Genomic DNA, 66089 nt, shown 5'->3' with positions numbered 1-66089 from the left:
CTAGTTGAATAATTGTACATTTGCCATTAGCCATATCGTAATTTCAATTAGGATCATATATTTTCCTTGGCATTAGGCCTAATTTAAAACATTTAATGAATTGCTTTATGAGGTTCGGTTTAGGCATGTCCCAGTGGCGTGTATTCATGGTTGTCATGGACCCCAGTGGCGTATATTCATGGTGCCATGGACCCGAACAAATGTAAAAACATAAAATAATGCATCTTTCGTCTCTCTGTGTTTCATAATTGTCCTTTATTTCGCAGGAGGATGAATTTATCTCACAGGAAAAAGCATCCGAATTTGTTCAAACGAGTATGACATTGTTACCGCCCATAGCATTGAAAGCAAGGGAAGCCAGCGAGCATCTGGCCTCTCTTGTCAAAAAAAGTCTAACAAATTAGCCAATCAGTGTTCAGCTAAACTGAGCGTGCTCAACTGTGAATGGTTCTGGCACACCAAAACAAGTGTCAAGGGAAACCAGCTTGGATTTGGCATCACTCCTATCAAATCCCATTGACATTTGCATGTCAACATCACACTTTCAAAATCTTTTTATTTTTATTTATTTTTTAATAATAAAAAAAATATTCTCCCCAATTTCATGGTATCCAATTGGTAGTTACAGTCTTGTCTCATTGCTGCAACTCCGGTACGGACATGGGAGAGGCGAAGGTCGAGAGCCATGCGTCCATGCGTCCAACCAAGCTGCACTGCTTCTTAACCCGGAAGCCTGCCACACCAATGTGTCGAAGGAAACACCGTACACCTGGCGACCTTGTCAGCGTGCATGTGCCTGGCCCGCCATAGGAGTCGTTAGAGCGCGATGGAACAAGGACATCCCTGCCGGCCAAACCCTCCCCTAACCCGGACGACGCTACTTTCAAAATCTTAGCTAGCAGTCATCATCATGAATCAAGTCGACAATCTACTGACAAATCCTTGTCATATGAAGAGAAATGATCAAGAGAAATTATAGATAAAACATATCGGTGGTCATCGGCCATGGGACAAACATTACACAACAAGTTGGAACTCGCAAATTCAACAATGAGTGGTTTGGAAGGAATCAGTGGCTAACTGAAGGCATTGCAAAGCAATCACTAGCCTGCTATTCAGTGGAGTGGATGTGTGGTCCAAGTCTGGGTTTAAGGGTCTCTGTTCCAAGCTTAAAAGCATAAACATTCAACATTGGCCATGCTGTCAATCCAGCACGACTTCTGACGCTTTCAAAACAACTAGAAACTTCATTGAGTTCAGGACAACTGGGAACTCCGACTGGGAAAATATGTTATGAACAGTCATCCAACTCGAAATTCAAAGTCAGGAACTTTGGTCTCTTTCTAAAGCTCCAACCTGAATCAAATCAAAATCAAATCAAATGTATTTATATAGCCCTTCTTACATCAGCTGATATCACAAAGTGCTGTACAGAAACCCAGCCTAAAACCCCAAACAGCAAGCAATGCAGGTGTAGAAGCACGGTGGCTAGGAAAAACTCCCTAGAAAGGCCAAAACCTAGGAAGAAACCTAGAGAGGAACCAGGCTATGAGGGGTGGCCAGTCCTCTTCTGGCTGTGCCGGGTGGAGATTATAACAGCACATGGCCTAGATGTTCAAATGTTCATAAATGACCAGCATTGTCAAATAATAATAATCATAGTAGTAGTCGAGGGTGCAACAAGTCAGTAACACAAGAGTAAGTGTCAGTTGGCTTTTTCATAGCCGATCTTTGAGAGTATCTCTACCGCTCCTGCTGTCTCTAGAGAGTTGAAAACAGCAGGTCTGGGACAGGTAGCACGTCCGGTGAATAAGTCAGGGTTCCAGCAGGTCTGGGACAACAGGTCTGGGACAGGTAGCACGTCCGGTGAACAGGTCAGGGTTCCATAGCTGCAGGCAGAACAGTTGGAACTGGAGCAGCAGCACGGCCAGGTGAACTGGGGACAGCAAGGAGTCATCAAGCCAGGTAGTCCTGAAGCATGGTCCTAGGGCTCAGGTCCTCCAGAGAGAGAGAAAGAAAGAGAAAGAGAGAATTAGAGAGAGCATATTTAAATTCACACAGGACACCGGAAAAGACAAGAGAAATAATCCAGATGTGACAGACTGACCCTAGCCCCCCGACACATAAACTACTGCAGCATAAATACTGGAGGCTGAGACAGGAGGGGTCAGGAGACACTGTGGCCCCATCCGATGAAACCCCCGGACAGGGCCAAACAGGTAGGATATAACCCCACCCACTTTGCCAAAGCACAGCCTCCACACCACTGGAGGGATATCTACAACCACCAACATACCATCCCGGGACAAGGCCGAGTATAGCCCACAAAGATCTCTGCGACGGCACAGCCCAAGGGGGGGCGCCAACCCAGACAGGAAGACCACGTCAGTGACTCAACCCACTCAAGTGACGCACCCCTCACAGGGACGGCATGGAAGAACACCAGCAAGCCAGTGACTCAGCCCCCGTAATAGGGGTAGAGGCAGAGAATCCCAGTGGAAAGAGGGGAAACCGGCCAGGCAGAGACAGCAAGGGCGGTTCGTTGCTCCAGCCTTTCCGTTCACCTTCACACCCCTGGGCCAGACTACACTTAATCATAGGACCTACTGAAGAGATAAGTCTTCAGTAAAGACTTAAAGGTTGAGACTGAGTCTGCGTCTCTCACATGGGTAGGCAGACTATTCCATAAAAATGGAGCTCTATAGGAGAAAGCCCTGCCTCCAGCTGTTTGCTTAGAAATTCTAGGAACAATTAGGAGGCCCGCGTCTTGTGACCGTAGCATACGTGTAGGTATGTACGGCAGGACCAAATCGGAAAGGTAGGTAGAACGCAAGCCCATGTAATGCTTTGTAGGTTAGCAGTAAAACCTTGTAATCAGCCCTTGCCTTAACAGGAAGCCAGTGTAGGGAGGCTAGCACTGGAGTAATATGATCACATTTTTTGGTTCTAGTCAGGATTCTAGCAGCCGTATTTAGCACTAACTGAAGTTTATTTAGTGCTTTATCCGGGTAGCCGGAAAGTAGAGCATTGCAGTAGTCCAACCTAGAAGTAACAAAGGCATGGATTAATTTTTCTGCGTAATTTTTGGACAGAAAGTTTCTGATTTTTGCAATGTTACGTAGATGGAAAAAAGCTGTCCTTGAAACAGTCTTGATATGTTCTTCAAAAGAGAGATCAGGGTCCAGAGTAACGCCGAGGTCCTTCACAGTTTTATTTGAGACGACTGTACAACCATCCAGATTAATTGTCAGATTCAACAGAAGATCTCTTTGTTTCTTGGGACCTAGAACAAGCATCTCTGTTTTGTCCGAGTTTAAGAGTAGAACGTTTGCAGCCATCCACTTCCTTATGTCTGAGACACAGGCTTCTAGCGAGGGCAATTTTGGGGCTTCACCATGTTTCATTGAAATGTAGAGCTGTGTGAAATTTAACATTATGTTTTCGAATGACATCCCCAAGAGGTAAATATATTTAGTGAAAACAATAGTGGTCCTAAAACGGAACCTTGAGGAACACCGAAATTTACAGTTGATTTGTCAGAGGACAAACCATTCACAGAGACAAACTGATATCTTTCCGACAGATAAGACATAAACCAGGCCAGAACTTGTCCATGTAGACCAATTTGGGTTTCCAATCTCTCCAAAAGAATGTGGTGATCGATGGTATCAAAAGCAGCACTAAGATCTAGGAGCACGAGGACAGACGCAGAACCTCGGTCTGACGTCATTAAAAGGTCATTTACCACCTTCACAAGTGCAGTCTCAGTGCTATGATGGGGTCTAAAACCAGACTGAAGCGTTTTGTGTACATTGTTTGTCTTCAGGAAGGCAGTGAGTTGCTGCGCAACAGCTTTTTCTAAAATTTTTGAGAGGAATGGAAGATTCGATATAGGCCGATAGTTTTTTATAATTTCTGGGTCAAGATTTGGCTTTTTCAAGAGAGGCTTTACTACTGCCACTTTTAGTGTGTTTGGTACACATCCGGTGGATAGAGAGCCGTTTATTATGTTCAACATAGGAGGGCCAAGCACAGAAAGCAGCTCTTTCAGTAGTTTAGTTGGAATAGGGTCCAGTATGCAGCTTGAAGGTTTAGAGGCCATGATTATTTTCATCATTGTGTCAAGAGATATAGTACTAAAACACTTTAGTGTCTCCCTTGATCCTAGGTCCTGGCAGGGTTGTGCAGACTCAGGACAACAGAGCTTTGGAGGAATACGCCGATTTAAAGAGGAGTCCGTAATTTGCTTTCTAATGATCATGATCTTTTCCTCAAAGAAGTTCATGAATTCATCACTGCTGAAGTGAGAGCCATCCTCTCCTGGGGAATGCTGCTTTTTAGTTAACTTTGCGACAGTATCAAAAAGAAATGTCGGATTGTTCATATTTTCCTCAATTAAGTCGGAAAAATAGGATGATCGAGCAGCAGTGAGGGCTCTTCGATACTGCACGGTACTGTCTTTCCAAGCTAGTCGGAAGACTTCCAGTTTGGTGTGGCGCCATTTCCGTTCCAATTTTCTGGAAGCTTTCTTCAGAGCTCATGTATTTTCTGTATACCAGGGAGCTAGTTTCTTATAACAAATGTTTTTAGTTTTTAGGGGTGCAACTGCATCTAGGGTATTGCGCAAGGTTAAATTGAGTTCCTCGGTTAGGTGGTTAACTGATTTTTGTCCTCTGACGTCCTTGGGTAGGCAGAGGGAGTCTGGAAGGGCATCAAGGAATCTTTGGGTTGTCTGAGAATTTATAGCACGACTTTTAATGCTTCTTGGTTGGGGTCTGAGCAGATTATTTTTTGCGATTGCGAACGTAATAAAATGGTGGTCCGATAGTCCAGGATTATGAGGAAAAACATTAAGATCCACAACATTTATTCCATGGGACAAAACTAGGTCCAGAGTATGACTGTGGCAGTGAGTAGGTCCAGAGACATGTTGGACAAAACCCACTGAGTCGATGATGGCTCCGAAAGCCTTTTGGAGTGGGTCTGTGGACTTTTCCATGTGAATATTAAAGTCACCAAAAATTAGAATATTATCTGCGATGACTACAAGGTCCAATAGGAATTCAGGGAACTCAGTGAGGAACGCTGCATATGGCCCAGGAGGCCTGTAAACAGTAGCTATAAAAAGTGATTGAGTAGGCTGCATAGATTTCATGACTAGAAGCTCAAAAGACGAAAACATTGTTGTTGTTTTTTTTGGGGTAAATTTAAATTTGCTATCATAAATGTTAGCAACACCTCCGCCTTTGCGGGATGCGCGGGGGATATGGTCACTAGTGTAACCAGGGGGTGAGGCCTCATTTAACACAGTAAATTCATCAGGCTTAAGCCATGTTTCAGTCAGGCCAATCACATCAAGATTATGATCAGTGATTAGTTCATTGACTATAACTGCCTTTGAAGTGAGGGATCTAACATTAAGTAGTCCTATTTTGAGATGTGAGGTATCACAATCTCTTTCAATAATGGCAGGAATGGAGGTCTTTATACTAGTGAGATTGCTAAAGCGAACACCGCCATCTTTAATTTTGCCCAACCTAGATCGAGGCACAGACACGGTCTCAATGGGGATCACTAACGTCATGATTAAACCTTGTTTTTTTCTGAGTTCCCAGTTGTCTTGAAAACACCATAAATCCTGAGAATGCCAGACTTTGATGACAACGTTTGATGACAACATTTTCCCGCGAAGGACTACCGCCCCACTTTCCTGTTCAAGTGAGCACAGCACAAGGCGAGTCCAAAAATGTATTGTATGGTGCTGCATACATTTGAAGTCGGAAGTTTACATACACCTTAGCCAAATACATTTAAACTCAGTTTTTCACAATTTCTGACATTTAATCCTAGTAAAAATTCCCTGTTTCAGATCAGTTAGGATCACCACTTAATTTTAAGAATGTGAAATGTCAGAATAATAGTAGAGAGAATTATTTCTTTCAGCTTTTATTTCTTTCATCACATACCCAGTGGGTCAGAAGTTTACATACACTCAATTAGTATTTGGTAGCATTGCCTGTAAATTGTTAACTTGGTTCAAACGTTTCGGGTAGCCTTCCACAAGCTTCCCACAATAAGTTGTGTGAATTTTGGCCCATTCCTCCTGACAGAGCTGGTGTAACTGAGTCAGGTTTGTAGGCCTCCTTGCTCGCACATGCTTTTTCAGTTCTGCCCAGAAATTTTCTATAGAATTGAGATCAGGGCTTTGTGATGGCCACTCCAGTACCTTGACTTTGTTGTCCTTAAGCCATTTTGCCACAACTTTGGAAGTATGCTTGGGGTCATTGTCCATTTGGAAGACCCATTTGATCCCAAGCTTTAACTTCCTGACTGATGTCTTGAGATGTTGCTTCAATATATCCACATAATTTTCCATCCCCATGATGCCATCTTTTGTGAAATGCACCAGTCCCTCCCGCAGCAAAGCACCCCCACAACACGATGCTGCCACCCCCGTGCTTCACGGTTGGGATGGTGTTCTTTGGCTTGCAAGTGTCCCCTTTTTCCACTAAACATAACTATGGTCATTATGGCCAAACAGTTCTATTTCAATTTCATCAGACCAGAGGACATTTCTCCAAAAAGTACAATCTTTGTCCCCATGTGCAGTTGCAAACCGTAGTCTGGCTTTTTTTATGGTGGTTTTGGAGCAGTGGCTTCTTCCTTGCTGAGCGGCCTTTCAGGTTATGCCAATATAGGACTCGTTTTAATGTGGATATAGATACTTTTGTACCCGTTTCCTCCAGCATCTTCACAAGGTCCTTTGTTGTTGTTCTGGGATTGATTTGCACTTTTCGCAGCAAAATACGTTAATCTCTAGGAGACAGAACGCGTCTCCTTCCTGAGCGGTATGACAGCTGTGTGGTCCCATGGTGTTTATACTTGCGTACTATTGTTTGTACAGATGAATGTGGTACCTTCAGGCGTTTGGAAATTGCTCCCAAGGATGAACCAGACTTGTGGAGGTCTACAATATTTTTCCTGAGGTCTTGGCTGATTTCTTTTGATTTTCCCATGATGTCAAGCAGAGGCATTGAGTTTGAAGGTAGGCCTTGAAATACATCCCAGGTACACCTCCAATTGTCTCAAATGATGTCAATTAGCCTAACAGAAGCTTCTAAAGCCATGACATCATTTTCTGGAATTTTCCAAGCTGTTTAAAGGCACAGTCAACTTAGTGTATGTAAACTTCTGACGCACTGGAATTGTGATACAGTGAATTATAAGTGAAATATTCTGTCTGTAAACAATTGCTGGAAAAATTACTTGTGTCATGCTCAAAGTAGATGTCCTAACCGACTTGCCAAAGCTATAGTTTGTGGAGTGGTTGAAAAACAAGTTTTAATGACTCCAACCTAAGTGTATGTAAACTTCCAACTTCAACTGTAAATTATGTAATATGCCAGGAAGGTATGTATACTTTAGCTAAGAAAATAAAACTAAGTGTATGTTGTGTAGTAAGTTGTTAGTAGCCCATGTGCCTCACCCTAATAATTTGGTCCCTTTTCCCCTCATAATTTAGCTTTCTGTTCTGACCAGGTGGTGCACATGTAGCCTGGGGCCTGTTATAGAGAAATTTAATCATTGAATATTGTAAGAACTTTCATTGTCTGCTTATGTGCACCTTTCTTAATCCAACATTTCAGACTTGGTGTACAATGAGAATACTGTAAGAATGGCACATGTTATTAATTCTGTCACTGTGCATTTCAAAAGTGCTGAACAAATAGTTGTATTGACTACGTCCATCCTAGCTTGCTCAATAATGTCTTAATTGAAATTACGGATTGTCTTTCATGCGCTCGTCCCCTTATGCCATAGATTGTACATCTCAATTGTCAGTAAACCCACATTTGTTTAAGCAAGTCTGCCATATCAGCTATGTTTTTCTTAAAGGCAGTAAGTAAATGAGCCTGAATGAACTGTTTCGCTACCAGACAAGGTTTCACTGATAGCCAGGTGTAACAGTGTTGGGACTGCTGTTGGGACAGCTTTATGTAGACCCTAACAGTTTGTGGGCAACGTTTGTCAACGTTATAGTGCAATTAATGTATTGTTTAGTGTTGTGTTGTGTAGTGGCTTTGCTGGCATGCATGTACAAAAAAATTGGGGAGTTTGCCCCTCCAAGATTTACTTGCTAAAATCGCCATTTTACCATAACCCAATACTTTCGTATTCCTTCATAGCCTACACTTCTAACGTGGAAACACTAAACAGTGTTGAGTAATCAACCTTCGTGCAAATGGGCAATTCTTCATTCCCAACTGTTCCCAACATTGTTCCCGACCCCTTCAGTCTGACGCAGGAAGTGACAGTGGTATTCACAAACACATGTACGCAGAGCGCATTAGTTGCAGCTCATATAGGCATACGGATGTTTTACAGTCAGAGTTCACGAGACTATCAATGTGTGTTTGAGATCTGAAAAAGCGTGTAGGAGTTGCTCAGTTCAAACGCTGATGAGGCAGCCCAAGCACAATTTCCGTAGACGCACAGTTTACAACCATAGAGGGATCACTAAAACCTAACACAGTGGGTTGGGAGTCACATAGGTCAGTAAACGAAGACACGGGCACATTTCCTCGGCTGGGGTGGAAGGTGAGAGCATTTTCTCTCTTTATTGCTATCATATTTATCTCACTTTTGACATGAATGCTGTCGCTGGTGATTATACATTTGGGTTCATTTTGTCAGCGTTAAAATCCACCTGGCATTTCGCTACTGTCAGCGTCGAGAGCCTACGGAGATGCGCGCAATGTGTTTCAATGTCGCAACCTGGAGAGCCGCGGTCACGACTATAAGTGCCGTATTAGTTATTGCCATGCATTTACAATGTGTGCTAACTTAGTTCAATGTATTCACAGTTCCTAGTGTATTTGTTTATTTGTCTGTACAGCATTGGCAGCTGAAGAGAATACAATACTACAATGACATGCATTTGATATAACATTTCAAGGAGGTAGTGGTGAATACGTATTATTATCACATCTAGAATGACAGGCAGAACGAATGATCAACGTTATCGTCAATACTTATCAATTGCCATTATAAGCCACTAAAGGTTATTAGTAAATATTAAGCATAAAGTATTTTACTATATGCAATGAGGCATAGGTGATGCTTTCCTCATCAATAGAGCACAGTAACTGGTAATTCTGTCACTCAATTACCACCTCAATTTACAAGTGATCTTGAACTTTCTGGAACTTACTAGAACTGAAGAGTATTGACATGTCAATTGCTCCCCCTAGTGAAGGTGTCCTCATAGGTGCTGTTCTAGAGAATTTCTTATTTTCAATTTCTGTTAGATAGGATTTTCCATCACTGTAAACTAACAGTTTGAGGCAAGGCTTATAGCAAATCTTCCCAGAATGTAAAGGTTAATGTCTGTTTCACTCAGACTGGAAAGCTCACAGAGGGCATTTTTACTTTCTAACAGTAGTGATAAGTTACATTGGTTAAGTGATAAAACAGATTAATGTACAGTCTACTCTGTGATATTTGAGGTCTCTGAATTTAATATGTCGTCTGGTTGTTAACTTTTGGGCTACTTAGTTTTACTTTTGGCCACATAACACTTTCAAAATGTCACATACCTCACCTAAACACTCTCATAAGCAATACTTCTAAGAGTAAACTCCCTGAAAGAGAGCAGGGCTAAGCTTAACATTAAAAAATAAAAAATAAGGCTTTAAAGGGATAATCTGGTATTCAAACAACAACAAAGTCGGCACCCCGACGATTTTTTTGGTGAGGGGATGGTGCTGGAGAAATGTAACCGCTCTCAAATTCATAGACAGAGCTATGAAGGCCCAGTCCTGGCAGTTCTGCCGCCCTAGGCAAGGCACACAAAAAAAGGAACCCTGCAAAACTAGATAGTGTAAACTACACTGTCATTCCGCAATGGAATTGGTAGACCTACTGTTTGTTCACACCAAATTGGTTTGGAATGGGTTTTTTTTCTTCCGAACTCTGGTTCGTTTTCCCCCTTAGTTCGTTTGAACTGGTGTGAACACTATCCACACTCACCAAACACAGGAAAAGAACCAGAGGCACGCAGTATTATTGGTTGTTTGACTGCGAGCGTTTGATGAAATGCACGCAGCACCATAACTTTATCTCTGAAGCATTGAGTGAGTAACAGCGTATTTATGAGCACATCCAATGCAGATTAGGGTAGACGGGGTCAATACTGGGGATATGGGCTACTGAATATAGCCTATTCACGGTGCAGTTAGTGGCTAGTACGTTGTTTCCTTCCGCATGTGGTAAGACCAAAGCGGGGGGGATACAATATAACAAATAATTCAACTCTGATTCAAACTAAAACTCAGAACTATGTGCGACAAAGCAGTTGCGTTGGCTTTAATAGTCCTGATTCCTGTGACTAATAATTTAGCAATTTAAACTCAATGTCAGCTACCCAATTTGCTCAGGAGTTATCCTGAGCCTATTAGCAATGATAATCCATGTGTTTACACAGCGGGAAATGTAGATGCATTTTTTTCCCCCTGCTATGATGCAGCTCGTCAAAAAATTGAGGCATACAAACTTGTAATCACTGATTATCATAACAATTTAGCCCACGGGGTGAAACTCAAGGACAGCAGTTGTGAGTAGCCTGATTTTCCATTCCTTATTGTCCATTTTACTTTCACCTGTTTTTAGGATATGGTCATGTCATATTCACATCAAAGTGCAATTTTTTTATTTGATTGGGTGCCAGGTTAAGGTAAATTCACAAACTGTGGAGATTGAAACACTGAGCTAGTGTCTAGTATCTTCTATGTCGGGTTTTTTTTCTTCACAAAAGGGGCGGCTCCTTGTTATACGCTCCGGCATTCGGCATATCATTCCTTCCGCATACGTGGGGGCAGTGTAGTCGCTTGGTTCCTTGATCTGATCTATAGGCTATTCATCATAGTAGCCTATTTTGCATTGATAACCAAATATAATCTCAGCGACTGTTCAAACAGTAAACCAAACAACAAGAATCCACCCCAAAAGGTATTTTGTTTAGAAGTAATAACTAGGGGTATCCAGGCTATTGTGAAATTGGCTACAGAAGGTTCTCCCATGTGCTTTTTTCTCTGTAACCAAAACATGAGGTTCTATTTTTAGCTGATATGGAAATTAATAGACAAGCAGCACATCAAACTGGAATAATGTTTTAGGTTACACCGGCAAGTACAAGAATATTTTCCAGGGCATATTTTTTTAAATTATAAATCTGATTATTTCACATGGATATGTGGTAAGCTAAAAAGGCTGTTTTTATCCAGGCTAAAGCCAGCTAGCCAGGCTGCCAGCTACTATCAGAGAGGAAGAGGCAAAGGGATAACTGGGCCCAAAATCTGTCTTCTCTAGCAGGTGTTTTATTTTTATTTATTTATTTATTTATTTTTGCTCACCAAGCGAGGAGTTTTTTTGTGAGTTGGACCGGCAAGGATATCATGTTAGCAAAAGGTGTCCACTGCTACAAAAATCCCACTACACACACACACACACACACACACACACACGTAGATCAACGGAGTGAAGCTTTTAGGAACCTTTACGCTATTTGATCCGAGAAACGTGCATGATGTAAAAAGTGCCAGTCTCATGACATTGTCATAAATATGATCTCCAGCCTGTAGGCTACAGAAAATGCAAGTCTTTCTAACATAGGCTATATGATTTATGTCAGATACTTTGACGTAATGTTGGTGTAGCGCCGAAGCGTTGTCTCTCCAACAGTGCCTTGGAGAGACGCGTTGGGCATCAACAAGCTAAATATTTATCGCCGCTGACTTTGGCAAGGTGGGCACTGCTTATCAGGGGGCGGCATCAGCGCTCACCTCAGTAGCTCATGCCACTGGATGAGATGAATTGTTTTTGGGAAGGAACGTTGGATGTGCGTCTTCGTCAGTTTAGCTCAGAAAATGCCATACTTGTCAATATGATGCCCTATGAAGCTGCCTAATCTTGCCTAATGGGCGGGCCGGCTCTGGAGCTATGGATGCAAGGACTGACCATCAATGAGATCAAAATTACAATTTTAACCATTTTTTTTGTTTTTAACCATCTAGTGTTTAATAACAATGGAGTAAAACAAGTTTTATATTTTGCATTCTGAAGGGGTAAGACAGTTGAACTAAGCTCATAAGGCATTTATAAGTTAAGTTCTTCAATATCAAGTCCAAAAATGGATGTAACAACCCCAAACGCCTCTTTTTTTTAAAAAGGGAGCCAGTGACAAGAGGGCCACCACCTCTGACCAACACAGGACAGGAGTCCATGAGGATGCCTGAATTCTAGTGGGCTCACAATGACTTTACAGCATGCTGCCACTAATCTGGGCATTTAACATTTATGTTTTGTTCCCTATGTCACAGAAACCACATTCTCACTAGATGCCAGTTATAAAAATCAGTTACCTTACATGCAGCCTACATACAGAAGTCAAATGTCTGATGTGTAGTTATTTGCATCCCCCACACTACTAGACCCGATGCTTACCATCCCAGACTAATGGGAATCTAAAAGAAGTTCGCTAGGCTTATTTCACCTGCATTTTACACAGAGATAGGCAAAGAGTTTTTAGGAAGAGCTAATGATAGTACTCCTCCCTAATTCTGTTGCCTGGCTTACTTCGCTCTGTTCCCTCTAATTCTGTTTTCACAAGCTGGCAAAGACGTGAGTCATATTTTAGAACCTGCCCCGAGCGATGGGAACTGTTCCAGTAGCCTACTTCTACTACCTCTCGTTTACCAAGGCATTACTGATGAGGTTTGACTTCTTCATACTGACCCCGTACACGCTCGGGTTGTATAACCGATGTACAACGCATTTCACACCACAATGGTTATGATACAACTGATATTCTTGTGACGCAACAGTTGTGTAAATTGTTTTTGTGCAGACAAACTCTGTTCGATCACTGCTTTGTCAAGTGTGTTGTACAAAGGGTTGCACATTTTGGGGAATATTCAGAGGTGGGAATATAGGGGAATTAATGGAAATATATGCAAATTATTATTAATACCATTTAAATGTAGATGTTTTTTGCATTCGATATATTTACCATATCATACGGAGACAAACAAACCTTTTACCTTTATCATAAGTAGACATAATTGCAAATGATTAAATCCTTCCAAATGTTAAAAGACATGCATGTTAGCAGGCAATATTAGCTAGAGAAATTGTCACTTCTCTTGCGTTCATTGCAAGCAGAGTCAGGGTATATGCAGCAGTTTGGGCCACCTGGCTCATTGCAAACTGTGTGAAGACCATTTCTCCCTAACAAAGACTGTAATTCATTTGCCAGAATTTTACACAATTATGACACAACATTGAAGGTTGTGCAATGTAACAGCAATATTTAGACTTAGGGATGCCACTCGTTAGATAAAATACGTAACGGTTCACTGAAAGAATAAACGTTAAATTTTTAAAATGATAGTTTCCGGATTTGACCATATAAATGACCAAAGGCTCGTATTTCTGTGTTTATTATATTATAATTAAGTCTATGATTTGATATTTGATAGAGCAGTCTGACTGAGCGGTGGTAGGCAGCAGCAGGCTTGTAAGCATTCATTCAAATAGCACTTTACTGCATTTGCCAGCAGCTCTTAGTAATGCTTGTTGCACAGCGCTGTTTGTGACTTCAAGCCTATCAACTCCCGAGATTAGGTTGGCAATACTGAAGTGCCAATTAGAACATCCAATAGTCAAAGGTATATGAAATACAAATGGCATAGAGAGAAATAGTTGACGCGTCATAATGCCGATAATAATGACAACCTAAAACTTCTTACCTGGGAATATTGATGACTCATGTTAAAAGGAACCACCAGCTTTCATATGTTCTCATGTTCTGGACAAGGAACTTAAACGTTAGCTTTCTTACATGGCACATATTGCACTTTTACTTTCTTCTCCAACACACTGTTTTTGCATTATTTAAACCAACCTGAACATGTTTCATTATTTATTTGAGACTACATAGATTTTATTTATGTATTATATTAAGTTAAAATAAGTGTTCATTCAGTATTGTTGTAATTGTCATTATTACATATATTAAAAAGCGGCCGATTTTAATCTGTATCGGCTTCCTTTGGTCCTCCAAAAATTGGTATCGGCGTTGAAAAATCATAATCGGTCGACTTCTAGTGGAGATGATGTAGCCCTCGAACATTCGACCACCCATCAGAGATGATTGCAATACAGTCTGCTTTCTCTATGATTTGCTTGACCTTCACTTGAACTCTGTTGAACTCTGCATCCAGCAAATGAATAGATAAAGCATGTCTGGTTGGAGGGGTGTATGCTGGGTGAAGAACATTCAGAAATCTCTTCCAATAGACATTGCCTGTGAGCATCAGAGGTGAACCAGTTGCATACACAGCTCGAGCAAGACATTCATCAGCATTTCTCTGACTACGTTCCTCCATTGAGTAAAAAAAAACTTCTGATTCCAGGAGGACAATGAGCTGCTGCTATCGATATGGTGTCTGATTCATCATTTTCACCTCGAATAGATGTAGAGTGACTTTTGTCAGAGGTTGCTTGTTGTGAGCGCTGAAGGAACTTTATGCACTTGGCCAGATGATTCTGCATCTTTGTTGCATTCTTCACATATGATTTGGCACATTATTTGCAAATGTACACCGCTTTTCCTTCTACATTAGGTGCAGTGAAATGTGTCCACACATCAGATGGTGCCCGTGGCATTTTCCTGTAAAGATTAGTATAAACAACAACAAATCAAAGTTTATTTGTCACGTGCACCGAATACAAAAGGTGTAGACCTTACAGCGAAATGCTTACTTACAGGCCCTAACCAACAGTGCAATTTTTAAGTTAAAAATAGGTATTAGGTGAACAATAGAGGAAGTAAGGAAATAAAAAAACAACAGTAAAAAGACAGTGAATAATAACAGTAGTGAGGCTATATACAGTAGCGAGGCTATAACAGTAGTGAGGCTATATACATACACCGGTTAGTCAAGCTAATTGAAGTAATATGTACATGTAGGTATGGTTAAAGTGACTATGCATATATGATAAACAGAGTAGCAGTAGCATAAAAGAGGTGACCGGCCAACCCAATGCAGATAGTCCGGGTAGCCAATGTGCAGGGGGCACCGGTTAATCGGGCTAATTGATGTAGTATGTACATGAATGTATAGTAACAGTGACTATGTGTATATATATTTATTTATAATATAATATAATATAATGACAAACAGAGTAGCTGCAGCGTAAAAGAGAGGGGGGGGGCACACAAAGCAAATATTCTGGGTAGCCATTTGATTACCTGTTCAGGAGTCTTATGGATTGGGTGAAAAAACTGTTGAGAAGCCTTTTGATCCTAGACTTGGTGCTCTGGTATCGCTTGCCTTCCTCTGACACCGCCTTGTGTAGAGGTCCTGGATGGCAGGCAGCTTAGCCCCAGTGATGTACTGGGCCATACGCACTACCCTCTGTAGTGCCTTGCGGTCGGAGGCCGAGCAGTTGCCGTACCAGGCAGTGATGCAACCAGTCAGGTTGCTCTCGATGTTGCAGTTGTAGAACCTTTTGAGGATCTAAAGACCCATGCCAAATCTTTTTAGTTTCCTGAGGGGGAAGAGGCTTTGTCGTGCCCTCTTCACGACTGTCTTGGGGTGTTTGGACCATTCTAGTTTGTTGTTGATGTGAACACCAAGGAACTTGAAGCTCTTAACCTTCTCCACTACAGCGCCGTCGATGAGAATAGGGGCGTGCTCAGTCCTCCTTTTCCTGTAGTCCACAATCATCTCCTGAGTCTTGGTTACGTTGAGGGATAGGTTGTTGTTCTGGCACTACCTGGCCAGGTCTCTGACCACCTCCCTATAGGCTGTCTCATCGTTGTCAGTGATCAGGCCTACCACTGTTGTCGTCTGCAAACTTAATGATGGTGTTGGAGTCATACCTGGCCACGCAGTCGTGGGTGAACAGGGAGTACAGGAGGGGACTGAGCACTCACCCCTGAGGGCCTCCAGTGTTGAGGATCAGCGTGGCAGATGTGTTGCTACCTACCCTCACCACCTGTGGGAGGCCCATCAGGAAGTCCAGGATCCAGTTGCAGAGGGAGGTGTTTAGTCCCAGGATCCTTTGCTTAGTGATGAGCTTTGAGGGCACTATGGTGTTGAACGCTGAGCTGTAGTCAATGAATATCATTCTCACGTAGGTGTTCCTGTTGTCCAGGTGGGAAAGGGCAGCGTGGAGTGCAATAGAGATTGCATCATCTGTAGATCTGTTTGGGCGGTATGCAAATTGGAGTGGGTCTAGGGTTTCTGCGATAATGGTGTTGATGTGAGCCATTACCAGCCTTTCGAAGCACTTCATGGCTACGGACGTGAGTGCTACAGGTCTGTAGTCATTTAGGCAGGTTGCCTTAGTGTTCTTGGGCACAGAGACTATGGTGGTCTGCTTGAAACATGTTGGTATTACAGACTCAGTCAGGGACATGTTGAAAATGTCAGTGAAGACACTTGCCAGTTGGTCAGCACATGCCCGGAGCACACGTCCTGGTAATCCGTCTGGCCCCGTGGCCTTGTGAATGTTGACCTGTTTTAAGGTCTTACTCACATCGGCTACGTAGAGCGTGATCACACAGTCGTCCGGAACAGCTGATGCTCTCATGCATGCCTCAGTGTTGCTTGCCTCGGAGCGAGCATAGAAGTTATTTAGCTCGTCTGGTAGGCTCGTGTCACTGGGCAGCTCGCGGCTGTGCTTCCCTTTGTAGTCTGTAATAGTTTGCAAGCCCTGCCACATAAGACGAGCGTCGGAGTCGTTGTCGTATGATTCAATCTTAGCCCTGTATTGGTGCTTTGCCTGTTTGATGGTTCGTCGGAGGGCATAGCAGGATTTCTTGTAAGCTTCCGGCTTAGAGTCCTGCACCTTGAATGCGGCAGCTCTACCCTTTAGCTCAGTGCGAATGTTGCCTGTAATCCATGGCTTCTGGTTGGGGTATGTACATACAGTCACTGTGGGGACAATGTCCTCAATGCACTTATTGACAAAGCCAGTGACTAATGTGGTGTACTCCTCATTGCAATCGGAAGAATCCCGGAACATGTTCCAGTCTGTGATAGCACATAGTCCTGTAGTTTGGCATCTGCTTCATCTGACCACTTTTTTTATAGACCGAGTCACTGGTGCTCCCTGCTTTAATTTTTGCTTGTAACCAGGAATCAGGAGGATAGAATTGTGGTCAGATTTACCAAATTGAGGGCGAGGGAGAGCTTTGCACACATCTCTGTGTGGAGTACAGGTGATCTAGAATTTATTTCCCTCTGGTTGCGCATTTCACGTGTTGATAGAAATTAGGTAGAACTGATTTGTTTCCCTGCATTAAAGTCTCCGGCCACTAGGAGCACCGCCTCTGGGTGAGCGGTTTCCGGTTTGCTTATTTCCTTATACAGCTGACTGAGTGCGGTTTTAGCGCCAGCTTTCGTCTCTGGTGGTAAATAACCAGCCACGAAAAGTATAGATGAAAACTCTCTTGGCCAAAAGTGTGGTCTACAGTTTACCATAATATACTCTTTTTCAGGCTAGCAAAATCTAGAGACTTCCTTAGTTTTTATGCACCAGCTGTTTGCAAATATGCACAGACCTCCCCCCCACGTCTTACCGGAGTGTGCTGTTCTATCTAGCCGGTGCAGCGTATATCCTGCTAGCTGAATATCCATTCATCATTCAGCCACGATTTTGTGAAACATAAGATGTTAGTTTTTCATGTCCCGTTGGTAGGATATTTGTGATCGTACTTCGTCTAGTTTGTCCAATGATTGTACATTGGCGAATAATATTGACTAATTGCAGCTTTCCCACTCGCCTTCTCCGGATCCTTACGACGCACTCTGCTCTGTGTCCTCTGTACCTGCATCTCTTTCTCTTGCCGATAACGGGGATGTCGGCCTTGTCGGGTGTTCTCAGTATATCCTGTGCATCCTGCTTGTTGAATAAAAAATCTTAGTCTAGTAGTGGTGTGGGCTCAATAGCATCTCATTAGTGTGCAAGACCTTGAGAATCAGCTGTACATGTGATGAAAGAATGCACTGTGCATGCAGAGCATTGCAATTCCATTGAATTGGGGATAGTTTAACCAAAATATGCCACAAGACCCAGAATTGCCTTATGTGTATCCCACAAAAAAGTTCAGTGTTATAAGCTAACTTTTTTAAATGAATTTTAAGTAAAATTGCCAAAATTCCCAGGCTTAACTTCCCATGGAAAATTTCCTGGAAAGTTTCCGACCCTTTGCAACCCTAGTTGTACAAACTGGGTATGTATGGGGATATTGATACTAGTATGGGCTTTAGATAGTAATCTGTAGTTGATCCAGTCAAATAGATTTTATGAGCATGTGGACACACGCCTTCTTTTGACGTGCTGGCCCCATGGTATCCATCCAAACTCAAACAATTAGTTCTCATTTTACAACATTTTAATTTTGAAATCGAATCAAACCTTCTGGGAAGATTGAATATCTTGGCACCCTTGTGTACTCACTGAATCCACATGAAAGATTTTTTTAGTTGCTTTCATCAAATATTGTCTTCATAAGCTTCCACCTTGAAGTTTAATTTGGCACAGCACTACTAAAAAAGAACTGAGAATGGTTTTAATCTCGGAAACCCAGAATCAAATCTTGCAAGAGCGCTCCATTTAGGTTCTGGGGGAGATGTTTAGATGTTCGACTAGTGCGAGTGGTGGAACTAGGATGGAACCTCTTTGGTAGTTCCTGGCCTAGCTCTGCTCTGTTTGGAGTCATTCTGTTCATCCTGTTTACACACTGTATAAACTGTACAAAATATAAGCTTTTTTTTCACTATCATGTATGGTCAGTCCTTGCATCGATAGCTCTATTTATGAATTTGAGTGGTTACATTTCTCCAGCCCCATCTGTCTGGGCATTCATAACCTATATACATTCATAACCTATATGCATTCATAACCTATATGCATTCATAACCTATATGCATTCATAACCTATAGGCATTCATAACATGTATGCATTCATAACCTATAGGCATTCATAACCTATAGGCATTCATAACATAAAGGTCATTAACAGCTTGTTACACTCACTTGTTGTATTGAGATTTTACTGCAACAGAGTTGTTCTGCATATATGGATAAAATACACTGCTCAAAAAAATAAAGGGAACACTAAAATAACACGTCCTAGATCTGAATGAATGAAATAATCTTATTAAATACTTTTTTCTTTACATAGTTGAATGTGCTGACAACAAAATCACACAAAACTAATCAATGGAAATCCAATTTATCAACCCATGGAGGTCTGGATTTGGAGTCACACTCAAAATGAAAGTGGAAAACCACACTACAGGCTGATCCAACTTTGATGTAATGTCCTTAAAACAAGTGAAAATGAGGCTCAGTAGTGTGTGTGTGGCCTCCACGTGCCTGTATGACCTCCCTACAACGCCTGGGCATGCTCCTGATGAGGTGACGGATGGTCTCCTGAGGGATCTCCTCCCAGACCTGGACTAAAGCATCCGCCAACTCCTGGACAGTCTGTGGTGCAACGTGGCGTTGGTGGATGGAGCGAGACATGATGTCCCAGATGTGCTCAATTGGATTCAGGTCTGGGGATCGGGCGGGCCAGTCTATAGCATCAATGCCTTCCTCTTGCAGGAACTGCTGACACACTCCAGCCACATGAGGTCTAGCATTGTCTTGCATTAGGAGGAACCCAGGGCCAACCGCACCAGCATATGGTCTCACAAGGGGTCTGAGGATCTCATCTCGGTACCTAATGGCAGTCAGGCTACCTCTGGCGAGCACATGGAGGGCTGTGCGGCCCCCCCAAAGAAATGCCACCCCACACCATGACTGACCCACCGCCAAACCGGTCATGCTGGAGGATGTTGCAGGCAGCAGAACGTTCTCCACGGCGTCTCCAGACTCTGTCACGTCTGTCACATGTGCTCAGTGTGAACCTGCTTTCATCTGTGAAGAGCACAGGGCGCCAGTGGTGAATTTGCCAATCTTGGTGTTCTCTGGCAAATGCCAAACGTCCTGTACAGTGTTGGGCTGTAAGCACAACCCCCATCTGTGGACGTCGTGCCCTCATACCATCCTCATGGAGTCTGTTTCTGACCGTTTGAGCAGACACATGCACATTTGTGGCCTGCTGGAGGTCATTTTGCAGGGCTCTGGCAGTGCTTCTCCTGCTCCTCCTTGCACAAAGGTGGAGGTAGCGGTCCTGCTGCTGGGTTGTTGCCCTCCTACGGCCTCCTCCACGTCTCCTGATGTACTGGCCTGTCTCCTGGTAGCGCCTCCATGCTCTGGACACTACGCTGACAGACACAGCAAACCTTCTTGCCACAGCTCGCATTGATGTGCCATCCTGGATGAGCTGCACTACCTGAGCCACTTGCGTGGGTTGTAGACTCCGTCTCATGCTACCACTAGAGTGAAAGCACCGACAGTATTCAAAAGTGACCAAAACATCAGCCAGGAAGCATAGGAACTGAGAAGTGGTCTGTGGTCACCACCTGCAGAACCACTCCTTTATTGGGGTTGTCTTGCTAATTGCCTATAATTTCCACCTGTTGTCTATTCCCTTTGCACAACAGCATGTGAAATTTATTGTCAATCAGTGTTGCTTCCTAAGTGGACAGTTTAATTTCACAGAAGTGTGATTGACTTGGAGTTACATTGTGTTGTTTAAGTGTTCCCTTTATTTTTTTGAGCAGTGTATATTTGTCAATTGATGGATGTAATGTAGGATTTGACCTAAACTTGGCAACCAAGTACCAAATCTTGCGTGAGCACTTGTGCCTCCCATTCCACAGATCAAAAGATACCAGGTGTAGGTGCACCCCTGTGAAATAGGAGAAATGTGGGATTGATTGACCCACATTCACTGCTTGGACACACACACGCAAGCAAGCACAGACAGTAGTCTGATCCATTAGCTAGCATTACAAACCTGCCTGAGGGGAATGATAGGGGATGAGGGAGCCTCGGGTCAAGACATTGAGATGATTGTGGAGAAAATGAAAGGGCCAAACAATCATGGATGGATCGGTGTCCGGGCCCCGTTTTCTTAATGTCTCAGAGTAGGAGTGCTAATCTGCGATCAGGTCCTCCCTGTCCATGCAACCTGATTTTATTATGATCTAAAAGGCAACACTGATCCTATATCCGCATTCCCATGATAAAACACTTCATGAACAAGGGCTCTGCTCTCAGCTGTGAATGTGTGCCTTGAGCATGACTGTCTTATTCATGATCTAGTTCTATTGGAAGGGAGCGAGGGAGCGGGACAGAAGGAAAAGAGCGATTCAGTATCTTTCTATCACTGTTTATCAACGCTTCCTCAAACGGTCTGCTTTTTAATTCCGGGAATATTCCTGACCTTTTCGCTGTCCACAACTAATTCCCATTCTAAACCCCTGTGGTGTGTGTGTGCCTTCATCTGAGAGAGGAACCCGTCATCTGTCTGTTGCCATGTCTTTCTCACTCTCACTCTCACAACAGAACAGAAAAGGGCACAGAGGCTATTAATAGCAAACAAACAGGATACAACTGGACTCCTAGAGGAACTGGTAACTGATCGCTCTACAACGTTGATTTAATTGTTTATCAGTTTGTTTATATAGTTAAGAAGATATTATTTGACAAACACAATTCATTTATCAGTTTGTTTTAAATCTGGGCTTGGGCCCATTTGTGTTTTGATGTTTGGTAATAAATCTAGTTGACATGGCTAAATTAGCTTTGAACATGTATAGGACTTTCGTTGGTCGCTTTTTGTCTGTCTATCTTTGGACAACATGGGCTGCACAACGGTTTCAGGTTTAGTTGAGGACGAGAGCTGATTTCACCCATCGTTAGTGTGGAGTGGAATCATGAGCTGTCTTTGAATACTCATACTATCCGCACTAACCATACTTTTTGTGATGTGAATTGAGTATGGATATAGTTAGTATGCCAAAAGTTCCCAGATGTCGTACTAAATTCACCAAAATACAAAGTATACAAGCAGTGGACACTATCGCTGTACTTTTAGCGCCCATAATCTTCAGAAAATGGGTGTGGTTTCACAACTTCTTTTTATTTGAAGAAAATTACGGAAAATATGTATCTGAAGTCCGACGAAAGCAGATAAAAATTCATTGTTTTAACTAATTATGTTAAGAATATGTTGAGCAATGTAATGACTTTTCAAATAAGTTACACGTTATGTTGGCTGACAATTTATTTACCTACGCTATCCTTACGAACCGCATAGCATTAAAGCAGTATGTAACGTTACCGGTATGTTGCCTAGCTACTTAATGTTAGTTGGCTACTAATACATTGAACTTGCCAGGCAGTATATTAACTAACTACCCAATGTTTATTGACTTGATTATTCTCATATTTCTTAGCTAAATGGTATAGTTGTTGTGCGTTTTTAATGGACATTGTTAATTCTGGCTATATACTACGATTTCAGAGCACTCTCACACAGAATAACTAACGAATTTACTAACGCTCAACACCAGTTGAATATGGCCGGTGTCAATAAACGTTGGCAAAAAAAAGTCTAATTCAATTGTTGCCAGCAGCACAGTCAGTCACCAACTCTCTGGATAACATGAAAACAGCCTAACCAGCTCTGGTAGGGTGTGTAAAATGGTCAGAGTGAGGTGTTCTCTCATTTGTTTCTGGAAGTAGCTAGCCAATGTTAGCCAGTTAGCTTGGGTGCTTGACTGAACGCTTGGATCAACCCTACTCCTCGGCCAGAGCGTCCAGTGTGTGCGCTCTGAACACTGAGAGTGAAAGGCTCTGAATTTATGAAGAGACAATCTGACAACGCTCTGGATTTACAAATGCCCAGAGCACACTCTGGCACACCAGATTGAATTTACGAACACACCCGAAATCGTAAAATGTATATTTATTTGTTATGCTAACAAGCTAGCAAGAGGTTGCATAGCAACTGCATCAACTTAGACGGTAGAAGGGCGAAGCGCTAGTATGCTCAATTGAAACGATACTGTCTGTTTATAGTATACTAAAATGAACTAATAGTATGTAGTATGTCAGTATGCGTATTTGAACACAGCTATGGTGTTTTGTAGTCATATATATATTTTTATTTAACTAGGCAAATTCTTAATTACAATGACGGCCTACTCCGACCTAACCCGGACGACGCTGGGCCAATTGTGCGCCTCCCCATGGGACCCCAATCACGGCCGGTTGTGATACAGCCCAGGATCGAACCAGGGTCTGTAGTGACGCCTTTAGCACTGAGATGCAGTGCTTCAGACCGCTGCGCCACTCGGGAGCAGTTAGTGGAGACATGTCAAGTTTGTTTTAAGATCATTTGCTGGCCATCGTACAGCATAGAGCTTCTCCCAGCGTAGATTAATCTGGAAACATCTGTGTCTCACTCTTGTTCTCTCTCTAGGGTGTAGGGTGTCATTTTGGGAGGAACACTAGAGCATAGCGCTGTGCCTCAGGTCTGTTCTCACTGCTCAGTGTCCATCTACCATTGGGAAAGGGAAAAGAGGGATACCTAGTCAGTTGTACAACTGAAATGTGTCTTCCTCATTTAAACCAACCCCTCTGAATCGGAGGTGCGGGGGTCTGCCTTAATCAACGTCCACGTCTTCGGCGCCCGGGCAACAGTGGTTAACTGCCTTGGGATCTGCTGTCTAAGGGACTTCCATTGGGATGCATAGAAACCCTAACACCATTATTTAAGATACCTCTGTATGTTAGTACATTGTTTCTGCTGAACAGCCTCATGGCTACCAGTAGGTAAGCACCTTGAGCTATTGACATTTTGTGGTGATCTTGCTCAATAGGGCGTGTGTCATTTTGATGACTGGCCATTTTACTGTGGTGTTGTATTCTCTCGCTCTCTCTCTCCTAATCTCTCTATCTCTGTATGTCCTGTTCTCTGCTTCTCACCCTCTTTCTTTCTCTCTCTGTCTTTCACTCTTTCTCTTTTTTGTTTCACAACACTCCCTCTGTAATTAATCAATACTCTTTTGAAATCACATACAATGTTTAAAAGACACAGGGAATACCAGCCCTGTTCACATAATGACTCCTACTTAGTCTTAATGATTAGGTGTTGAACAATGTGAGGCCACAGTAATGAAATCAGGGAGATTTCTTCCTGTGTTGTGTGATGGATCTCCTTCAGCACTCTCTACTGTTAGATCAGGTATGTATCAAGCATTTTAGAGTAGGAGTGCTGATCTAGGATCAGATTCCCTCTGTGTATGTAATCTTATTCATTGTGATCTAAAAGGCAAAAATTATCCTAGATCAGCACTTCTACTCTGAGACGCATGATAAACACAGCCCATCATTTTAAGTGGTTTTAATGGGCGTTTTCCATTTTGATTTGTTTTATACCTAACCAAACTAGGACTAGACTGACATTGAAGTTGTCCAATTTGTAGAATATTTCCTTTATATAGCACTGTAGCAATGTATCATTATAGGAGCCATACCATATGTGGATTCATACCGGTATACCTTAAAAGGCGATATATTACCCTGCTCTAACACTAGGTATACATTTTGTATGCTCTAGTCTATACAGTACCAGTGACAAGTTTGGACACCAACTCATTGAAGACATCAAAACTATGAAATAACACATGTAGTAATCAAAACAAGAGTTAAGTAGCCACCCTTTGCCTTCATGACAGCTTTGCACACTCTTGGCATTCTCTCAACCAGCTTCATGAGGTAGACACCTGGAATGCATTTCAATTAACAAGTGTGCCTTGTTAATTTGTGGAATCCAATCAGTTGTAGTGGTGGTATACAGAAGATGGCCCTATTTGGTAAAATACCAAGTCCATATTATAGTAAGAACAGCTCAAATAAGCAAAGAGAAAAGACAGTCTGACGTTACGGACAGTCAATCCGGAAAATTTCAAGAACTTTAAAGGTTTCTTCAAGTGCAGTCGCAAAAACCACCAAGAGCTATGATGAAACTGGCTCTCATGAGGACCACCACAGGATAGGAAGACCCAGAGTTACCTCTGCTGCAGAGAATCTGTTCATTATAGATAACTGCACCTCAGAAATTCAACCCAAATAAATGCTTCGCAGAGTTCAAGTAACAGACACATCAACATCAACTGTTCAGAGGAGGGAATCAGGCCTTCATGGTTGAATTGCTGCAAATAAATCACTACTAAAGGACACCAATAAGAAGAGACTTGCTTGGGCCAAGAAACATGAGCATTAGACATTAGACCAGTGGAAATCTGTTCTTTGGTCTGATGAGTCCAAATTTGAGATTTTTGCTTCCAACCGCAGTGTCTTTGTGAGACACAGAGCATGTGAACGGATGATCTCTGCATGTGTGGTTTCCACCATGAAGCATGGAGGAGGAGGAGGTGTGGTGGTGCTTTGCTGGTGACACTGTTGGTGATTTATTTAGAATTCAAGGCAAACTTAACCAGCATGGCTACAACAGTATTCTGAAGCGATATGCCATACCAACTGGTTTGCGCTTAGTGGGACTATCGTTTGTTTTTCAACAGGACTGTGGCCCAACACACCTCCAGGCTATGTAAGGGCTATTTGACCAAGAAGGAGAGTGATGGAGTGCTGCATCAGATGATCTGGCCTCCATAATCACCCAACTTCACCCAAATTTAGATGGTTTGGGATGAGTTGGACCGCAGAGTGAAGAAAAAGCAGCCAACAAGTGCTCAGCATATGTGGGAACTCTTTCAAGATTGTTGGAAAAGCATTCCAGGTGAAGCTGGTTGAGAGAATGCCAAGAGTGTGCAAAGCTGTCATCAAGGCAAAGGGTGGCTACTTTGAAGAATATAAATTATATTTAGATTTGTTTAACACTTTTGGTTACTACGTGATTCCATATGTCATAGTTTTGATGTCTTCACTATTATTATACAATGTAGAAAACAGTAATAATAAAGAAAAACCCTTGAATGAGTTGGTGTGTCCCAACTTTTGATTAGTACTGTACGTGCTAGGTATACATTATGTATGCTCTAGTCTATACACGCTAGAAGATCTCTTATCTGTGCTGTTATGCGAGTGAGATTCCATCTACTACTCCTTTGTGAGGTTGCCAGGTTGGTGAAATTCGCAGAAGATACTGAGAATACCCTTTCCTCTGTGGTGTGAGCTGCCAGGTCCAGGCCAGGCAAAACCTCCATGTGGTCTGCATTTTAATTCATCACTTGTATGTATGTATGTATATATATATATATATATATATATATATATATTGTGTGTCCGCATTCCAATGACGTTATAGTATCAGACGTGGAGTAGAAGTGATTTTAAATGAAGTGGAACAAATAAACAGAAATAAGTGATGAATTAAAATTATTTTTGAATCGACCTGTTTTAAAAAGGATTTCATTCATTTTCATAGTAGATGTAATAGATAAACTCAGCAAAATAAGAAACGTCTCACTGCCAACTTCGTTTATTTTCAGCAAACTTAATGTGTAAATATTTGTATGAACATAAGATTCAACAACTGAGACAAAAACTGATCAAGTTCAGACATGTTACTAACAGAAATTGAATAATGTGTCCCTGAACAAAGGGGGAGGGTCAAAATCAAAAGTAACAGTCAGTATCTGGTGTGGCCACCAGCTGCATTAAATACTGCAGTGCATCTCCTCCTCATGGACTGCACCAGATTTTCCAGTTGTTGCTATGAGATGTTACCCCACTCTTCAACCAAGGCACCTGCAAGTTCCCGGACATTTCTTGGGGGAATGGCCCTAGCCCTCACCCTCCGATCCAACAGGTCCCAGACGTGCTCAATGGGATTGAGATCCGGGCTCTTCGCTGGCCATGGCAGAACACTGACATTCCTGTCTTGCAGGAAATCACGCACAGAACGAGCAGTATGGCTGGTGGCATTGTCAAGTTTGATGGTCATGTCAGGATGAGCCTGCAGGAAGGGTACCACATGAGGGAGGAGGATGTCTTCCCTGTAACGCACAGCGTTGAGATTGCCTGCAATGACCACAAGCTCAGTCCGATGATGCTGTGATACACCACCCCAGACCATGACGGACCCTCCAACTCCAAAATTGATCCCACTCCAGAGTACAGGCCTCGGTGTAACGCTCATTCCTTCAACGATAAACTCAAATTCAAACCATCACCCCTGGTGAGACAAAACCGCGACTCGTCAGTGAAGAGCACTTTTTGCCAGTCCGGTCTGGTCCAGCAACAGTGGGTTTGTGCCCATAGGCGACGTTGTTGCCGGCGATGTCTGGTGAGAACCTGCCTTAGAACAGGCCTACAAGCCCTCAGTCCAGCCTCTCTCGGCCTATTGTGGACAGTCTGAGCACTGATGGAGGGATTGTGCGTTCCTGATGTAACTCGGGCAGTTGTTGTTGCCATCCTGTACCTGTCCCGCAGGTGTGATGTTCGGATGTACCGATCCTGTGCAGGTGTTGTTACACGTGGTCTGCCACTGCGAGGATGATCAGCTGTCTGTCCTGTCTTCCTGTAGCGCTGTTTTAGGCGTCTCACAGTACGGACATTGCAGTATGTTGCCGTGGCCAAATCTGTAGTCCTCATGCCTCCTTGCAGCATACCTAAGGCACGTTCACGCAGATGAGCAGGGAACCTGGGCATCTTTTTTTGGTGTTTTTCAGAGTCAGGAGAAAGGCCTCTTTAGTGTCCTAAGTTTTCATAGCTGTGACCTTAATTGCCTACCGTCTGTAAGCTGTTAGTGTCTAAACGACCGTTCCACAGGTGCATGTTCATTAATTATGGTTCATTGAACAAGCATGGGAAACAGTGTTTAAACCCTTTACAATGAAGATCTGTGAAGTTATTTGGATTTTTACAAATGATCTTTGAAAGACAGGGTCCTGAAAAAGGGATGTTTCTTTTTTTTGCTGAGTTTATGTTAATTGAGTGGTAATTGGGCTGTTCATTAATATATACATTAATAAAGTTTGCATTGTGTTGCTGGGGTGAGAATGGGGGTTGATGGTGTGGTGGTGGAGTGATGTTGACACTGAAAATTGATAGCGTAAGACGTTATTTTCCCCTGGAGTTTATTCTCTTTTCAAAGTTGCCTCTCACCTGCCACATTAACCAGAGATGAAATGGAAGACTTGTATTGGATGGAAGTATATTTGATTCTGGACATGTTTTGCCAGGTGCTCCAGGCTGCTTATGATATAAAGTCATGCTTATGAAAAGGGGTTACTTGGCTGTGGCTTCAGTTCTTAATTTGTCCTTCCCTAAGCAATCATTAACTTTCAATCTGACTTATAGCCGCAGGTTATCCACTCTACCTCATCTTTATGTAATATTAGAGCTAATGTTAGCTTAAGTCCTGTCCGCTGCTCATCGCTTTCTCTCCCTTAAGGGGGCTCTATTTTCAGGGCAGTTGATTACTTTGTTTAGCTTTGCCACCCTGTGAAATACCCTGTCCCTCCCCCGTCTTCTAGCCCTTTTGGGCCAGAAGGGAGGTTTCTTAGCTGTCACACATGGCTGCATCTGTCATGGGCCCACTTTGCTGTGCTTTCCTCCTCCTTGAGTTCCTCCACATTGTTTTTAGACCTTGCTTTGCTCCCTCTGCAGAGCGACGGCTAAAGACTGAGAGCCACAGAGAGAAACAGCCATGACAGAATACTACCAGATCTTAGGGGTCCAGAGAAACTCGTCGGCGGAGGACATTAAAAAAGCGTGAGTACCCCAGTCCGGCATGGCCTCTATTTGTACACGCATGTTGACGTTAGTAACGTGTGACACTCCGAAGGATGTAGTAGACTAATTATAGAAACTGAATAGAAACCGACAGAGTGCTAACTGCAAGGCTTTCGAAAGTTTCCACTCTGCTCACTCTTCTTGTAACCTTGCCGTTTCACTCACATTCTCACACACACACACACACACACACACACACACACACACACACACACACACACACAGCCCTACTCACGTCCTCTGATCAATGTTCCCTATTGTCATTTGAGAACTGATGAGTGTTGTGTGTATTGTTGTTTTGCCAGTAATATGTTGTGAATGACTGACACACACACACACACACACACACACACACACACACACACACACACACACACACACACACACACACACACACACACACACACTCTTTTAAAACAGCATCATGATTGTGAGAGTATGATCTGCCCATTAGTGCTGCTAGGCTTGTGGAATCTAAGGTATGCTTGGTTTTTAGGGTTTGGCTGAACTTAAAACTAACTCAATTGTGAAGAACTCTTTTTCCCCTATACTGTTTTTTTTCCCAGTTTTAGTGTTGACTACAAGGTCAAACAACCATCTTAGTCACTAAATGAACTGGGTAGTGGTAACTTAAACACAATCAGAAGTCGTACTAATTCAGTGTTTTTACTTTCATTCTTAGTGCTGACTGTCCAGCATTTGACCTTTTGACTGAATAGATACCACCCTAGACAAAGGTCATAAGGTTAGGTCAATTGTTTAACAACATCTCTCTGATTCAGTTGATACTCTTACCAATGGGCTGCCCACTTCTAATTCCAGTGCCGTCAAAAACTGGATTTTTTCCCTTCTGTGTTTTATATGTATTTACACACTGAGGTTGGAATAATACTGTGAAATTGTTAGAATGCCCTTTTAGTGTCAGAGCTGTTTGAAAAGACCGCCTGAAATTCCAACCTGTTTTGGTGGGAGGGCGTTTTGGCCTGCCTGGTGAAATCAATAGACCAATATGAGAGTTCCAAACCAATAACAGCTAGTTTTCAGTTTTCCCCTCCCCACTCAGACCACTCACAAACTTTTTTTTTTTTTACCATTTTCATTGAAAACAATCACAGTAAGGTACTTAAAACAGCTGCATATGACCTTTTTATTAACAAAAGTATTATTGATCGTATCCACCACCATTGGATAAGATCAATGAAAACCACAGTTGACACCTCTGTGATAGTCACACAATGAACTGAAGTAGCTTGCAAACAGTAGCTCTTCTGAGAAATCTTTCATGTACAGGAAAAGCACTGAAGGATTTGTAGATGGTGCATTTGAAAGTATTCAGACCCCTTGACTTTTTCCACATTATGTTACGTAACAGCCTTATTCTAAAATGGATTAAACAATTGTTTTCCCTCATCAATCTACCTACACACAATACCCCATGATGATAAAGCAAAAACATATATTTTTTTAAATTGTTGCAAATGTATAAAACAACTATCACATTTACATAAGTATTCAGACCCTTTACTCAGTACTTTGTTGAAGCACCTTTGGCAGCGATTACAGCCTCGAGTCTTCTTGCGTATGATGCTACAAACTTGGCTCACCTGTATTTGGGGAGTTTCTCACATTGTTCTTTGCAGAGCCTCTCAACCCCATGTCAGGTTGGATGAGGCGTGTTGCTGCATTGCTATTTTCAGGTCTCTCCAGAGATGTTCGATGGGGTTCAACTCCGGGCTCTGGCTGGGCCACTCAAGGACATTGAGACTTGTCCCATATCGCATTGTCTTGGCTGTGTGCTTAGGGTCGTTGTCCTGTTGGAAGGTGAACCTTTGCTCAAGTCTGAGGTCATGAGCGCTCTGGAGCAGGTTTTCATCAAGGATCTCTGATCCTGACTAGTCACTACTGCTGACATCCCCACAGCATGATGCTGCCACCACCATGCTTCACCGTAGCGATGGTGCCAGGTTTCTTCCAGACGGGACACTTGGCGTTCAGGCCGAAGAGTTCAATCTTGCTTTCATCAGACCAGAGAATCTTGTTTCTGAGAGTCTTTAGGTGCATTTTGGCAAACTCCAATCGGGGTGTCATGTGCCTTTTTTACTGAGGAGTGATTTCCGTCTGGCCACTACCATAAAGGTCTGATTGGTGGAGTGCTGCAGAGATGGTTGTCCTTCTGGAAGCTTCTCCCATCTCCACAGAGGAACTCTGGAGCTCTGTCAGAGTGACCATCGGGTTCTTGGTCACCTCCCTGACCAAGGCCCTTCTCCCATGATTGCTCAGTTTGGCCTGGCGGCCAGCTCTAGGAAGAGTCTTGATGGTTCCAAGCTTCTTCCATTTAAGAATGATGGAGACCACTGTGTTCTTAGGGACCTTCAATGCTACAGAAATGTTTTGGCACCCTTCCCCAGATCTGTGCCTCGACACAATCCTGCCTCAGGGCTCTACAGACAATTCCTTCGACCTCATGGCTTGGTTTTTGCTCTGACATGCACTGTCAACTTTGGGTCCTTGTACAGACAGGTGTGTGTGCCTTTTTTCCCAAATCATGTTCAATCAATTAAATTTACCACAGGTAGACTCCAATCAAGTTGTAGAAACATCGCATGGATGATCAATAGAAATGGGATGCACCTGAGCTCAATTTCAAGTCTCATAGCAAAGGGTCTGAATACTTATGTAAATAAGGTATTTATTATAGAGTATTGTGTGTAGATTGATGAGGATTTTTTAAATTATTTAATCAATTTGAGAATAAGGCTGTAACTTAACAAAATGTGGAAAAGTTCAAGGGGTCTGAATACTTTCCGAATGCACTGGATTTGCTCAGGTGAGAGTGATGCCTTACGGCCAAGGTGTGGTCTACCTAAGGCCTGAAGCACCCTACCGGTCCTCTTATGGTGTATTTTAGAATATAATGAATAATATTAAAATGACAGGGAAGACCTGATCCTAGATTAGCACTTTTCCTCTGAGAAGCTTGATACTTATGGCCCCAGTTCTGTATGGAAGACCAGTTTTTAATGTTCTGATTCCCAGCAGAATGTATTGACTACAGATTCTAATAGTGTCATAAGACACTAAATCCTCTTTCCCTTATGAAAAAAGATTTCAGTCAGAGTGCAGTATAACTGTAGTTATTCTGCAACTACTGTGTCCAACATACCAAAGTGCAGTTACTGCACTTTTACTGCAGTTTCAAAAGTGCTATCTTTTTTTTGTAAGGGGTAGTCTGTATACGTAGGTTTCACCTGCGTCAGTCTGTCGCGTCATGCCGTTGTTAGGAACGTTCTCAAGCTGCCCTCTGCCGGGGGCGCCATAGTGGTGCCCTAAAGTGGTGATAAGCCCAGTCAATCTGGACAGAGGCTAACTACTGTTCTGTCTAAATTACACTATAGTGCCTGGACATGCGATGATGTTACTAAAGCAGTCAAAAATCTAGTAGAAAACAATGTTGCCAGCCTTATCATGTTGTGAAATTTACTTTAGAGAGATGGCAATATCTTCAAAAATAGCAATGCTAATGTTAGCTAGCTAAAATCCGGTGTCCTCCCTTCAATTATAGCTAGATAGCTAACGTTACACTGCATCTAAAGTCAATCTGGCAACATCGAAATGACAAAAGGTGTTCCTACTAATTATCCATTTGAATGTCATAGTATTTCCAATCCACTCTAATGCACTTTTGAAATCTTAGTCAGCGCTCATTGACAATGCATTGAGTAGAACGCTCAGTCAGGCATAAGTTCAAAACGAATGTGAAAAACAATATTGTGATGAAACATGCAACCCATGAATCCAGCCCTATAGATGACCTCTGAGTCTGGCCCATCCTCTGTGGCATCTGTGTGTCTATTGGGCTGTGATCAAAAGTTGTATACTATAAATGGGACAGAGACGCTGTCTCCTGCAGGAAGGGTTTAGTCAGAGAGAATTGCTGATTCAGCACAAACCTCTGTACTGTGCTGTCCTGGACTGCAGAGCCATGGAGTTTACACTGCCTCCCTATTGTTATCCCTTGCTTGGGGGGGAGGGGAGTAGGGCTGGCAGCCTAAACAAGCCCTGCTCCTCTGCATGTCTCTTGTTGTGGTTGATGTAGTTTTTTTCCTTCTTGATGAAGCATTTAGTTAGGACATTTTTTTCTCCAATTAATAAGTGTCACAACACTATGTTGTGTAATTTGAATGGTGAAATGGGATTACTGAATCTGTTAAAAAATAATACTTACACTATTGTTCCTGGTCAGCCCTCAGCAATCAACCCCCAATTTATTTTATTAGCAAATTATAAAATAATGCCTCTCCCAACGTATTAATAGTTATGGTGTAGTTAGTATTTGTGTCATTATGTAATAAATGGTGAGATTACCTTCTCATTAGATTACAAATTATACTGTTGTTAATTGACATATTGGTTTCATTACACTGTTTTTTAAATTTTTTATTTCATCTTTATTTAACCAGGTAGGCCAGTTGAGAAGAAGTTCTCATTTACAACTGTGACCTGGCCAAGATAAAGCAAAGCAGTGCGACAAAAACAACAGAGTTACACATGGGATAAACAAACGTACAGTCAATTACACAATAGAAAATCTGTGTACAGTGTGTGCAAATGAAGTAAGGAGGTAAGGCAATAAATAGGCCATAGTGGCGAAGTAATTACAATATAGCAATTAACACTGGAGTGATAGATGTGCAGATGAGGATGTGCAAGTATAAATACTGGTGTGCAAAAGAGCAGAAAAAAAAACAAATATGGGGATGAGGTAGGTAGTTGGTTGGATTGGCTATTTACAGATGGGCTGTGTACAGCTGCAGCGATCGGTAAGCTGCTCTGACAGCAGATGCTTGAAGTTAGTGATAAGTCTCCAACTTCAGTGATTTTTGCAATTCGTTCCAGTCATTGGCAGCAGAGAACTGGAAGGAAAGGCGGCCAAAGGAGGTGTTGGCTTTGGGGATGACCAGTGAAATATACCTGCTGGAGCGTGTGCTACGGGTGGGTGTTGCTATGGTGACCAGTGAGCTGAGATAAGGCAGAGCTTTACCTAGCAAAAACTTATAGATGACCTGGAGCCAATGGGTTTGGTGACGAATATGTTGCGTGGACCAGCCAACGAGAGCATACAGGTCACAATGGTGGGTAGTATATGGGGCTTTGGTGACAAAACGGATGGCACTGTGATACACTGCATCCAGTTTGCTGAGTAGAGTGTAGGAGGCTATTTTGTAAATGACATCGCCGAAGTCAAGGATCGGCAGGATAGTCAGTTTTACGAGGGTATGTTTGGCAGCATGAGTGAAGGAGGCTTTGTTGCGAAATAGGAAGCCGATTCTAGATTTAATTTTGGATTGGAGATGCTTAATGTGAGTCTGGAAGGAGAGTTTACAGTCTAACCAGACACCTAGGTAGTTGTCCACATATTCTAAGTCAGAACCATCCAGAGTAGTGATGCTGGGCAGGTGTGGGCAGCGATCGGTTTAAGAGCATGCATTTAGTTTACTAGCGTTTAAGAGCAGTTGGAGGCCATGGAAGGAGTGTTGTATGGCATTGAAGCTCGTTTGGAGGTTAGTTAACACAGTGTCCAAAGAAGAGCCAGATGTATACAGAATGGTGTCGTCTGCATAGAGGTGGATCAAAGAATCACCCGCAGCAAGAGCGACATCCTTGATATATACTGAGAAAAGAGTCATCCCGAGAAATGTAGGTCCTGACAACAGGCCCTCCGATTTGACACACTGAACTCTATCTGAGGATTAGTTAGTGGAACCAGGCAAGGCAGTCATTAGAGAAACCAGGGCTGTTGAGTCTGCCGATAAGAATTAGGTGATTGACAGAGTCGAAAGCCTTGGCCAGGTCGATGAAGATGGCTGCACAGTCCTGTTTTTCATCGATGGTGGTTATGATATCGTTTAGGACCTTGAGCGTGGCTGAGGTGTACCCGTGACCAGCTCGGAAACTGGATTGCATAGCAGAGAAGGTACGGTGGGATTCGAGATGGTTGATGATCTGTTTGTTCACTTGGCTTTCGAAGACTTTAGAAAGGCAGGGCAGGATGCATATAGGTCTGTAACAGTTTGGGTCTAGAGTGTCTCCCCTTTTGAAGACGGTGATGACCGCGGCCGCATTCCAATCTTTAGGAATCTCAGACGATACGAAAGAGAGGTTGAACAGACTAGTAATAGGGGTTGCGACAATGGCGGCGTATAATTTTAGGAAGGAAGGGTCCAGATTGTCTAGCCCAGCTGATTTGTAGGGATCCAGATTCTGCAGCTTTCAGTACATCAGCTGTCTGAAATGCTTATTGAAATTCTCGATTATCGTGGATTTATCGGTGGTGACCGTGTTTCCTAGCCTCAGTGCAGTGGGCAGCTGAGAGGAGGTGCTCTTATTCTCCATTAACTTTACAGTGCCCCAAAAACTTTTGGAGTTAGTGCTGCAGGATGCAAGTTTCTGTTTGAAAAAGATAGCCTTTGCTTTCTTAACTGCCTGTGTATATTGGTTCCTAACTTCCCGGAAAAGTTGCACAGGATGTTTTTGTGCTGGTCAAGGGCAGTCAAGTCTGGAGTGAAGCAACGGCTATATCTGTTCTTAGTTCTACATTTTTTTTTGAAAGGGGCATGCTTATTTAAGATGGTGAGGAAGGCACTTTTGAAGAACAACCATGTAAGCAGTTTATGGACAAGGTATTACAGCAACCCATGCTTTGGTTTTGTTTACCTGGCCACTGATTCAAATGCTAACTTTTTTTGCATTTGTGGCACAAATCCAATGCATGTCAATGTTACCTGTATTAGCATTTCCTCGCTTCATATCCAAATCATCTATAGGTAATGTCATTGAGTTGCACAATACATTTTTAGATGCTTCAGGATGATACGTGAAAATGCTAATATAGATACCATTTAACTTGTGGATCTGTGCCACAAATGCTGAAAAGGTTTAGCATTTGAAACAGTGGACAACAAAACCAATGCATGGATTGCTGTCATACCTTGTCCATAGACTGAGGAAACCAGAAATAAATGATCTGGAACAACACCATCGAATGGTCAACCTAGTAATAGCAGGATGTAGGATGGGACATAAACCTAACAACTTAAATGACTAATTTCTCTGAACAGGATCCCCCCACCCCCACCACCATATTCACTGGGTATTCATTACATGGGATGAAGATCAATACTCTGAGCTGGAGCTCCATACTACTTGTCAGACATAGAGAACTAATACTATATTCTTGCGGGGTGGGTGTGTCTGTGGATGGTTTTGACAATTTATTTGGATTTCTCATGTCTAGCTCATTGGATGTTGGGTACTATATTTATTGAATATCAGATGAATCCTATACATTTAAAATGACCAATTTGTGTGCAATCAATTAGCTTAGTTTCTCAGAGATCAATTTGTTTTACAAAGTAATGTTGCAGGAATGCTAATCTTATCTGTTTCTAACAACAGGAAAAAATGTAATCTGAGATGGTCGGTGTCAAACCTCTTGTGCTTTTTGAGGTGTATGACCAATGTGAGTCTTTCTGTGTGTAGATGATGTAGTGCTGAGCGATTAACTGAAATGTTGGTTATTTTTCATTTTGTCCGACGTCGGTTCAATTATTTGAATTCCATTGTAGTAGGGAGTTGTAGTTTCTAACGGTCCAATATTCTACATAGCTTAACGCATAAAACGTTGTAATTAACTACAATGACCATAATTCATTGCGCATCTACTTGCCCGGTCTGTGTTTATTTTACGACTGCTGCTACAGGAAGAGAGAAGAGTGTGCGATCGTGAGGTGATAAAGAGAGCAGCTGTTGTATTTCTACCTGAAAATACATTTAAGTCAGGGATGGGCAACTTTGATGGGGGGGGTGGGGCCACAAAAAAAAAAACAGAACTCATCATGAGCTGCGTTGCCACATCTATTATACCCCCCCCCCCGTTTTTAAGGCACGTTTGCTGCAATTGTACACATTTTGCCAAGGGGTGGAGAGAAGAATTTAGAATTTTATAGCTAATTTCAAGCAATTCTACGGCGGAGAGATGTGTGCAGTTTTACAGCTAATTTCCTCAAATTCTACACATTTGGCCATAGGAGGCAAAAGCTTGCAGTTTAATAAAACTGATGATCAATGGACCCCACCCGGTCTTTAATTCGACCATGTTCCTACAAGTTTAGACAGCTGGCTGCTAGACAATTTACCAATCTAAAACCATTTTAGAGTACATGGTCTAATTGAGTGACTGCTGATGCACAACCAAATTTCTAAATTGCACCTTGTGTATTCTAACTCTCAACAGTAAGTTGAGAACCCGACTGAGTGTTTTTTTTTTTTTGGGGGGGGGTTGAGCCTACAAGGAGGAGGGGGCGCCGGCACCAGTTGCCCATCCCTGATCTAAGTGATTTGATAGTTTGTATTCAGCAGTCATAAAAGTATACCTTATTTTCTTTGAAGAACCACAAAATAGGGATTTTGTCAGACAGCATAGGCACCAGCTCTATAAAGATGAGCTGACTTGGAATGAAAATATAGTCATCAAATAAAACAAATGTAATATACACCACTGAAAGATTTAATTTAAAATAATGTGAATAATTGATTGTTAATAAGTGACAAGCAGTAATGGGCAGTTATTACCATCCTGGGAAATGTATTAATTGTTTTATTCTGTTACAGCATTCAACCCACATAGTGCATTTCAAATGATCGAAATCGAAAACCGTGATTTATTTTTTAATAATCGAACCAAAATTGAACCGACCTTAAAAAGCACTAGTCGCTCAGCACTATAATGTAGTGTACATGTATTTCTGCCATACTGTAGGTACAGAAAGCTAGCACTCAAGTGGCATCCAGACAAGAACCCTGACAACAAGGAGGACGCAGAGAGAAAGTTCAAAGAGCTTTCAGAAGCCTATGAGGTCCTGTCAGACGGTAAGAGTCCCCCCCCACATAAGACAGTTTAAATGCTAAAATCAAATCAAACGCTATTGCACATGTCTGGAATCACGGATACCAATACCACATCCGGTTGTAAAATCAAATAAAAATATCAAGACATGTTATGGAGAAATGCTTGCTGCTAATATAATAATGAGTGACTACAACTTATTATCTGGTGTCTAGAAATGTATGCTAGCTAGGTACACACAGTAGTGGTGATAAGTGGTGTCTTTCTGCTATACATATTGTATTACATGTATCCCTCTGGTGTCCGAGTTGACCTATTTTAAGAAATGCCATTAATTTGTGTCGAAAAAGTTTAAGATCTTTGATAGGAAGATGAGAGATTGAAAAGGAGTGGCAGGTAGCCTAGTGGTTAGAGCATTGGGCCAGTAACCAAAAGGTTGCTGGATCGATTCCATGAGCTGACAAGGTAAAAATCTGTCGTTCTACCCCCTGAACAAGGCCGTTAACCCACTGTTCCCCGGTAGGCCGTCATTGTAAATAAGAATTTGTTCTTAACTGACTTGCCTAGTTAAATATGAATGAGGTTTTTGTTACAGTATATAATCACTACCACCTTGTGAGGTTAGCATAGGGCTAATGTGTTCCTGGTTCTGATGGGACTAGCTACAATGCAGCGTTCTATCACGTGACACTACATCTACGATTTTAATTGGCTAATGCTTAACCTTGAACTTAAACTTTTTCTAATGTTTGCAAGTATGGCCCCTAGCTGTCTTCATGATGTTTTCACCAATACCAAAAAAAAAATTCACACAAACATATGATCAGTCATGTGTTGCTGCCAGATAGTGAACATACATCACTCTTGTTTGTTTGTCCAGAATGACCTTTCTGTCTGTCTGTTTCAGGACCAAACATTATGTAATGTACTTGAGGTGTTGTATGTCCCAAACGGCACCCTATTTTCTATGTAGTCCACTACTTTTGATCAGGGCTCTGGTCAAAAGTAGTGCACTACATAGGGACTAGGGTGCTGTTTGGGACACCGTTATAGGCCTAAGCGCACAACAGACAACTGTAATGTCTTGATTTAGTTGTTCCTGTTATATACTGTTCACCTGGCAACAGCAGCTAAAACCAGGCCAGTAATTGTTATGTCAGGGCTGTTTGAGCTGTGGAGTACACACACTTCAACATCGACTTTCCTCTTTTGGTTCTTGTACAAGCCTTTGAGTAGTCTCTCTTGATGTCATTTGGCTCGTTTTGTCTATCAAGTTCTGGGGTGGTAATTTAGGACTTATGGAAATGGGCATGAACTTGGGCAGCGACACTATGTCCACTAACTCCCATGGCTTGTCAGCACTGTGCACCCTCCGATTTCTTACTATGGCTCTTCCCAGCATTTAATCCCCATTTTTCTTATTTTTATTTTTCCCTTTCCATTAGCAAACAAGAGGAACCTGTATGACCAATATGGTAAAGAAGGCCTAACAGGAAGCGGAGGGGGAGGAGGTAAACATTGAACATTACTCTTTGATGTTTTGATAGGCTTATCTAGGAGATATGGAGGTTATAAATGAATATAAAAGGACAGTATTTTATGATATGACACAATGTCTGAAATACCACATACAGCAAACATGCCAAGGAGAAGTGTATTTTCTTCTACCAATGTACAACTCTATGGGGTCAACTTCAGTGGTTTACCATAAATCTGACAGGGCAATACCAACCTCTTTTTTTTTTTGGGGGGGGGGGTCTGACTTTCAACTAAGCCATTACTACGAGGCATTACTACGAGGCATTACTACGAGTCATGCTACTATCATAGTGTCCTTGAATAATTGAAGTATATTCAGATCGCCATGTGTACTTGTATGACCAGGAATATGTTGCTTTACTATCTCTCAATAACTCTTGTTGGAAATGAGTTGATGATTGTGTCTCTTTCTTCCAGGAAAGCATTATCACAACGCTGATCACTTCGGTGGCGGGTTCACATTCCGTAATCCAGAGGACGTCTTCAGGGAATTCTTTGGGGGACGAGATCCATTTGCAGATTTCTTCGGTAAGTCTTTCCACCCCCCCACTGAGGCCAGAGTGAGCAAGAGACCTCACTATGGCTTTAATAACTGAAGCAGGCATTGTGATTAAGTTTATCAACGCTTTCTCGAGCGGTCTGCTTTTTGATTCCAGGAACATTCCCGACCTTTTCGCTGTCAGATGCCCACAACTAATTGCAGTTTTAAACCCCTGTGGACATGCTACTAATTGTGCACACATCTAGGTCAGCCTAGCTGGCTGGATAAGAGAGATTGGGCTGTTTGCTGCTCTGCATGAGTGTTATATACACGATATATACAAAAGTATGTGGACACGCCTTCAAATTTAGTGGATTTGGCTATTTCATCCACACCTTTTGCTGACAAGTGTATAAAATCGAGTACACAGCCATGCGAACTCCATAGACAAACATTTGCAGTAAATTACCTTACTGAAGAGCTCCGTGACGTCATAGGATGCCACCTTTCCAACAAGTCAGTTTGTAAAATTTCTGCCCTGCCAGAGCTGCCCCTGTCAACTGTAAGTGCTGTTATTGTGAAATGGAAACTTCTAGGAGCAACAACGGCTCAGCTGCAAAGTGGTAGGACACACAAGCTCAAAGAATGGGACCGGCAAAGGCTGAAGCGCGTAGCTCTTAAAAATCGTCTGTCTTCTGTTGCAACACTCACTATCAAGTTCCAAACTGCTTCTGGAAGCAACGTCAGCACAGGAACGGTTCGTCGGGAACTTCATGAAATGGGCATCCATGGGCGAGCAGCCGCACACAAGCCTAAGTTCACCATGTACAATGCCAAGCATTGGCTTAAATGGTGTAAAGCTCGCCGCCATTGGACTCTGAGGCAGTGGAAACGCGTTCTCTGGAGTGATGAATCATGCTTCACCATCTGGCAGACCGACGGATGGATCTGGGTTTGACGGATGCCAGGAGAACGCTACCTGACCAAATGCATAGTGCCAACTGTAAAGTTTGGCGGAGAAGGAATAATGGTCTGGGGCTGTTTGTCATGGTTCGGGGTAGGCCACTTAGTTCCAATGAAGGGAGATCTTAAAGCTACACCATACAATGACATTCTAGACGTTTCTGTGCTTCCAACGTTGTGGCAACAGTTTGGGGAAGGCCCTTTCCTGTTTCAGCATGACAATGCCCACATGCACAAATTGAGGTCCATACAGAAATGGTTTGTTGAGATTGGGGTGGAAGAACTTGATTTGCCTGCACAGAGCCCTAACCTTAACCCCATCGAACACCTTTGGGATGAATTGGAACACCGACTGCGAGCCAGGCCTTATTGCCCAACATCAGTGCCCGACCTCAATTATCCTCTTGTGGCTGAATGGAAGCAAGTCTCTGCAGCAACGTTCCAACATCTAGTGGAAAGCCTTCCCAGAAGAGTGGAGGCTGTTATAGCAGCAAAGGGGGGACCAACTCCATATTAATGCCCATGTCCTGATTCAGGGGACGGTGAGATAGCCTGGACCCTTGATTAGACACACACTTACCCATACATTTTAGCCTAACTGTGGGGTAGCCTGACTCTCAGGACTGTGCTCAGAGTGCCGTCTAGCCTAACTTTGTAGTAGCCTGGGTGTGACTCAGGACGTTAGCAGTCAGTTGACCCCTCCTGTATGTTATTAGTCTTAGCAGGATCCCAGGCTCCTGCTGACAGACCGACCGACAGACCCCCAGCACCAGCTGGCATTATGACAGCCAGCCATACAATAACCACACCTCTGGCTACAGGCTGGGTACTGTATAGCCATAGGCTTTAGTTTCAACTGTAGAACCCCCATTGCATCCTTTTAGAGTCTCTTTCTAAGCACAGACTGGAGAGCATGGATGTTCTGGGTTCAAGTTTTAAGAGCAAACAGGGACACCTACCTGAGCCAGGACCATAGTGGTGTTCTGTGCCATCAGCCTAGCATTTACTATCCTCTTACCGAAAGCATTGAGGACATGCTGTCTGATGCTGGACACTGCCAACATGGAAGTAAACAGCAACAGCTGTCCTCTGCACTCAGTCTGTGCATGCGTCCAAACTGGCACCCTATTCTCTACAGAGTGCACTACTTTTGCCCAAAACCCCATAGGTCCTGGTCAAAAGTAGTGTGCTTTATAGGGAATATGGTGCCATTTGGGACGTAGACTGTGTTTTAAAGATACACTGGGCATTTACAATCTGTAGAGTCATGATACATGGAAGAGTTTACAGACAGAAATCCAAATATCAACATGGAAGTGTTTGCCTTCTTAGATACAGGAAAAGCATCCAGCCTTTTCTAGTCTTATTTGTCAGAGCCATTTGTGTTTATGAAAGCGTTTCATCTTGTTAATTTAAACCAGGATGTTTTAACATGCACTTCCCGCACACTCATACACCACACGCATTCGAGTGTTATTGTAACCCCCTCACCTCACATGTTTCCACACACACACACAGACACATGGGTCTGCTGCTATTACAACTGCTCTTGTTTTTAATACGGAAGCTATTTTTGAAAGCATTCCAGCTGAATGATGAATGATGTAGGCTGTCCTATCTGTCCATTTTCTGAGGCTCGCCTCCACATTTATAGCTCTGGGGTTGAACCGCGGATGCCTCGCAGTCATTTGTTATAAATAATTATAAATCAAGGGACACCAAGATAAGAAGATGGCCCGGAGGTTCAAGGGCTTTAATCCTAGATCTTAAATTATGTTAAGGTCAATCCCATTAGAAACATCTTCCAGATTTGGCTGAGCTTGGGATGGGCTGGCATTCTCCTCAACCTACTCCTCAAGGTCCATAGGAGTATCAATTCTCATTGATAATAAAGTCCCATTTAAGTCTACAGAAGTTACTACAGATGCAAATGGATGTTTTTATAATGGTGAAAGGAAACCTGGCACAAGAAAGTAACTTTACTGAATTGTTATTGCCCAAAGTTAATGAATGACCTTGTACTAAAACTACCTCAATGTAACAGGAATATTATATGCGGGGGGGGGATTTTAAGTATGCAGGATGCAACTCTAGAGAAGTCGTCAACTAAACTATATCCTCTTCCTAACATGTCTAAGGTATTAAACCACAACATCAAAGAGATGGTCTGTGTGAACTGTGGAGATAGAAACATCCAACTGAAAGACAATACTCCTATTACTCTCATGTTGACAACTCATTTTCAAGAATTGACTTTTGTAATTGCAAACTTTTATTTAATTGACTGTTTTTCTGAATGTACATACCTTCCTAGAATAATTCCGGACCACAGCTCATTGTCCTTCACCTTAAACTCAAACCTCCTTTGCCAATAGCAAAGACATGGCGATTCAACACAATGTTACTTTGAGATGAGTTTACCTCATCTCAACACAGACATGGTTTTTGGAAATAAATGTAGCCGATGAAGTATGCCCAACTGTTGTCTGGGTAGCTCTTAAAGCATATATGAGCGGTTGCATCATGTCTTACTCTTCACATAAGAGAAGACCCATAAAAAAATTGAAATACTAGAACAGAAAATCCATGACTTAGAAATGTTGACACCCTTCAACAGTGGAGCACTTTGAAGCTTGAACATAACACACAGTAAACCCCCGCTGAAATGAAATGGTTTGATTTTAAAACGTATGCAAAAAAGAATAATAATGATGATCCACAAAAGGGATATAAGTACAACAGGAGGAGGGCAGAGTGACTCTTCACTGTCTGCTATGGACCAGCGCATTGACACCATAATTGGAGAGATCTCGGTGTCTGGCATCATTTGTGATGGTGATACTGAGGAACCTCTCCCAGACACACCAACTGATGGCAAGTCGAGCTTTATTTTCGCAACCATATTCAGACATGGACCACATCTAAATATTTTTTCTTGAAAATGAAATATAATATATATGTATGTATGTATGTATGTATGTGTGACAAAATGAATAACAAAACATGAAATCTTGACAGATGTGGGTGATTTGCCTGATTTGCCTGCATCAATTCTTGGACTCAAACAGCAGCTGGAGGATGTATGCAATAGAGAGAAATCAATAATTGAAGGAACCTGTTGATTGTGTCAATCATGTGAGACAAATTCTGGTGCAATGTAAATGTGTTTTCCTTGTCGATTTGATTACAATATTTGGTAGAACAGATACCTCAAACTGTTGTATGATATTGACTCTTGTCCTCAGTGCCAGACCTATGGGTGGTGGGAAACACTCCCTGTCAGGCATGGGCTCATTGGGTCTGGGTGGATCTTTCAGTGGAATGCCATTTTTGATTGTAATGTTGTGGAGCACACCGCAAACCTAAAAAGGATCCCCTGCTGATTTTGTACATTTGCCCACTGACAAAGAAATGGTCAGTCTATAATTTTAATGGTAGGTTTATTTGAACAGTGAGAGACAGAATAACAACAAAAACATCCAGAAAAACACATAAAAAATGTTATACAATTATTTGCATTTTAATGAGGGAAATAAGTATTTGGCCCCTCTGCAAAACATGACTTAGTACTTGGTGGCAAAACCCTTGTTGGCAATCACAGAGGTCAGACGTTTCTTGTAGTTGGCCACCAGGTTTGATGCGGTGAAGTTGTCCTGTCCCCTTCGCAGAAAAACACCCCTAAAGCATAATGTTTCCACCATGTTTGACGATGGGGATGGTGTTCTTGGGGTCATAGGCAGCATTCCTCCTCCTCCACACACGGCGAGTTGAGTTGATGCCAAAGAGCTCCATTTTGGTCTCATCTGACCACAACACTTTCACCCAGCTGTCCTCTGAATCATTCAGATGTTCATTGGTAAACTTCAGACGGGTATGTATATGTGCTTTCTTGAGCAGGGGGACCTTGCGGGCACTGCAGGATTTCAGTCCTTCACGGCGTAGTGTGTTACCTATTGTTTTCTTGGTGACTATGGTCCCAGCTGCCTTGAGATCATTGACAAGATCCTCCCGTGTAGTTCTGGGCTGATTCCTCACCGGTCTCATGATCATTGCAACTCCACGAGGTGAGATCTTGCATGGAGCCCCAGGCCGAGGGAGATTGACAGTTATTTTCTGTTTCTTCCATTTGCGAATAATTGCACCAACTGTTGTCACCTTCTCACCAAGCTGCTTGGCGATGGTCTTGTAGCCCATTCCAGCCTTGTGTAGGTCTACAATCCTGTCCCTGACATCCTTGGAGAGCCCTTTGGTCTTGGCCATGGTGGAGAGTTTGGAATCTGATTGATTGATTGCTTCTGTGGACAGGTGTCTTTTTATACAGGTAACAAGCTGAGATTTGGAGCGCTCCCTTTAAGAGTGTGCTCCTAATCTCAGCTCATTACCTGTATAAAAGACACCTGGGAGCCAGAAATCTGTCTATAAAAGAAACACATGAATAAACTATAACTATCTTTTTTCTTCATAGTTTATGATTTGGTCCAGTATCTCAATCCTTTCTCCATTTGGCGGATGGTATTTCATTAGCAGTTTGACTTTCCTACCACAAGGTGCTGTGCGTACACATGGTCAGAGGTGTGCTTAAATTTACGCATATTCTCAAGTTGATAAATCCCACACTTTGCAAAACCATGCGTGCGATCCTTTCTAAGCAAACATTTCTGTTCGTATGCAACATTGATGACATTGACAACGTCTTGAATATTGAACATGTGTACTATGACTTATCTCTACTGTCCTTCAATTACAATACATATTTGGATTATCCAAGGCTGATTTTTATTTCCATTCTTACAACTCAGAAATTGTATTCGACGACTTCAACAGAAGGCATCTAGCATAGACAAAATACTGAAAGAAGCTGCAACGCCAAAGAAGTTGATGGCCAAGTTATATCAAGGGCTGATTTGAAGCTCTACCTGATGGCTCAGAACCTATAAGGAAACAATGGGCAACAGATCTAAAGGAAGAAATTGAGTAGAACCATTGATCACAGATATGTGAAAATATTCGTACCTGATCCTACAACCTAAGCCATAAACTATTGCAATTCATCGGACTTACTACACTCCTGCCAGAATGCACCCAGAAATGTCACATCTCTGTTGGAGATGCTAAAAGCACAAAGGAACCCTTTTACAGTGCCTTCAGGAAGTATTCACACCCTTTACTTTTTCCACATTTTGTTGTGTTATTGCTTGAATTTAAAATGGATTAAATGCATACAATAATCCATCATGTCAAAGTGGAATTTTGTTTTAAAAATTGTTTACAAAAAATCTAAAGCTGAAATGGCTTGAGTCAGTAAGTATTCAACCCCTTTTATGGCAAGCCTAAGTAAGTTCAGGAGTAAAAATGGGTTTAACAAGTCACATGATAAGATGCATGGACACACTCTGTGTGCAATAATAGTGTTTAACATGATTTTAGAATGATTACCTCATCTCAATCAATATACCCAGTTACTACAAAGATACAGGCATCCTTCCTAACTGAGTTTCCAGAGAGGATTTCACCATGAGGCCAATGGTGACTTTAAAACAGTTAGTTTAATGGCTGTGATGGGAGAAGTGAGGATGTATCTGTAGTTATTCCGCAATATTAACGTAATTGACCGAGCGAAAAGGTACAGAATTTTTTTTTCTTCTCAAACGTCCTGTTTGCAACAAGGCACTAAAATATGGCAAAGCAATTAACGTTCTGTCCTAAATACAATTTGTTATTTTGTAGGTACTTTTTAAGTAAATACCTGCAGTCAACTTGTACAATAAGTTATGGGGAAAAAACAGAACATTATTCATTTTACCTGTCCCATTATTTACATTATAAAGCTCACCATAGTTCCCCAGAACAGTTGAGCCAGTCTCGTGTTTGTTTGTAAAAAACACAACGGGAGAAAGCGGGAGCAGGTGAGTCGAGCTGTGTATTGACAGGTGTCACGTTTTATATTGAAAGTCAATAGTTTATTTTGCTTCAATAGAGTGATCAGGGACTTGCAACTATAGTTTTCCTTCACAGAAAATACACTGCTCAAAAAAATAAAGGGAACACTTAAACAACACAATGTAACTCCAAGTCAATCACATTTCTGTGAAATCAAACTGTCCACTTAGGAAGCAACACTGATTGACAATCAATTTCACATGCTGTTGTGCAAATGGAATAGACAACAGGTGGAAATTATAGGCAATTAGCAAGACACCCCCAATAAAGGAGTGGTTCTGCAGGTGGGGACCACAGACCACTTCTCAGTTCCTATGCTTCCTGGCTGATGTTTTGGTCACTTTTGAATGCTGGCGGTGCTTTCACTCTAGTGGTAGCATGAGACGGAGTCTACAACCCACACAAGTGGCTCAGGTAGTGCAGCTCATCCAGGATGGCACATCAATGCGAGCTGTGGCAAGAAGGTTTGCTGTGTCTGTCAGCGTAGTGTCCAGAGCATGGAGGCGCTACCAGGAGACAGGCCAGTACATCAGGAGACGTGGAGGAGGCCGTAGGAGGGCAACAACCCAGCAGCAGGACCGCTACCTCCGCCTTTGTGCAAGGAGGAGCACTGCCAGAGCCCTGCAAAATGACCTCCAGCAGGCCACAAATGTGCATGTGTCTGCTCAAACGGTCAGAAACAGACTCCATGAGGGTGGTATGAGGGCCCGATGTCCACAGGTGGGGGTTGTGCTTACAGCCCAACACCGTGCAGGACGTTTTGCATTTGCCAGAGAACACCAAGATTGGCAAATTCGCCACTGACGCCCTGTGCTCTTCACAGATGAAAGCAGGTTCACACTGAGCACATGTGACAGACGTGACAGAGTCTGGAGACGCCGTGGAGAACGTTCTGCTGCCTGCAACATCCTCCAGCATGACCGGTTTGGCGGTGGGTCAGTCATGGTGTGGGGTGGCATTTCTTTGGGGGGCCGCACAGCACTCCATGTGCTCGCCAGAGGTAGCCTGACTGCCATTAGGTACCGAGATGAGATCCTCAGACCCCTTGTGAGACCATATGCTGGTGCGGTTGGCCCTGGGTTCCTCAAAATGCAAGACAATGCTAGACCTCATGTGGCTGGAGTGTGTCAGCAGTTCCTGCAAGAGGAAGGCATTGATGCTATGGACTGGCCCGCCCGTTCCCCAGACCTGAATCCAATTGAGCACATTTGGTACATCATGTCTCGCTCCATCCACCAACGTCACGTTGCACCACAGACTGTCCAGAAGTTGGCGGATGCTTTAGTCCAGGTCTGGGAGGAGATCCCTCAGGAGACCATCTGCCACCTCATCAGGAGCATGCCCAGGCGTTGTAGGGAGGTCATACAGGCACGTGGAGGCCACACACACTACTGAGCCTCATTTTGACTTGTTTTAATGACATTACATCAAAGTTGGATCAGCCTGTAGTGTGGTTTTCCACTTTAATTTTGAGTGTGACTCCAAATCCAGACCTCCATGGGTTGATAAATTGGATTTCCATTGATTATTTTTGTGTGATTTTGTTGTCAGCACATTCAACTATGTAAAGAAAAAAGTGTTTAATAAGAATATTTCTTTCCTTCAGATCTAGGATGTGTTGTTTAAGTGTTCCCTTTATTTTTTTGAGCAGTATATATTAGTGCAACACATGAATCAGTTGACAGCAGAAGTGCAATGCTATTTGGCTGGCAGTCAAGTTAATGAGCTTACAATGAAAAAGCAAGATCTTTTTTGCAAAAACAATGCGTGGCCATCATATCTCTGTTTATCACAAAGATTGTAGCCAGGTACATGTCCCAATGTTTTGCTTAAAGTAGGCTGAACTTTGAACGTTTCTTCAAGTGCAGTTGAAGAAAGTACATTAACCTATGGAATAATATGTAAATGAATAAGCCAACATGTAAAGTGTTGGTCCCATGTTTCATGAGCTGAAATAAAAGATCCCAGAAATGTTCCATACGGAAGAAAATCTTATTTCTTTCAGCTTTTAAAAAGGCCACTGTAAATTGTGCACTTTTATCACACAACACAATGCCACAGATGTCTCAAGTTTTGAGGGAGCGTGCAATTGGCATGCTGACTGCAGGAATGTCCACCAGAGCTGTTTCCAGATAATTTAATGTTAATTTCTTTACCAATGTCGTTTTAGAGAATTTGTCACTACGTCCAACCAGCCTCACAACTGCAGACCATGTGTATGGGCAGGCATAAGGTGCAGACAACTAACACAATTGCATTTTATTGATGGCAATTTGAATGCACAGAGATAACGTGACAAGATCCTGAGGCCCATTGTTGTGACATTGGGTGCTGAGGAGTATTTCTGTCTGTAATAAAGCCATTTTGTGGGGAAAAACAAATTCTGATTGGATGGGCCTAGCTCCACAGTGGCCTATGGCCTATGCCTAGTCAAGTGAAATCTATAGATTAGGACCTAATGAATTTATTTAAATGAACAGATTTCCTTATGAACTGTAACTCATCAAAATCTTTGAAATTGTTGCATGTTGCGTTTTTATTTTTGTTCTGTGTAAATATGTATTTAGATGGCCTATGCCTTTTGTATGCTCATGGATTTCAGTTTTTATTGACTATTTTTGGGTGTAATTAACTTGAACTAGACTAATGTGTTGTCATTGTCTGTCCCCTATCCCCAGCGGACGATGACTTCTTCGGCGGGGGTCAAAGACAGCGAGGGGTGAGCCGGAGCAGGACCGGGGGACCCTTCCACGGTTTCGGGGGCTTCCCCCCCTTCGGGGCAGGCTTCCCAGTGTTTGATTCAGGTGGGCCTCCCCTGCAGCACGGTAATACTGTATTTCTAACATGCGTCTCCCAAAACTCTGGTTAAGCTTAACTTCCTCCTCACGGAAATTGTTACAACATAAATCTCACTGCATATTATAAAATATGCTATTTAGATCATATAATTAGCTTCATTTTGAGATCAACATTTGCGAGGCCAAAACAAAGTTTTATTTGTCATATGCACAGATTACAGTGTAGTGTACACAGTACAATGAAATCGTGTGTGTGTGTGTGTGTTTCACTCCTAGGTTTCACTTCGCTGGGGCATATGGGTGGAGGGGGCTTTTCCACGATCTCCTCTTCATCTTTCGGGGGTAGCGGAGGAGGGGGGATGGGCAACATCCGCTCAGTATCCACCTCTACCAAGTTCATCAACGGCAGACAAATCACCACAAAACGGTACAGCTAGTCAGTCAATGTAGTCATCTGTGTCACTAACTTGTTCCTGTCTTCACTCTGTGACCTGGGAATAGTTTCCTCAAAATAAAAACAAACATGATTTTTCTAGGCTGTTTTCCTATTTACTTTGGCTGTGGTCAATTCACCAAGACAAGTTTTGAATATTGAAGAATTGTGTAACACTTAACAATAACGTACCCTTTATAAACCCTTTAAATTATTACCAAAAACAGATATGCATGATTAAAATAACTCTTGTCTTTTATCCTAACTCTGTTTTGTCTCATGCAGGATTGTGGAGAATGGCCAGGAGAGGGTGGAGGTGGAGGAGGACGGTCAGTTGAAGTCTCTAACCGTCAACGGTAAGGAGCAGCGCCTAAGACTGGATAACAAGTGATAACCTCTGCACAACGTTTGAAATGCTCACACCTGAACTGGAAACAAACCAAACTAACTCGGCGTGACGATGCTGCTCAGGGTCGCAATCTTACGGCGGGTTGGTTTCTCTCCTTTCTCTCCCCTGTTGACATTCGTAGTTCCCGTGTTTCACAGCGAGGAAATGTGTTCTCATCTTAGTTTAGCCGCTGGAGCGAGGGACGATCAGATAGGGTTGTAATTTATTCCAGCTTTACCTTTTTGTTTTGGGACCATTCTCTTACTAGGACCACTGTTTATGACTTTTTTTGCTGTACTGATTTTGCTGTATTACAGTTTTTCCGTGGGTGGACTTCTTTTACCTTTTAGTTCTAGAAGCCAGGGGCACAACAAGATGTACATTTTGACGGCTTTGCGTCTGTTCATTTTTTTTATTTTTATTAACTGTCAAATTATCTCAGCTTTAACCCTTTGCCTATTTAAAAGAAAATCTAACCTCATCTCTCTAACCTGTATACTGTTCATGTTCATGAGCTTTAGATGACCCATTTTAGACAGTTAATAAATTTATATAGTGTTAATGTGAACTTGTTTTTGCTTTTGTCTTTGTTTTTGAATACAAGTGTTTTTTCAGCATGATTGACAAGGCTGTTTGTGTTCTGACTAACTGTTCCATCAGTTCATCATAAACCCTAAACAGACTAAATATACAGTGCCTTGCAAAGGTATTCAGACACCTTGGATTTCTTCACTTGTTTTATTGTGTTACAAAGTGGGATTGGATTTAATTGTAATTTTTTGTCAACAATATACACAACATACTCTGTCAAAGTGGAAGGAACAATTACTTTTTTTTTTTATATGAGCAATATAAAATTATAATAGTTGCATAAGTATTCAGCCTCTTTGTTTAGGCAAGCCTACATTAGTTCAGGAGTCACATTTGGTTTAACAAATCACATAAAAAGTTACTGTAAGGTCCCTTACAGACAAACCACATGTTTCACATGTCACGTGAAATCATTTGGATCACATATGTGGATCACATATGGATTCACATTTTCACATGAGATTTCACTTGTGACTCCCTGCAAACCAAAATGGGTTGTTATAATACACACACAGTGCTTTTAACTTACACTAACTTACAACATTTGAGCACGTGAAAACCCAGCTGTCAAATGTAATTTAGACTATATTACTTTGAAGTGCATCATTTACATGAGTTCACTTTAAACAGTCATGGTCCCCTGCAGGTTTTATCTAGTTCCCGGTTTGTTCCAGGGACATCCCCAAGGACATTCTTAGAACATTGTGTCATGGTCCCCTGCACGTTTTTGTCTAGTTGCGGTGATCATGTGAAATTCATGTGTTTTTTTTTCCCGTAAGGGTTCCATCAGACAAGTATTGAATTTCGAGCACAGATTCAACTACAAAGACCAGGGAACTTTTCAAACGGGTAGTGATTAGTAGATTGGTAACAATATTGAATCAGACATTGAATATCTATTTTAAGTATGACCTAGTTAATAATAATTATGCTGTGCGTTATGCATTTAACCACCCAGACACCTAAAGAATAGTCATCCTTCTGAACTGAGTTGCAGGACAGGAATGAAACTGCTCAGGGATGTTACCATAAGGGCATTGGTGACTTTAAAACAGCTACAGAGTTCAATGGTTATGATGGGAGAGAACTGAGGATGGATCAACAACATTGTAGTGACTCCACAATAATGACCTAAATGACAGTCATAATAAGAACACAAACATACAAAATATTCCAAAACATGCATTTTGTATGCAACAAGACACTAAAGTAATACTGAAAAAAAAAGTGGCAAAGGAAAAAACCTTTTGGCCTAAATGCAAAGCCCTATGTTTGGGGCAAACACAACACATCACTGAGTAACTGCCTCCTTATTTTCAAGCAGGGTGTTGGCTGCATCATGGTATAGGTATGATTTAACATTGGCAAGTACTGGGTTTGTCAGGATAAAATGAAACTGGGATAAGCACAAGGAAAATCCTAGAGCAAAACCTGCTTCAGTCTGCTTTACACCAGACACTGGAAGAGGAATTCACCTTTCAGCAGGACAATAACCTACAACACAAGGCCAAATCTACCCTGGAGTTGCTTACCAAGAAGACAATGACTGTTCCTAAGTGGCAGAGTTAGTATTTCAAGCAGATCTAAATCAAAACTATGGCAAGACTAGAACATTTGCTCTCTAGCCATGATCCCCAACATCTTGACAGAGCTTGAAGAGTTTTTTAAAGAATAATAGGCAAATATTACACAATCCAGGTGTGCAAAGCTCTTGGAGACTTACCCAAGAAGACTAACAGCTGTAATTGCTGCCAAAGGTGTTTCTAACCTGTATGGACTCAGGGAGCTGAGTACTTATGCAACTAATATATTATAGCTGTACACATTTTATGAATCTTTAAAACATTTTAGAATTGTTCTTCCAATGTCAATTTTAAATCCATTTTAATACCACTTTGTAAAATAATGAAATGTGAAGAAATCCAAGTGGTCTGAATACTTTTGCAAAGCACTGTGTGTGTGTGTGTGTGTGTGTGTGTGTGTGTGTGTGTGTGTGTATTTCTTTTTCTATACATACACACACTACCGGTCAAAGGTTTTAGAACACCTACTCATTCATTTCCCTAGGGTTTTTATTGAATTTTTGACTATTTTCTACATTGTAGAAAAATAGTGAAGACATCAAAACTATGAAATAACATATATGGAATAATGTAGTAACCCAAAAAGTGTTAAACAAATCAAAATATGTTATATTTGAGATTCTTCAAATATCCACCCTTTGCCTTGATGACAGCTTTGCACATTCTTGGCTTTCTCTCAACCAGCTTCATGAGGTAGTCACCTGGAATGCATTTCAATTAACAGGTGTGCCTTCTTAAAAGTTAATTTGTGGAATTTCTTTCCTTCTTAATCCGTTTGAGCCAATCAGCTGTGTTGTGGGACCGTCATTTGTTTTTCAACAGGGCAATGACCCAACACACTTCCAGGCTGTGTAAGGGCTATTTTACCAAGAAGAAGAATAGTGTAGCTATTTGCAGAATCTCAAATACAAAATATATTTGTTTAACACTTTTTTGATTACTACATGATTCCGTATGTGTTATTTCATAGTTTTGATGACTTCACTATTATTCCACAATGTAGGCAATAGTAAAAATAAAGAATACTCTTGAAAGAGTAGGTGTTCTAAAACTTTTGACCGGTAGTGTATATGGACCAAATACAGGGGATTTTGGGTAAAAACAAAACGGTTATTAAAACTTGACCCTTTTTTAAGGTCTGTTGCAGTCACAATGAGTCTGTGATGATTCTGTTTGGCTTGAGTGACACTTTCACAGCCGTCCCAACACCCACTTCCACAAACTGTGTGTGCTTGCTTGATGTCACCTGCTTCACACCAACACACAGAAAAAAAGAAACCACACATGCTGCCTTTCAATGAAACTCACACACTAATCACATCATACTCACAAGTGTTCATTTTAACCTACTAATAAAATAGTTTTACTGCTATGCTTTTGGATTACACCTGCATTCTTACAGTGGTCCATTGTGTCATTCATTCAGTGATAGCTGTCTCTTCATGGACTATCATGATTTGCAAGATGGAATTATTAGCTAGCTTCAACGTAAGATACAGTATGTCAGTGTTAGTTGCCTTTAATCAAGAATGGAGTTAATCTCAACAACAGGTATGTATTCTCACACACACACATATATACACACACACCCATCTTGAATCCATTAAGCTGTGTCCCATGTTTTTGAAGACCTCCCTTGCCCTTCCTGTCTTCTCCTAGCAGCCTTAAATGTGTTGATGATGCGTTTGCTTAGAGAATGGGAGTCATACACATTCTCACCTCAGTTTCCCCAGCCTTCACAGAGGTGTCCCAAATGGCACCCTATTCCCTATAAAGTGCACTAAATAGGGTATCGGGTGCCATTTGGGATGCAGACGGTGTGTTTTTGTCTTTTCATCTAGTAATATGTAAGCTGTTTTGTAAGATGTTGCCGGTGTGTTGTCTGGGGAAGCTAGGTTTAAAATCAAATCAACACTGTTTGGATGTTCAACACAATACCTTATATTGGAGATGGGTCTGCTTCTCAAATGGTACCCTGAAACCTACATACAGGTAACAGACAAAATAATGGAAACACTTGAGTAAATGAGGAATACAAAGTACAGTGTATTGAGAGCAGGTGCGTCCACACAGTTTTAGTTCCTGAGTTAACCAATTAACATCCCATGCCAAGGTGCATTGAAGCTACTTTGGCTCATGGGGGCCCAATGCCCTATATTAAGACACTTTGTGTTTCCTTTATTTTGGCAGTTACCTGTAGTGCACTAGTTAAATAGTTTTACTTCTATGTTTGAACAGAGCCTTACAGGCCCTGGTCAAAAGTAGTGCACTAAATAAGGAATAGGGTGCCATTTGTGATGTAACCGGGGTTGTATTGTCCCTCTCAGCGCCGGGCTGATGTGTTATCTTCAGATGCCGTGCATCCGTGCCACTGTCTGAAACTGGTGGCACAGATGGTGGTAGACTGGCAGCAGTGAGCAGAAGGGCTTACAGCTGTTTATTATGCCCTGGCCTGCGGCAGAAGGTGAAGTGCGTGTTTGTTCAGGGGCAGAACGTCAGATTTTTACCTTGTCAGCTCGGGGATTTGATCTTGCAACCTTTAAGTTACTAGGCCAACGCTCTAACCACTAGGTTACCCTGCCGCTCCAAAAGGAGGTTAGTTGATTTACACAGGTGCATTTTTTTGAGAGTAGTTACATGATCAGCGAAAGCTGTCACTGTTTAGCAACAAGAAAGCAGAAAGAACAGGTCCCTCATAGCAGTTTACCATCCGGTTTGTTTTGTGTAAGAACCCTTATCCTCTCAATGGAAATGTTTCTAAAATAAATAAATAATACACAGACCTACTCCTTATCTAACATTTTCTGTTGTATTTTTGCACATTGTAGTGAAACGTTTTGTAACAGAAGCGTTTCTTATTTGACAAGCTCAGGTAGTCGCTCCGTTTCTCCGTTTTCTTCCATTTGGTGCCTAGTGAATACAACCCTGCATTTTACGACATTGGCTTACTGGCGCTGTAGCTACATTTTGTTCTTCCCTCAGCTGTGGCAGCCATTTCTCACTCACCCTGCAGCTCTAGACTTTTTTTCTTCTCACCTGAAGGTTGATTGAAACGGTGGCTGAGCATTTGCAAGTAGTGCAGTTGCTAGTTGACACTGTGGCTCTGTCCTTGTGGCTAGGTGACCTGTGTGTGTGTGTGTGTGTGTGTGTGTGTGTGTGTGTGTGTGTGTGTGTGTGTGTGTGTGTGTGTGTGTGTGTTGAGATGTGCTGATGAGTGGAGATTAGCATACCCTCCAATGTGGTAGAGCTGACCGGGTGCGTAGAGTCAGGCCCCAGGCTCAATACCAGAATTATCACATCACTGTTGTTTAAAATGCTAACAATTCCCGATAAGGCCTGACATTTAATTGAGTTAGGCTATTACACATTTTGCCCTCAGTGGGAAAAATTTTATATTTATAATGTCAGAAAAGCAGCTTGAATTTAGTCTTTTTGCTTTTTAATAACTGCTTGAGCCAGGGGCAAATTACAGCTTTGGTATGAAAACGTAGTCATAATTAATGTAGGGCTTGAATTTAGAGATTTTCTCAAGTGGGTAAGAAGTATTTTTCCATGGTGCAATAGCTCCTCCTGCTGACTGAAAACTGCCATTGCATTTCTTTGTTTAACTCAATAGAGCAGTGATTTTTTTTCTTCTTATATTATTAATAATTGAAGATGTATTTATTACAAATGAATTATGTAGGTTGTATACAATAAATGTTGAAAGGCCTAAAGGCCAGCCTGAAGACTGAGTGTAGCCTAAACCTTCCTCTCTCGCTGTGTTGTAGAATGTGTCTGCCACTAGGTGGCACTGTTTCTACATTAACAGGAAATGATGACATCACTGTTCTTTTCTACCTTCTCCAGGTCAACTGTTTTGTTATTTTATACTTGTATTACTTGACTGCAGCAAACAACTTGTATTTGATTAATGTAAGGTAAAATGTATTCCAGCTTAGTAACAGGTAGGCTATTTTATTTTTTGTGCTTTTTAAATATCCTGGCCCAAAGTCAAAATCACACTGAACTACACACTCTGTAACCCAAATGTCTGATATGACAGTATATATTATTTCTTCATCTTAAGGGTGTGTATGCATTATTAATGTGGCTAGCACAGTTTAAGGTAGATTCTAGGGTACGTGTCAAATTACACTCAATTTCCCATATAGTGTACTACTCTCTTTGCATTAGTCTTGCTTTGTGTTGACTAGCCCTACTGGTTTAACTACCACAACTAGGTGGAATGAGCAATGATATAATACTACTATCCATGTCTCAAGCCACTTTATGGGCAAGTTGCCACCACCTCCTTGAGCCCAGGAGGATTCTATTGGTCTTGCAGTTGGTCATGCTGTTAACTTCCTCAAAGCTAAAAATGTGAAAAATGAACACCAGTAAGCTTTTATGATTGAAAACTGAAAGGTTGGATGATTTTGAGCGCTCAGGTGGATCTCATGCTCATCCATCACTAATGACAGATCATGTTTTGATTTCCTGTCCCGGGGCCACAAAATGGCTTCCTGGTTGCAGTAGGCGGCATACTGTTTGAATTGCATTCCGCGCGACTGTCCCCGCCAGCATCAACCCCATGGCTGCCGGCTGCTTTATGAAAGATTGAGGAGATGGAAGCGAACACTGGAAACAACCCAGCTGTTGCCTAACCCTGTTTAAACAAGGGCACAGACATTGCCTGCATCGCAAATGGCATCCTATTCCCTATACAGTGCACTATTATACAGGGAATAGGGTACCATTTGCGACCTAGTCACTATATGGTGTCACCTCAGCAGATCACTGCTGCTGTCCGTCTGCCCAGGTAATATATATTAAAACATGAGGTGGGAGAAACTATTGGGGGGGGATATGTGTGTTGGCCAAACCTTACGTAGGCCTGGATTTGATTTGACTGCTCAGGATAAGTCTACACACCGTTGTTTGGGCTTCAACCTCCGACCCCCATCAACGTAATCGACTATTATCAATGCAAAAGTCTGCATGAGATTTAAATAGTGTTTCTCTCTGAGAATAGCAGTGAGTGGTTTGTTTACATGAGTTTGTGTGTGCGTGTGATATTTTGTAGCTGAAGCTAATGTGTCAGCCTATTCAATTTAATTGTATGTCAACTCTGTAAGCCGCCCTGCACAATCAATGAACCAACAGCATCGCCTAGGCCTATACGTTCTCTCCCAGACTCGTGGATAGAACATTTGGAGTGTAGCATAAGGTAACCAGTCCATCCAGTGTATATATAATAATACAGTCCACACTCAAAGGTGATTACTAGAATTTGTTTAATTTTAGAGTATAGGCTAATGCTAGACCAATTATGTACCAAAGACATCTAAAGTATTTTTTTGTTTTTCTGCCGTGCATAATATGCGGTAGACTATTTATTGTATAATGACACAATCATTATTTGAATTCAGTTTTTTTTAACGTTTTGGCTCATGTACAGTTGAAGTCAGAACTTTGCATACACTTAGGTTGGAGTCGTTAACTTGTTTTTCAACCACTCCACAAATTTCTTGTTAACAAACTATAGTTTTGGCAAGTCGGTTAGGACAACTACTTTGTGCATGACAAGTAATTTTTCCAACAATTGTTTACAGACAGATTATTTCACTTAAATAATTCACTGTATCACAATTCCAGTGGGTCAGAAGTTTACATACACTAAGATGACTGTGCCTTTAAACAGCTTGGAAAATTCCAGAAAATGATGTCATGGCTTTAGAAGCTTCTGATAGGCTAATTGACATCATTTGAGTCAATTGGAGGTGTACCTGTGGATGTATTTCAAGGCCTACCTTCAAACTCAGTGTCTCTTTGCTTGACATCATGGGAAAATCAAAAGAAATCAGCGAAGACCTCAGAAAATAAATTGTAAACCACCTCAAGTCTGGTTCATCCTTGGGAGCAATTTCCAAACGCCTGAAGGTACCACGGTCATCTGTACAAACAACAGTACACAAGTATAAACACCATGGGACCACGCAACCGTCATACCACTCAGGAAGGAGACGCGTTCCGTCTCCTAGAGATGAACGTACTTTGGTGCGAAAAGTGCAAATCAATCCCAGAACAACAGCAAAGGATCTTGTGAAGATGCTGGAGGAAACAGGTACAAAAGTATCTATATCAACATTAAAACAAGTGCTATATCGACATAACCTGAAAGGCCGCTCAGCAAGGAAGAAGCCACTGCTAATGACCATCGTTATGTTTGGAGGAAAAAGGGGGAGGCTTGCAAGCCGAAGAACACCATCCCAACCGTGAAGCACGGGGGTGGCAGCATCATGTAGTGGGGGTGCTTTGCTGCAGGAGGGGCTAGTGCACTTCACAAAATAGATGGCATCATGAGGTAGGAAAATTATGTGGATATATTGAATCAACATCTCAAGACATCAGTCAGGAAGTTAAAGCTTGGTCGCAAATGGGTCTTCCAAATGGACAATGACCCCAAGCATACTTCCAAAGTTGTGGCAAAATGGCTTAAGGACTACAAAGTCAAGGTATTGGAGTGGCCATCACAAAGCCCTGACCTCAATCCCATAGAAAATTTGTGGGCATTACTGAAAAGGCGTGTGTGAGCAAGGAGGCCTACAAACCTGACTCAGTCACACCAGCTCTGTCAGGAGGAATGGGACATAATTCACCCAACTTATTGTGGGAAGCTTGTGGAAGGCTACCCGAAATGTTTGACCCAAGTTAAACAATTTAAAGGCAATGCTACCAAATACTAATTGAATGTATGTAAACTTCTGACCCACTGGGAATGTGAGGAAAGAAATTAAAGCTGAAATAAATCATTCTCTCTTCTATTATTCTGACATTTCACATTCTTAAAATAAAGTGGTGATCCTAACTGACCTAAGACAGGGAATTTTACTAGAATTAAATGTCAGGAATTGTGAAAAACTGAGTTTAAATGTATTTGGCTAAGGTATATGTAATCTTCCAACTTCAACTGTATAGGCGTATGCTATGCATAAGTTCTAATATGCGTATGGGTGTTTTGAATGAATCGTCACCTCAGAGAGTGCTGTCCATTTTCGTTGTGTTAGGCTTTGAACAACATCCACAATGACCATGTTCCACTCAGTTTCAACCGGTTGTTGAACTTCTTTCTTCAAAGTGATCAATCACAGTGAGGTGAGTTTTTAAAGCAAAATGCTGTTTTGATGACAGGGTTTTGATCTGGTTTTTCGATTACATTTGAATTGATGTCAGAGTGGTTAGAGGGACAACAGAACGCTGAGTACCAGGCAGTTAGGACCTGATGATCGTCACCGAGTTGGGTACTAGCAACACATAACCAGAGTGCATGTGGAATTTTACTGCGGTCATGACTCATGACTGCCAGTGTGGCGGTAATACGGTCACTGCAACAGCTCTAGACAACACATGAGATTGGTTTAAATTGTGTTTCTCTCTGAGAATAGCAATGACTGGTTTATTTATATGTTTTTGCAGGTGTTTGTGTGTGCGGGCACAGTGTGTGTGTGGGCACAGTGTGTGTGTGTGTGTGCGGGCACAGTGTGTGTGTGTGTGCGGGCACAGTGTGTGTGTGTGCGGGCACTGTGTGTGTGTGTGTGTGCGGGCACTGTGTGTGTGTGTGTGTGTGTGTGTGGTGTATGCACTGTATGTGTGTCAGGTGTCTGGATGTTGTCAGTCAAACAGCCTATAAATAGACCTGTACACACAGGACTGAAACAAAACAAATGACAGGCGCCCTTCAGACAATAGCTCTAAATGTATGCATGGAGAAGCGGGAACGTCTGCTCTGTAGTACCAATTAAGTCTTTGATCTAGGAAATAAAAGGCAGCCTTTATAAGTATTAAAAGAGCTCATTGTTGTCATTGTTCTTTGATATTGTTTTGTTGAAATTCATTAAATGATAATGGATTACACTGCTCTGTGGGGCGGGAGTCTTATCGCAGAGGTAACCACCTCCATAATACAATCAAATGTTGATCCACAGAACAGGGACATGTTGACAATGTGCTGCACAGCCTTGGATTTTCACAAGGTAACATGCAATTACTCTCCATTTCTCCAATGCAAAACTGATTAGATCTTCAGGCAGTCTGCAAAAGGGAATAATCACTTGGATTAGTGGTCTTTCAAAGCTGGAAGGAGCCAGGGGAAGGCCTTACCGAAACTGTAAACCACCAATTGTGTTTGTTATTCCACCCAGGGGGATTATCACTCTGTGGTGTCAAACCTCCATTTGGGAAGTGGACTTTGGCATCTGATTTGTTTGGCAGCATTTAAAAGACTATTGCGCCGGCAGGCCTATCGCAACATAGACTGAACATTTGCCAGGGTCTCAATCGCTGACTTCATGGTAATAAGAAGTCTATTCATCCAGGTGAAATCTGCATCTCAAATGGAACCCTATTCCCTATGTAGTGCACTACTTCTGATTAGGGTATGGTCAAAAGTAATGCACTATACAGGGAATTGGGTGCCATTTGAGAGAAAGACAGTCTCACCATGCTTCTTCCTTTGTCTCAGACAAGGCTTATTACAGCCTGAGTAAGGACCGGCTTATCCAATTCTCCACTACCTTTCAACATCCTTGCCACCTGTTTTTTTTTCTGCCATGTCTGCAAAAGGGATAAGATTTGGAGCTAGATAACTCTGGAAATGGAGCTTCAACAACTACTTAGATTGAATAATTAGTGAGAGAGGTCCTCCAAGGCAATTTTTGTTCAATGCAGTTTATATCCAGTGCAGCACTCTGGCCTGCTCTTATTCCAAGCAAGTTGGGCAGTGTGTCGCTGTGTCGTCCCTAAGCACATCCACTGGTTTGATATGTCACTCTAATAACATGTGATTTGTTAAAGGCTTGACTGTTGGATATGATGGAAGGATGATGGAGGGGGTTTGAAAGCTGGTGCAGATCTCTCGCTAAATGAAACCGGTTCGGCATGAGAGAGCATCTGGCTCCTTTCTTCTCTACCCCCCCGCCGTAATTACAAAACACAATGGCGACAAAATCAGCCCGTATAATCTCAATGCATAATAAGTCTCCCCTCTCTTCCCATATACGCTGCCACTAATTCAATATAAATGTAAATTACCAAGGGAAAATGCATTTTTATTTACATGACTAATCACAATAAAACAAACCCACATGAAATATGAATGAAGTCTATGGTTGCGGTATGAAAGGGTTGCTGCAGCCAGAGGGGATGTTTGAAGATATTTGCGTTTTATCCTCTTTGTTTTTCTGGCACAGCTACAGAGGTTTGACTCACTTGTGTTCTCTGTAGACAACATGTCATGAGAGGAGCTTCTTGTTCTCACTTTGATTGTGTTCTTTGTGTCAAGGATGTCAAATGGTACTTAAACATCTCTATTCTGACCAGTCCCTATTCAACGAGCACAACAGATGATGCCTGTAATTGTGCTGTGTGATTAATACTGGTCAACACTCAGGCTTCATTTTGCGACATAAAGGAGATTCTCCCTCCCCGCAATCATAATTCAAAGGTATAAAATGGTTTGGACAGCTCAGAATCATCCACTTCTCCATGGGTGGCCTTTTTGATCTGATTCTCCCGGGGAATCATGTTGCCCTTCGTGGGGAAAACAACTCGGAGGTGTCAGAGCTGGGACCGTCATTCCCCTATCTCTGCAAAGTAAAGCTAGTTTTAGGTTTACAGATGTGTGTTCTGTTTGTGTAGCACACGGGGATGTGTGAAACTTCTTCCTCAGCCTGAAGTGTTGCCACTTGCGCACCGAACAGTTAACTTTCGGTGCCACCGACTCCTTAGACGCTTCTGAGAAGGAGGTTACGTGTGCTTGTAAGACAGAAGTCCTGGGTTCGAGCCTCGGTGTGAGTCGAATCAGGAGAAAGTGGTACTCACTAAGCAAGCAGAGTAACGTCCTTTAACTAAACTGACTACCCCCACAGGTCTGGAAGATGAGGACTGGCAACAGAACGCTTTCCCTGGTCTCCCCTCCCACCAACGCTACCTGAGGAACACCTCACAGAACCCCCTGGAGGAAGGCGAGGAGCGCGGGCTACAGAGCCTGGGACTCGCCAGAGGTGTGTCCCCCAATCTAGTGTTCTCTCCTGGGGAGAAAACGTCTGCTGTGGGGAGGCCGCATAGAGAGACCCAGGAACAGGCCGGTTGTGAAATGTTTTGATGCAAATTTGCCTACATAATGGTCATTGGTGTCTGTGAGCTGTCTAGAGACTAAGGACAGGTGTTCTAGAGTAGACTGTAAAACACTTTGTTATAACTGCTGATGTACAAAGGGCTTATAAAGTACATTTGAACAGTGGTGGGAAAAGTACCCAACTGTCGTACTTGAATAAAAGTAAAGATGCCTTAATAGAAAATGACTCAAGTAAAAGTGAAAGACACTCCGTGAAATACTACTTGAGTAAAAATCTAAAAGTATTTTTCAAATATACGTATCAAAAGTAAGTATAAATAATTTTGTATTACTTATGAAGCAACCCAGATGGTCCCATTTTCTTGTTTTTTAAAATACGAGATAGCACGCTTACACTAGTGAGTCCACCAGATCAGAGGCAGTAGGGATGACCAGGGATGTTCTCTTGATAAGTTTATGAATTGGACCATTTTCCTGTCCTGCTAAGCATTCAAAATGTAATAAGTACTTTGGGTGTCAGGGAAAATGTATGGAGTAAAAAAGTACGTACATTATTTTCATTAAGAATGTAATGAAGTCAAAGTTGTCAAATATAAATAGTAAAGTACAGTACAGATACTGTACCTCCAAAAAGTACTTAAGTAGTACTTTAAAGTATTTTTACTTAAGTACTTTACACCACAGCATTTGAAATTTGAATAAGACATTTTCAAGAGGTTTGTAATAACTACGGATTCTGCTGAGACTGAAAGGGACAAATATTTATATTTATTTCAAACTTTTACGTTGTTGATGAATTTAGAACAGCAGTCTCTAAAGTTGTTGACTGTAGACTACACGTAAGGTGGTATTTGTTTCGCATGGATTAATCAACGGCCGCCAAGCTAAGTTTTGTTTAAAGACGAGCTAACACCTTAATAATGCCGGCTAATTGGTTGCTGTTGTAGCGGGTGGCTAAACAAAGGGCCATTGACAAAGGCAGCAATGTTTGACTGGTTGAGTTCAACATTGAGGGGAATGAGTTCATTAGAGGGCTCTGTTGTTCTGCAGTGTAATGACTCAGGGTCAAAGGTCATCCTCTGTTTTCCTCCAGGGATCACGGGGTCAAACACAAAAGCCCTGCAATTATCTCACACACACTGACACACAAGGGTTGTAATGAGGCCTCCATTGTTGTTGGGGTGGACTGAGGGTGGATTTGAGCAAATTCACAGTTTTTAAGATAAGCAGAGTTTGCAATTTTACCAGGACATTGTTTAAGCTTTGCCTGATGAGTTATAATGCCAATAATTAAGGTTTGAGGAAAAAATCTAGAAATGTGGATATACATTCTGCTGAGGTAAGTAGCATGCAATTTTCTGTAGATTATTACCCAATAGAATATGGTCGTTTGCCCTCCCTGTCGTTTGACAACAATTTTTCCGTAGGACACATGGACACTAAGAGGAACAAATATCCTTGGAGACAGGAGGCGGAGCTCAAAAAGAAGAGAACACCTCGATTGGCTCCTCGAATTGGTGCCTCGTTCTAAAGCCCCGCCTTTTGTCTGCCCTTCCCTGTACGTGTCACCCGGAGGGGAAGAGCATCGGTAGATGTGACATTAACACAACTAAGTAGGTTTTTCCTTAAATTCCTGTTCCAAGATTCCTGGAATCAAGAGGGACTGAGAATGACATTTCTGGAAAAAAGTTACCGGAATTTTGCAAACCTACTTAAAACCGTCTACATTGATCATGCCAGCCCACCACCCCATCACTGTGCCAGGCCTCCCCTTGCCTATCAACTGCTCAGCGCAAGCAGCAAATCTTATTAGATGTCGTTTATGGAAGACATTAGACTTTCTCAAGATCTGTTTTCTCAACCAACAGCTCCTCTGTTTTCTCCTCATGGCTCCTCTGCAGTTTATTTATCGTCCCCCCCCCAGATGTCAGTAGAGAGGGGCAGTTCTGTTTTTCATTATTTTGTATTCATCACAAATAGATGGTTGGCCCGGAGGACCTTAGCATGAGCATGCACACGTGCTGTCATAATTGGTCTCCTCTGAATGGAATGCTCAATATTTCATCAAACGTACTTTCAGAAATGTTTCTAGTTAGTTTTTTTTAAAGGGATCTGCAGGGTCGAAGTAAGTCTAATGGGTGTGAATGGTCTGGAAGAGCCTGCAACAGTACTGTAATGATGTCAGAGACGCTGACGGCCATTTTAGGTATAGGTGGGTCTTTAAACCTTAAAGAGAGAGTTTATAGAAATGATTTAAGTGAATTTGGGTGAACTGTCCCTTTAAAGACCAATATGAGGATAGAGAGTGAAGTGCCCAGAGAGATCACAGAGCTTGGCTTAAAGACCAAAAAGGAAAGAAGAAGATGGAGTTGCAAAAGCACCTTGTGACAACTGCTGATGTAAAAAGGTCATTATAAAATGCATCTGATTGATGCAGAAAACATACAGGAAAATACTGTAGCTTTTGTCTGTGTTGAGGGAAATATTCTTGCTATCTACACCAAAGAGAATAGTAATAGCAAAGTAAAGACTTGCTGTATTGGGGCAGTCACTCACCCCTTCATGTACAATAGCTTCCTTTCCCCCCTCTAGCATCGTTCTACTGTAATCTGAATTGTGCCCATATAACTGCATGAGTAGCCGTCTCCCTTTCTAGCCTCTCACAAAGGCTTGTCACTTGGTTTTTACGTTTCACTGCTTTGGTTGGGATGGAAACCTCGGATGGAAGTCCCAGTGTTGAACATGTTTATGTCTTTCATAACTATTTTATCAGATTTTTTTTGTTTGTTTGTTTAGTTTATTGTCAATTTGCTTTTATTCATGCCCAATGCCAGGGGAGATGGAATGATTGTTTCATTTTCTGTAAACATCCACCAGTAAAGCTTCATGTCCAACAGATAATGGCTATGTATTCATATGGTTATGTGGTTTTTGAGGGATATATGACACATTATCCTTTAATAAAGATAGAAAGCACTATGTTTCAAAGGTAGTGAAGTAATGGACGTCATCTATTGAATCCTTTCTCTCTCATATTGAATCCTTTCTCTCATTGTGATCATTTTGATGGCATCTGAAATGCTGCTTTCAATATGACGCGTGGCCTTGTATTCATTGTGCTACATGTGTACTGTAGTTGTATAATTATGAATTGTATGCATTATATTGTGACATGGTCTAAGTGGAAAAACATTGCAAGCATCACTAGCTTTTCATGAATATTGCAATTTATACGTGTTGATTTAATTTTTCCCACAGTCCTTGGTCGAAAAAAGCATTCAGACTTCAAAATTACCTATTTTTGTTCAACACCTTATTCTTCTAGGTTACTTCAAAGTCTGTATTCTAGGTTGCTTCAAATTCAAGGAAAAGTTCAATTGAAAAAAAGGTCTAAATTGGGCAGCATAAACAGAGCAGAATAGACCAGTGAAATCCTCGGTTGTGTCTCAAATTGCACCCGATCCCTATATAGTGCAATACTTTTGACCAGAGGCCTTTGGGGAATATAGTGTGGGGAATAGGTTATAGGGTGCCATTTGGGATGCTACCCTCTTTTGAAACTGCACACCTTCCTTCATTGAAAAGACCTCTTCAGAACAGCTCTGGATTAGGCTGTC

At 42.0% G+C, this 66089-nt stretch overlaps 1 protein-coding gene across 4 annotated transcripts; it reads left to right on the top strand.

The window, feature by feature from the left end:
• The first annotated feature begins 8346 nt into the window (after positions 1 to 8346).
• Positions 8347 to 50749, top strand: LOC106578614 (dnaJ homolog subfamily B member 6). Of its 4 annotated transcripts, none has more exons than XM_014157617.2 (8): positions 8347 to 8598; positions 28609 to 28713; positions 37553 to 37662; positions 39085 to 39150; positions 39596 to 39706; positions 49241 to 49366; positions 49637 to 49787; positions 50079 to 50749. In XM_014157617.2, exons 2-8 carry the CDS (start codon positions 28649 to 28651, stop codon positions 50182 to 50184), a joined length of 735 nt encoding a protein of 244 aa, XP_014013092.2. In that variant the 5' UTR covers positions 8347 to 8598; positions 28609 to 28648; the 3' UTR covers positions 50185 to 50749. The 4 variants fall into 4 exon arrangements, with proteins under 4 accessions (XP_014013092.2, XP_014013088.2, XP_014013091.2 ...); XM_014157613.2 differs by having other exon boundaries at positions 49241 to 49387; XM_014157616.2 differs by lacking the exon at positions 8347 to 8598 and adding an exon at positions 10111 to 10133 and having other exon boundaries at positions 49241 to 49387.
• The last annotated feature ends 15340 nt before the right edge of the window (positions 50750 to 66089 follow it).

Source organism: Salmo salar, chromosome ssa19 (assembly GCF_905237065.1).
Source record: "Salmo salar chromosome ssa19, Ssal_v3.1, whole genome shotgun sequence".
NCBI classification, from domain to species: domain Eukaryota; kingdom Metazoa; phylum Chordata; class Actinopteri; order Salmoniformes; family Salmonidae; genus Salmo; species Salmo salar.
The sequence above is the reverse complement of the archived record's forward strand: the minus strand, read 5'-3'. Positions and strand labels throughout refer to the sequence as shown.

Excerpts from the sequence above, each read along its gene's own strand:
- LOC106578614 (XM_014157613.2), top strand. The coding sequence starts at position 28,649 with ATGACAGAATACTACCAGATCTTAGGGGTCCAGAGAAACTCGTCGGCG. Across the intron at positions 39,707-49,240 it reads TCCATTTGCAGATTTCTTCG|CGGACGATGACTTCTTCGGC; the intron begins GTAAGTCTTTCC and ends CCCTATCCCCAG. Across the intron at positions 49,788-50,078 it reads AGACAAATCACCACAAAACG|GATTGTGGAGAATGGCCAGG; the intron begins GTACAGCTAGTC and ends TGTCTCATGCAG.